Source organism: Canis lupus, chromosome 18 (assembly GCF_003254725.2).
Source record: "Canis lupus dingo isolate Sandy chromosome 18, ASM325472v2, whole genome shotgun sequence".
Lineage (NCBI taxonomy): Eukaryota > Metazoa > Chordata > Mammalia > Carnivora > Canidae > Canis > Canis lupus.
Window position 1 is genome coordinate 3,158,391 of NC_064260.1, and position 72,089 is coordinate 3,230,479.

The following is a 72,089-nucleotide window of genomic DNA, read 5'->3' on the forward strand; positions in this document are numbered from 1 at the left end:
GCCTGAACCTGGAGACCTGGGATCAAGTCCCATGTCAGGCTCCCTGCATGGAGTCTGCTTCTCCCTCTGCCTGTGTCTCTCTGTCTCTCTGTCTCTCCCTCTCTCTCTGTCTCTCATGAATAAATAAAAACCTAAAAAAAAAAAAAAAGAGGAAATCATGGATGACTGGGTGGTTCAGTGGTTGAGCATCTGCCTTTGGCCCAGGGTGTGACCCCAGGATCCGGGATCAAGTTCCACATGGGGCTTCTTGCGGGAAGCCTGCTTCTGCTTCTCCCTCTGCCTGTGTCTCTGCCTCTCTATCTCTGTGTCTCTCATGGATAAATACATAAATAAATATATTTTAAAAAGTGGAAATCATACATTACAATGCTCTAGCATGGCTTATTTTCTGATTATTATCAGTGAACATTCATTTTTTTCTTAATATTTGCTATTGTAAAAGGATTATATTGAGCAATATTGAACATTTTGAGTATGGATCTTTGTTTCTTTTTATGAAGCTATGTATTACCTTACTTACTCTTAACTTTTCTACACAAAGGGTAGGTATACTCTGATATGTGGAAAATAAACTTTTTATAGTCAATATCTCTATACTTTTCTTGTTTTACCTTTATTATAAATTTATAAATTTATCTTTTATCTCCATAATTAAGTAGTTATTTGTCAATTTTATATTAATTTGTAGCTTTGCTTTTTATCATTTTTTTATTGTGGTAAAATATACATCATAGAATTCATCATCTTATCCATTTTTACTTGTACAGTTCAATGACATTAAGTATACTTACATTGCTGTGCCACAATCACCATCCCCCACTCCAGAACATTTTCCATCTTGCAAAACTAAAACTCTATACCCCTTAAGTAATAGCTCTCCTTCCTTCCTTTCCCCAAACTCTGGAAAACATCGTTCTACTTTCTATCTCTGATTGTGAATTCCCTAGGTCTTTCATATAAGTGGAATCACACAACATTTGTCTTTTTGTGACTGGTGTATTTACCTTAGAATATAATTTTCACGGGTCATTCATGTTGTACCGTGTCAGGATTCCTTACCTCTTATGGCTGAATTAAACCTCCATTGTGTGTACATATCTCATTTTGTTTATCCATTCGTGTGTCATTTATATTTGGGTTGTCTCCATGTTTTAACCGTTGTAAATAATGTTACTGTAACATGAGTATGCAGATATCTCTTGGAAATAATGCATTCAATTCCTTAAGGCATATATCCGGAACTCAATATGCTGGACTAAATGGTGATTCTACTTTAAAGTTTTTGAGAAACCACCATTTTGTTTTCCACAGTGGCTGCACCATTTGATATTCCCAACAATAGTATATAAGTGTTTCAATTTCTCTACACCTTCAACAGCAGTTGTTATTTTTTGGTTTGATTGATTGATCATGGATTGATAGTAGCTGTCTTAATGACTGTGAAGTGGTGTCTGTCTTGATTTTTCAATTTCCTGATGTTAGTGATGCTGAGCTTGTTTTCTTCTGCTCACTGACCATTCACGCATCTTCTTTGGAGAAATTTCTCTTCAAGTCCTTTGTCCATCTTTAAATCAGGTTGTTTGTATTTTGTTGCTGAATATTAGGAGTTGTCTTTGTATTGTGGATATCAATCCCATATCAGATATATAATTTGCAAATATTTTCTCCCATTTGTATTATGGATATTAAACCCATATCAGATATATAATTTGCAAATATTTTCTCCCATTCTATAAGTTTAATTCTGGTGAAACTGTCCTTTGATGTGGTTTTTAAAGAAAATTTTCATAAAGTCTAATTTGTCTATTTTTTTCTTTGTTGCCTGTGTTTGGGGGGCTATATCCAATGAATCACTGTCAAAGTCAATGTCATGAAGCTTTTACCCTATGTTTTCTTCTATGGGTTTTAGTTTTAGTTCCTATTTTGGGTCTTTGAAACATTTTGAGTTGATTTTTGTATGAAGTGTTAGGTAAAGCTTTCATTCTTTTGCATGTGGATATGCAGTTTTCTGCCACCACATGTTGAAAAGACTGACCTATCCCTACTGAATGTCTTGACATCTTTGTCAAAAATTATTTGACCATATTTGTAATGATTTCTTTCTATTCTCTTCTATTGGTCTGTATTTTGTTTTTGTGCCAAAACCATTCGTGTTCAATGTTTTGATTACCACGGCTCTGTAGTAAGTTTTATAATCAAGAAGTGTGAGCTCTCAAACTTCGTTCTCTCTTTATTTTTATTTTTTTACAAGATTTTTTTGGCTAATTAGGATCCCATAACATTCCATATTAATTTAAGGATTTTTTTTCTAAAAAGATATAGTTAGAATTTTGATAGGAACTATATTGAATCTCTAGAACAATTTGGGTGGTATGGATATTTTAACAGTATTGAGGCTTCCAATCCATGAACATGGATCTCTTTCCATGCTTTGTGTCTTCAGTTTCTATCAGAAATATTTTATAATTTTCATTGTACAAGACTTTAGCCTCCTTGGTAAAATTAATTCCTATGTTTTTTTTTTCTTTTTTTAATGCTCTTCTAAATGGAGTTGTTTTCTTAATTTTTTTCAGATTATTGTTAATGTATAGAAATGCAACTGATTTTTGTGGGATGACTGTTTTTTGCTACTTTAAAGTATTTGCTTATTAGTTCTAAAAAAGTTTTTGTGTGCATGTGGGATCTTTAGATTTTTTGCATTTATTATTGTGCCATCTGTGAACAGAGATAATTTTACTTTTTCCTATCCAATTTGGATTCATTTATTTTTTTTCTTGACTAATTGCTATAGTTAAGACATCCCTTGCTATATTTAATAGAAATGATGAAAGCAAGTACCCTAGATTTGTTCCTGATCTTAGATGAAAAGCTTTCAGTTTTTTACTGATTGTCATGTTTACTGTGTTTTGGATTTGTTGTTGTTGTTGTTTTATAATTGCTTCCTTTTATGTTGAGGCAGTTTCCTTTTATTCCTTGATGATTATTTTCATTATAAAATAGTCTTGAATTTTGACAAATGTTTATTGTGCATAAGTTGAGTTGATCATATTTTTGTCTTTACTCTATTAATATATTACATTGATTGGTTTTTCCTTTGTTGAATAATTCTTGAATTCCAGAAACAAATCCCATTTGGCCATAGTGTGTAATTCTTTTAATTTACCACTGAATTATGTTTGTTATTATTTTGCTGAAGATTTTTACATCCATATTCATAAGGGATATTGATTTGTAGTGTGTTTCTTTTTTTTTCTTGTACTATTTTTGTCTAGTTTTGCTATTTGGGGTAATGCTGGTCTCATGGAATGAATTTGAAGTATTTTCTCCTTTTCAGAGATTTGAGGGGAAAAATAGAAAGAAGTGTTTTTTAAAAAGATTTATTTATTTATTCATGACAGACACAGAGAGAGAGAGAGAGGCAGAGACAGGCAGAGGGAGAAGCAGGCTCTTCGCAGGGAGCCCAATGTGGGACTCGATCCTGGATCCTGAGGTCACGACCTGAACTGAAGGCAGATGCTTGACCTCTGAGCCACCCAGGCATCCTAAGAAAGAAGTATTAGTGTTAGTTTTTTTTACATGCTTGGTGGAATTCACTCATAAAGTTGTCAGGTCCAGGGCTTTTCTTCGTTAGGAGATTTCTGATTATTGATACAATCCCTTTACTAGTTATGGATATACTGAAGTTTTCTAACTCTTTATGAATCAATCTTTTTTTTTAAGATTTTATTTATTTATTTGAGAGAGATGCAGACAGACAGAGAAAGTGCATGAGCATGAGAGAGAGGCAGAAGGAGAAGCAGACTCCTTGTTGAGCAGGGAGCCTGATGTGAGGCTCAATCCCAGGACCCTGAGATCATGACCTGATTTGAAGGCAGACACTTAAGTGACTGAACCACTCAGGTGTCCCTTCATGATTCAATCTTGGTAGGTTTTGTATTTATAAAAAATTTTCATTTTCATGCACATCGTCCAGTTTGTTGGTGTTGAAGTCTTCATATCCTAGTCCTATTTTTTTTATTTCTATAGAATGTGCTGTAATATTGCACTTTCATTTCTGATTTGAGTAATCTGAATATCTCTCTTTTATTCTTAACCAATATAGTTAAAGTTTCCTCAATTTTGTTGATCTTTTGGAGAACTAACTTTTGGTTTTGTTGATTCTTGTGTTATTTTTCTATTCTTTGTTTATATCTGCTCTAACCTTTTTAATTTTATTCCTTCTCCTAATTTGTGTTTAGTTTGTTCTTCTTTTTCTATTTCTTTAAAATGTAAATTTAAGTTGCTGGTTTTAGATCTCTCTTGCTTTTCCAATGTAAACATTTATAGCTATAAATTTCCTTTTAGCATGGCTTTTGCTGTATCTCATAAGTTTGATGTACTTTTGTTTTCATTTATTTCTCTTTTTTGACTTTTATGTAATTTTATTTTTTTCTTTTCTTCTTTTTCTACTTTTAGAATTTAGTGATTCATTAGTTGCATATAACACCCAGTGCTCATTATGTGCAGTGCCCCTCCTTAATGCTCATCACCCAGTTACCCCATCCCCTCATACACCTCCCCTCCAGCAATCTTCAGTTTGTTTCCTAAGTTACAAGTGTCTTATGGTTTATCTCCCTCTCTGTTTTTATCTTATTTTATTTTTCCTTCCCTTCTGTTATGTTCATCTGTGTGATTTCTTAAATTCCACATATGAGTGAGATCATATGGTATTTGTCTTTCTCTGATTGGCTTATTTCACTTAGCATAATACCCTCTAGTTCCATCTACATCATTGTAAATGGTAATATTTCATTCTTTTTGATATCACATCATTATCCATTCATCTTTCATTGGACATCTGGGGTCTTTCCACAGTTTGGCTATTGTGAACATTGCTGCTATGAACATTGAGATGGAGGTGCCCCCTTAGAATCATTATTTTTGTATCCTTTGGATAAGTACATGGAAGTGTGATTGCTGGGCCATAGGGTAGTTCTATTTTTAACTTTTTGAGGAAACACCATACTGTTTTCCAGAGTGGCTGTAGCAGTTTGCATTCCCACCAGCAGTGCAAAAGAGGTCCCTTTTCTCTGCATTCTCACCGATATCAGTTGTTTCCTGTGTTGTTAATTTTAACCATTCTGACTGGTATGAGGTGGTATCTCATTGTGGTTTTGATTTGTATTTCCATGATGCCAAGTAATGTTGAGTATATTTTCGTGTGTCTGTTAGCCATTGTATGTCTTCTTTGGAGAAATGTCTGTTCATGTTTTCTGCCCATTTCTTGACTGAATTATTTATTTATTTTTTGGGGGTGTTGCATTTGGTAAATTCTTTATAGATTTTTGAAACTAGCCCATTATCGGACGTATCACTTTTAAATATCTTCTCCTATTCCTTAGATTGCCTTTTAGTTTTGTAGATTGTTTCCTTTGCTATGCAAAAACTTTGTATCCTAATGAAGTCCCAATAGTTCATTTTTGTTTTTGCATCACATCATACATCTTAAACTTACACAATGTCATGTCAGTTATATCTCAATAAACTTGGAAGAAAGTCTTTGTAAATTTTGGGATGCTGTCTGTCTTATGGTGGCCAATTCAAATTTATAAAAAAAAATTCTGGTATTTTGCTTTGAAATCTAGAATTTTATTATTGGCAACAAATACCACTAGTTATTTCCCTAGAAGTTACAGACTCATGCTATTGATTTTCAGGAAAATTCATTTCTAAATTTCCAAGTCTCAATAATCTTAATTTCTATGCCGTTTGTTATTTCAATGAAAAATGCCATTATATGAGAGAATCAGCTATTTTAGTGGACAATTCACTCTACATGTGCTTTTCACTTAAACTGTGTCAACAGAAGTACTTTATCTGTAGTCCCGTTTTGCTACAATAATTACATAAAAAACACATACACCTGGTGATATTTAAAAAAAAATAGAATTTTTATTGATTTATCAGGATCAATGTAATTCTTTTTTAAAAATTTTATTTAAATTCTAGTTAGTTAACATATGGTGCAATATTAGTTTCAGGTGTAGAATTTAGTGATTTATCACTTCCATATAGTACCTGGTGCTCATCACAAGTGCCCTCTTTAATTCCAATCACCTATTTCACCATCCCCTCACCCACCTCCTTGTGGTAACCATCAGTTTGTTTTCTATAGCTAAGAGTCTGTTTCTTGATTTGCCTCTCTCTGTTTCTTTCCCCTTTGCTCATTTCTTTTATTCCTTAAATTCCACATATGAGTGAAATCATAAAATTCATACAGTATTTGTCTTTCTCCTGCTGGCTTATTTTGCTTAGCTAAATACTCTCTAACTCCATTCATGTTGTTGCAAATGTAAATATTTCTTTTCTTTCTTTCTTTCTTTTTTTTTTTTTTTTTTGCAAATGGCAATATTTCATTCTTTTCTATGGCTGAGTAATATTCCATTATATATAATGGTCTCCATTCATCTATTGATGAACATTTGGCTGCCTTCATAATTTTCTTTACATAAACTCCAAGTAGATGGCAATTAAAAAACTAATGACAACTTGTAGTTTGTTGCTACCATCATGATTTGTGCTCAGGAGCTCCAACCATTGCTTTGGTAACATCTGTGCTGTGCATCAGCACAGAAAAAAAGGCAAACAATGTCTCATTATTGATATAAAAGCAATTTTTCACCTCTGAACTCTCTGAAAGTGTTCTGAGTTATCTGAGGGTAACATTTTGGGCACTACTGAAATTAATCTCAAATTTCCTAACAGGGTAATTCATGATGCAGACGTACAATTCATTTTATAACTATCATTTTTTTCTCTAAGATATATGTTTCATGAATTAAAGCCTGAACAAAGCTTTATTAACTTATTTCTATCTACCTTATGAGTAACATTGCTTTTGTTCCAGACATCTTCAGTCTAAAATTTTGAAATTGTGCGCTTTTATATTTTTTGTTTTTTGGATATTTTTGTGAAAGTTGGAAGACATGGGATTGGAATTACCCAAATGTCAGTTTGATCCAGAGGTGATTAAGTTTCAGAGGACATCATTGATTCTGCATTCCCACAAATAGAAGCATAGCCTATGATATGTAAGCAAAACTCAGTGAGTTGGAGCAGAGCCTCAACTATATTCAGTATTTTTGATTTACAAATCCCTTTATGGACTTTTACTTCATGTTTCAGGTATTGAAAAATAAATGTCCGTGTGTTCAAAGAATTATAGACTTTATAGTATACTCTGTATATGCTCTAGTGCAATAGAAGAGTGGCCAGGGACAAGCAGAATGCTACAAAATTGGAGAGGCGGGCCACTGGAAGTTTGCATCAGTTGAGATACTTGTAGCTTAATATATTTTTAATCTATTGCCTGGCCTTTTTCTCTCACACTTGAAATAATCCAAAACCTCAGTAAATACATTTTAATATGTAAACTATAATAAGCAGAAATGGGTTTTAAAAGGCTTAATGATACTTAAACTAATTATTTAGAAGTGTGAATTTCCACATTTATCCAAGATCATCAAGCCTCCAGGAATGACTGATTGGGCTCCTCTATGTGCAATGCCATTTAAATGCAATAACTTGGAAATATTCAATGAAATATGGCCTTCTTCCTTTGCAATCTATAATTAAAATGCCAATTTTATCTGAGCAATCTATGTAAATTTACATTTAGAATGAGCAAATTAAGTTTTTATTATAGCCTAGAGTATTTATTGTTCCTTTTTATGTTTGGGCATTTTTAAGGGAAGGAGAAAGAATGTTACACCACAAAAGCATTTGAAAAATTACCTTTGCAATTGGTAATAAGGTAACAAGTGTAGCTTTGTCGGGTGACCTGTGGGTGGTTATTCAAAACTACCCCGATATAAGATGCAGAATGGCTTGTTTAAAAATGAGAAAACCAATAACATTATGAATGAATGCACTTTTTCAATGGTTTAATTTATATGCTATAAAAGCATCATCTGAGAAATGTGTTAGTGTGCACTCCAGACAACTAGTCAGAAGATAAAAATCAGCATAGGTTTTCAAAGTAACTCTATCTTCCTATTTAAAGATACTTTGCTCATCATAGCAGCTCAGAAAACTCATTAAGTTACTGGAAATGAGCCTAGCTCTGCTTTTATTATCAGTTCTGTGATACAGCTTCCTGGACAGCATGAGACAACTGTTAAGGAAAGGGTTTTGTAGCACACTTCTTTTTTTTTTTATATATATAGAGAGTTACATGTTTTTGTAATACCAAATGTAGTTGTAAAATACAAGATGTTTTTAATTCCCAAACTGGTTGTGGGAAGGGTCTTGGACAGGAATTCATGTATGGTGCAATTTCATATTTTAGGAAGGTGTTTTACATATTTGCATTCTCCTCTCTCCTGTGGTGCTGGTTTCCAAACAGAGTTGATGCCAGTAATCCTTGCCCATAATAAGACTGAGTGGAGGTGGAAGGTATAGATGGAGTGAGAGCAAGACATTAAACCAAAGCTGAGTCATTTTCCCCCATAATGCAATATAAAATTCTTAGTGTATGGATTTGGAAAAGAAACCATTACTGTATGCAAACGGTTTGAAATTACTATTTTATTGTACAAAAGAAGAGATTGAATTGAAGGGTATAATAAAATTTACATATGGAATTAATTAAGCAGAAGTGAAGATAGATCCAAGTTTAGATTCATCTGATCCTGAAGTTCATGTTTATGGCATTATTCCACATGAACCACCTTCCTTTGTTGCCCCAAATATCCGCAATGCTCCTGCTCCCCTGTTCTCTATATTTTTCCTTCTAAGAATGGACATTTTAATCCTAGTGATTAATGTTACTAACTATGAAGTCTTCATGTTTCCACTGAATTATCTTGTGATATTTGTAGGAATATAATTATAAATAAAGATCTAAAAAAAATAAAAAATAAAAAAAAAAAATAAATATATAAATAAATAAAGATCTAGTTTTACAACTATTGTGTAAATGTGGTTTTTAAATACCATATTAAAATTGATGGGGTTTTTTGTATATTTTTATTGGAGTTCGATTTGCCAACATATAGCATAATACCCAGTGCTCATCCCGTCAAAAATTGATGTGTGTAAATTATCTAAAATTCAGATATCACTGAAGGATGTGTGTAAATTATCTAAAATTCAGATATCACTAAAATAGCTTATCATAAATTCATTAAGAATTATTTACTAAATTGTCCTTCTTATAACTAAAAATTCCTGAACATAACACAACAAACCGACATAAGGAAAGTCTTTTAAGGTAGAAAGGAGAAAACAGCCACTTAGGGGGTCTCAGGACTTAAGGACCAATGCAAAGGAGTGGTCATTGGGTTTTCTTTTTGCCTTCTGTGTACACCAAATATGGCACCTAAGAAGCTTCCAAATTGGATCCTACTACAGGAATAGGAAAAAAATAAAATGTCAAGAAAAGTCTATACTTTCTGGCCAAATAACTTGGAAACAGTAATCCAACAGAACAGATAACATTTTGGTAATATCTATTCTATCCTATCCAAGCACTAATGGAAAACTGTTCTTTACTATTACCATGGTTTCATCTGAGAGGTGTTTTTTTCATCCCAGGACCCTGACCCACAGGAACAGATGGTGATCCTCTTAGTTCTTCCTACAGGCTGTCAGCAAGAGTGAGCAAGTTACTATTCTTTAATTTTCCAATTAATTTATATTAATTAATAGAAACCAACACTGCTCCAACTAACTCCCCCAGCAGAGTAGCCTCTGCATTGCAGAACAGAGAGCTGATCCTCCATGTCCTCCAGTGAAAGCTTTGATTCACATGCTGAAGTAGAGTCAGTAGGGATGAAAAGTTGCTAATAATCTACCCATGCATGGCAGTGGTAAGCAATCTGATTCCCCACTTGGGATGGTCAGCAGAGCTCAATGGCAACCTGGACTTTCACCCACTCCTGGCAACAGCAAGACTTCACAGAGCAAGTCAAGGCTAGTCACCGGTAGGATCACTCCTACCCCCTAAGAGTCAATAGGGCTTGGTGGGAGTTGAATCTCCCTACTGTCCAGCAACCATAAGAATAAAAGGAGGCAATACGAGGCAGAGCTAATCAGTAGTATTTCCCTTCCACCCCTGGAATAGGCAGAGCTTAGTGAAAAGTTGAGCCTCTGGCCCCATCCAGCAATCAATGAAATTAAAAATGTTATGAGACATGGGGCTAGTTGGCAACCCAGTTCTATCTTCATCTCCTATGGTATCATTGGGGCCAAGGAGGCTAAGCTTTTGCCCCAATACTGTAGCAACAAGAAGTATGAATCAGTCCACCATATTCTCTCTCCTTGGTATTACTGGAGCCAAGCGTGTGTGTATGTGGGGGGGTGCATTCACATCCATCCCATTCATCTGCAATGAAGCAATGTGAATCAGTTGCTGTGACAGTTTTGGGAAGACTGGCAGAAAGCTAAACATATATACCCACGAGTTTCTCACACTACACCTTAACAGGGAGACTGGTTGTTAAATATAAAGCTTAAATAGTACCTGGATTTTTGTGATATAATACCCAAAATATCCAAGGTATAATTAAAGACAAAATCTGTCTGTAGGGGGATTTAGACAGAAGGTAAAAGTCACCATTTTGAAGTACTCCAGAACAGTTTGTTCTTAACAAGGTCTGCCCTCAGGAGAAATTATTTTATAAGACACTGACTTGCTTAGATTTTATCAGAGTCTACCTTACCTGGGGTAAGGGAAAGACCCAACTCCAGCTCCTTCTAGCCATCCTGCCCCCACTAAGGTAGGGGTAGGAGGTGTGGAACTAAGATAATTCACAGTCATACAGTCTGGGGTCACAGATTCACCAAAAGGCTGACCTACTCTTTGGACTGTAGAATACTTCCTCCCTCCCTCCCCATCTTACTCCTATATTACTTAAGTTCTGTTTATTGTAGTCTGTTTACCTAGTACATCACATCCAGTTATCAAAAACAAATTACAAAGCACACTGAAATTAAAAGATTAAATTAACTTCCCTCCTCAAACTGAGCTATGATTAAAGACTTGTGAGTATCAGATGTGACATCTGTCCCTTCTGAGTTAAATCTTTAATGGCGAGCACCTACTACCATATATTCATTTTCACAACGAGACAGAGAACTTTCAAGATGGTAGTCATTGCGTAGTGTGCATTAGAAGGTGGAGAAGGGACAGTAAAGTATCCTCCAGACTGAGAAGGCACTTTGAGATGGAAAAATGAAGCACCGTCTTTCATACCATTTACAGTGTTTTATTGAGAGTAACCTATGAACATGGAGGCATCGGGTAAACAAACAATCCAGGATCCATGTGGCCATTCTCTGCCCAGTCCAAACCTGAACCCACAGCTTTTACAGAGCAAGTGGCATTGGGTGAGATCAAAGGGTAGTTATCTAGACTTGGGCTCCGTGTCCCAGTCGTCTCTACTGGTTATCTAATGTGGAACCTTCCATGGACCACTTAAGCCTTCTCAAATTCTTGTCAGAGCACACATTGACTTCTGTGGGCCTCGAACACAGAGTCCTGAGGGAGGCCATTGTGCAGGCATTGATAAGACGGAAGGCCAAGGTTGGAGACAGTATTGTCAGCCCCACAACAACAAAATGCAGAGTGACTGGCTGGCTGTGCCATAATGTGCAACAATGGAACAATAGAAATAGTTCTCATTGCTTTCAGCCGTGGAGTTTTGAGACTGTTCGCTACCTGATTAATTTAGAAGTTGGCTCTTCCAGATGTATGTTTCTGTAGTAAAAACCTAAAATATGACACTCTGGCTTAGTCCTCAGCTGACAGGTAATGACGAAATTTACATCGGAGGCTGGTATAATGGTGATCCTTTCATGCAGTGGGAAAAATTTGCTAACACGCTTGCCTGAGGTATCTTGAAAGCAGATAATGTCTCAATTGTGTCTTTAAAGGGAGAGATTGAATAAACAGAACACACACAGTGTGAGCTGATTACTATAAATTGCAATTGAAAAGAAACTATGAGAAATGAGCTCAGAGGAGAGATGGCTAATTTGTAGGAAGGACTGAAAGAGAACAGGATTACAAGGCTACTTAGGCCAATTACATTTTAACCCATCAATCTGTTTGAAAAACAAAACTAAGGAGAGCTTTGAGTGGCAAACTATAATAAAATAATCAGTTCTTTTAGGCCCAGAGGCAGTAGCTTCATTACTCCTAGGTCTTCTCTCTTACAAATGGTAAACCCTGGACATGATGCAATCAATCACTATGGGGAGACTCTGAAGAGTGGAATGGAGAAGGTGGGGTTTTGGGATTTAAGATTCAGAAGCATCCTATTGCCCACCCCCCCATGTATCCCATAAGGGGTACTTGCAAAAGTGTCAAGGTTGGAACTGCCAGGCGTACACACACACACACACACACACACACACACACACACATACTTCCAAGAAAGCCTATCCTCCTCGACAAAGTATTGGGAACATGATAGACTAAAAAAAACAGCAATGGGAGTGCTTGCGTGGCTCATTTGGATGGGTACGCGACTCTTCACTCCGGTTCAGGTCATCATATCAGGGTTATGAGATTGAACCTTGTGTTGAGCCCCACCTGGTTGTGGAACCTGCTTAAGATCCTCTCTTTCCCTCTTTCTCTGCCCTTCCCCCTACTTGCTCATTGTCTCCAAAAATAAAGAAATAAATCTTTAAAAGAACAGAGATATTTCTGTCAATATCTAACTAAAACTAAAATAACAAGGAGAAAAACCACCCCTTCTTCAGTTTTCATGGGGCCAAACGAAGAGCTGACGTTTCACTCTAGTTTCAACCCTATCAAAAATATTGTTCTTTCACATCGTGGCATCTGAAGGACACAGGGAAAGATGAATATCAAATAAGAGATGAAAAGAGAAATAAACAAACCCATAAATATATTTAGAGGCTTCAGCATCCTACTCTAAGCAATTGAAGAACCTACTATACAGAAAATCATCAAGGACATAGAAGATTCAACAATACCACAGCCAACAAGTTCTAAACACACATATAGAACATCCCACCCAAACACAAGAGGTACACATTTTTTGTTTTGTTTTGTTTTTTTTAAACCCATGGGACATTTACTAAAACAGACTGTGTCTTGGTCCATAAACAGAATTCAAAAGGCTTAAAATCACATAAAATACGTTCTGTGGCCATAATGGAATTGAGCTAGATATCAACAACAGTAAAAATAAGTAGCAATATCAAAATACTTGAAATTAATCAAAAACTTCAGAATAATAGATGATTCAAAGTGGAAATCTCAAAGGAATTAAATATATAGAACTTAAATAAGCATAAAAATGCATAATATAAAAATACATAAAAAGCAGCCAAAGCAATGCTGAGAGGGATTTGAATAGCACTTAATGCTTATATTAGAAACAGGGAAGGTCTTAAATCAATAATCAGAGTTATACCTTAATTAAATAGAAAATAAGCAAAATAATTACAGCACAAAAGAAAAAAATACTAAATGTTAGCAGAATAAATGAAATTATAAAAGAGGCAAATAAATCTGTCTTCCTGCTTTTCCTTCTCCATCTTCCTGCTACTCTCCTTGCTTGTCATCTCTCTCTGTGTGTCAAATTAAAAAAAAAAAAAAAAGAAATATATCTAAAAAAAATTAAAAAAAGAAAACAGAAAACAGAAAAAAATCTTTCAATTAGGATAAAAAGGAAGGGAAAGCTGAGAAAAAAAAAATAAAAGAATGTCTGTTCTCACCACTCTCAACATTGTTCTTCAAATTCTTGCCAGCATAATCAGGTTTTAAAAAGAATAGCTTCATAGATTGGAAAGGAATAAATGCAACTGCTCCCATTTATAGATGATATGATTATATCTACATTAAAAATTCAAAGAGGCTTATCAAAAATATTTTAGAATAAGATAATTTAGTAAGTTCACAGGTCATGAATGCAACACATGCAAAACAATCGGTTTTATATATAAATAGAAAACATATGGCAACTGAAATAAAAAGGTAATATTTATAATTGTTCGAAAGAAAATAAAATATATAGGTATAAAATTATTATGTCATTTATATGATGTATATACTAAGAATTATAAAATATCCAATAGAACACATTAGAGGAGATGCAAATGGCAAGACATACCATTTTCATGGAATGGAAGAGGCAGCATGATAAAGATACCAATTCCCTCCTAATTATTTTAAATATTTAATGGAACTACTATAAAAATCCCAGCAAGTTTTTATAGACATACTTATTCTAAAATTCATATAAGAATGATAAACTTTGTAAAATAGATAAACCAACTTGATTAACAAGAATAAAATGAAAAGAATCACTCTTGTGATTAAAGGTTAAAATGAGCTGTAGTATTCAAGGCAATATGTTATCAGTGTAGAAATAAACAGATATGTTGGTGGAACAAAATAAAGAATGTGGACACACTCACACTAATATACCAAATTGAAATCAACAAAGGTGAGAAAGTTATTTTATGAACAAAGGATGGGCCTTCCAGAGAATGCTGAAGTTACTGTATATTCACAGTCAAAACATTGCACCTTAATGAAAATTTAACACCATCTATACAAATTAATTAAATAATACATTGAACTCAAAATGGATCATAGACTTAAATGTAAAAAGTAAAGGTATACAGCTTTTAGAAAAATAATTCAGAGAAAATTTTGAAATCTTGACCTACGTGAAGATTTTAGACTTGATATCAAAGTATCATCTTAGGTTTTAGACTTGATATCAAAGTATAATCTTAGGAGGAAGAAATAATCAATTGGACCTCACTGAAGTAAGGAATATTTGTTCTGTGAAAGTGTATATGACGAGGATAGAAAGGAAAGCTACAAATTTGGAGAAAGTATTTGCAAACCACGTATCTGACAAAAACCTTAGTATCTAGAATACATTAAAAAAACTCAAAATTCAGTGACAAAAACAATTAGAAAGTGGGCAAAAGATATAGCGACATTTCACCAAAGAGAACATACAGAAGGCAAATAAGCATATGCAAATATGTTTATAATCATTAGTCATTAGAGAAATGCAAATTCAAACCACGTTGAGATATGATTACATACCTCCCAGAATAACTAATAATAACAACAACACACACTGGTGGGGATGTGTTGAAACTGGATCACTCATAATTTGCTGGTGGGGATGTAACATAGCACAGTCATTCTAAAGAGAGGATAGCGGTTTCTTAAAAAACTAAATATAAGCTTATCAGATCATCTAGCAATTGTACACTTGGACATTTATTCCAGGGAAATTAAAACTTGTTTTCACACAGTGAAACATATATAGAACATTTCTGGCATCCTTATTTTTAATAGCCATAAAGTGGAAATAATCCAATGTCCTTCAAGCGGCAAGCAATTAAACAAAAACTGTAGTACTCCAGCACATAGAATACTGCTCGGCCATAGTATGAAATGGAGATATTGATATATGCAACAACTTGGACGGACCTCAAGAGAATTATTCTGGGAGGAAAGAGCCGATATCAAGAGTGTATGTACGGTATGGTTTCATTTACCTGCATTTCTAAAATGACAAAATTATAAAATTGGAGAATGGTTTAGTGATGTCCAGTTTAGGGAGGTGAGAAGGAAGGAAGGGAGGGAGGTCACCACATCTATAGAATGGTAGCATGAAATATCTTTGAAGAGGAGCTATTCTTGATTGTGTCTGTGGTTCACATATTTGCATGTGTGACAAAGTTGCATAAAAATAAATGTACATGCACACCCATACAAGTGGGAACATGTAAAACTGGTGAAGTGTGAAGAAGGGTAGATGGAATTTATCAATGATAATATTGGGGTTGTGACATTTTACTGTATAGACATTTTGTGTGTAATTATACGGAATTTCTGTTTGTTATACCACAATGGTATGTGGATCCACAATTATAGATATTAAAAAATAGACATTAAATCCACAAAAATAGATATTAAAAAAAACATTGTATTTGGAATTAAATTGTAGGTTTGACTGACATCCATTGTGAAATCTGACTGAGTAAAACTATATCGGAATCAAGACTTAATTAGTTTGCAACATGTCCTAGACTTCAATATTATTTCACTAGTCAGCAATGATATCCAGAGGGATCCTTAACTACTGGAGAATCTGGGGAAGATAATTTCTTATGTGGGCATATTGTTAGAACCCAAAGACACTGAGGTTTTAATTAAGGAATAAGGTAGAAATCTATAACACAATTCTCATTAGAAACGGTTAAGTTTGGCTAATCAACCCTACAGGTTATCTCATGAATAATACTATCAAAGCACAATTAATAAAAACAAGACCCACTGGAGAAAGCAATAGTATTCTAACTCCATTTAGTTTTTGGTGATTGTGTGATACCTAATAGGTATGGGTTTCAGTACTTCTTCACTCATTTGATATAGTTATAATCCATATGCATAATATATCTAGATATTTAATTGCAATAAACTGAATGAAAGTATGGAGGAAAGGCTAGGTAATGGTAAAGTTTAATAAATGAAATGTGTCTTTCACTTGACAAGTTAGATGCTTAAAGCTGCTTTGTAAATATCTCTCTTTGATAAACCTTAGAAGTTTGTACTTAAGCGAAACACTGTCAGACAGGAAAAAGATGATGCAGTTATGATCATCTGTTCATTTACTTTTTCTGAATGGTCAAGCATAAAATCTGCCTTCCTTTTATTTGGGAGTAAATGTGGAATATAGGTTGTAAATGACTTTCTAATGAGGGTGGTTATAAAAGAGCCATTTTCTGAGCACAAGAGTGTGTTCAAAGCACATGGAGACCATTTTGTATTTGCTTAAAGAGCTGAGACTGATATACAGAAGCTCGAAATAAGTATTCAACTTATTAGTTCATACATTTACTTGTCTATGTATTATTTCATCCCCTTGTGTAACAGCATCTCTTGAGTATGTTCCAGACATCACACAGGCCTGAAAATCATGAATATCATATTTCTTATTCTTGTGGAATTCAGAAACTAGTAATGAGCCTGATAAGTAAGTGTAAAACTGTGCTGTGTTAGTTAAGGATGAGCATGGAAGTATGATTAGTCAGAATGAACCTGTTCTCTTCCTTTTATTGGATCATCCTTTTGACATTATGAGCTGGGAGCATAGGGTCAGCTTAGGGGGCTTCTAGACTACTGAGGAATAATGTGATTACTTATCAGCTTTCTGACCCTTTCCCCCAAATAATATAAATGTACAATTCGGATGTGTGTAAGTATTTGCTATTCATTTATTTAGCAACTATTTTTGGTGCACTTGTAGGAGAGGCATTCCACTGTTATTAACAAAATCAGGCTTGAAAATCTCTTTCATTTATTCCAAGTCATTATTTTTGTCCTCAAAGAATTCATATTGTGAATGCTGCTATAAAGAGAAATATTTATAATTATATACAGGATTTTTTAAACAGTATACACTGCTATGATTAAATTGAAATTTGAATTTTCCTGAAAGGTCTAGAGAAGGCACTGTTAGCATATTAACTTTAAAAGAGTTAACAATCTTGATTTAATGGAGATAAAATTAATCTTTGATGAACATCTAGTATGTGCAAACCCTTGTACCTGTTGCTTTAGATTTAATGCTCTGATGGTGGTATTGGCAGCTGCATTTTATTTTTGTTTAAATATTTTATATATATATATATTTTTTTTTTTTCGTGAGAAACAAAGAGATAGGCAGAGACATAGGCAGAGGGAGAAGCAGGCTCCCTGCAGGGAGCTCGATGTGGGACTCGATCCCAGGACCCCAGGATCACAACCTGAGCCAAAGGTAGACGCTCAACCACTGAGCCACGCAGGCATAGCTGCATTTTAAAGATTAATGAATTTTATCTATTTCATATGTAACTTTAGTGACACACAGGGAGTAAATGGCAGAGTGAGAAAACAAATCAATGGCTTGCTGCCTCTAAACTGTACTGTTTATATTAAACTACTGGTGCTCGAACTTGTTCTGGAGGTCCAGGAGGTGTCTTGTTTTTGTTATTCTTCCCCCATGTGCATGACAACTCTGTGTGGGAGATAGCATTTTAACAACTTTACAGAAATCAGAGTTCGAAAGTATTCACAAACGTTTGTGGTATCACAGAGAAAGCATCTGGTGAAACACAGCTTTGAACTTAGGTTTGATAAAATCCATAGTGAACTGATTCTCAAGTCTGGAGTGGACAAATCTACATGCAGCCCTCACATCTGCTTTACACGTCAAGTATAGAGGCAAAATTTGATAATAAGCAAAAATGTTTTAAAACCAAACTCTCCACAAAAGCATCAGGGTTTTGCAAGAGAAAAAAAAAATCAATTGACCATTTTTTTAGCTGTCAAGAATATTCAGTAATAAAAAGATTGCGAGGGGAGGAAAAATATAAAGAAACAAATGAAAAATGTAAGATGTTCACCAAAAAACATAAAAAAATCATTATCATCTAATTCTGATAAATCAGTTACAACTGTGAAATGATCCATAATTCTTCCTTCTTGCAGTGTGATTAGGTACTCAACATTCCTTGAATTTTATCCCTTATTATTTTGAGTTCATTTTCTTATCTCTTCAGCAAGCAAATCTCTGTTGAATGAATATTCTGAATGTCCTGACATGTACCACTCAGAACTTATTTTGCATTTCCATCAGATGGAGATTTAAATCTCATTGCTTAATAACCCAATAGATATTGATATGAGCTTTCACTGAAATTGCATTTTTGCTAGTTATGAACAATTAAACATCTGTGTACTACCTATCCAGGAAGACATTGAATCCTCCCAGCTCCCCAATCCATTCCCTTCAGGAATAGAAACAAATAAAAACCACTGTTGAGTTGGGAGTTGATTGTGTCCAGCACCAATGACTGACATGTGGTAGAGATCTTGAGCCACTTTGCACTAGAGTGAGTTCATGTGTCCTTATTCCTTTTGGTTTCATTTTTTTTTCTGAAAATTGTAATTGAACTGCATTTATACACCAAACCACATAATTAAGAAATAATTTCCACTGACTGGGCTCATACAACACAGTGGGAAGAGCAGTTATTATACAGTCTGAGAGGCCCGGTTTGGAATGTCGGCAGTTCACACATCAGGTATGTGACCCTGTGACTTAACCTACCTGTACCTGTCAGTTCACTCACCTCAACAAACACCTAAAGAATGCCGAAGGTGGTCTCCACTGTGACACTTATTAGGGAATCAAATAAGAACATGGAACAGACTGCCCCTAGGGGCTTCAAATATGAGTAGGAGGGGTTAGATTTTTAAACAAAAATGTGTCATGCCTTGTAGAAGCTAACACTCTATAACTGTATATAGGTTCATCAGAATATGATGAATAAAAGGAACACTTCCACCCAAAATGATGAAATGTATTTTCATAGAGTCTGAACTAAATTATGAAAGTAGATATGGGTTGGACACTCAAGTAGAGAGTTGAGTGTGAACAAAGAAATTGCTTGTTGAGGCATCTTTAAGGCAATTGGTTTGGCTGGAGGATTCAGTCATGTGGGTATGGGAAAGTGTGGGGAGGAACACGGGGTGGCAAAGAAAGATGGGAATGAAACGATGGAGGACTTCCCATGCCAGACTATGAAGGATATGGGAGGCTTTGCTCTCCAAGCATTCAGGAGCTAGAAAGACATGGTGGGGTGATGCATGAAGGCAGAGTGTCCTTCAACAAGAAAATGGATTCCTTTCCTTGAATATACAGGATGAACAACTAGCTATGAGAACATCTATATGTTTAGGGATAGGAAATTGAGGTAACTTAAATCTTAGTGGTCCCAATTTCCTCTCTGAGCGAGGTGGCATGGTCATCAGCTCCTGGGAGAGAGGGAGGGAAGAGAAGCAGTGGGTAAGTAAGGCTGATTGAGGACAAGAAAATCTGGGATGGCTACAATAGGGTAGAGCAGACAGGTGTAATATGGTCAGATACCTGTGAAGTGACTGTCTTCAGGTGTCCAGGATCAGCTGAAGTTGCCAGTAAAGGATTGGTAATGGTAATAATCACGACACTGTGATTCTCCACGGCAGCGCTCAGACAACAAACTTTAGGAAAGGAGGAAGCCTTTTGATGCATCCAAAGTGTCTTGAAAAGTTTAGCTTAGCCTAAGTATTTTCTTCTTGTAACAGGTGTTATCTCTGTTGCAGGTCTGAAGAATTCTGAGCTTATTCCTGAAGTCAGTCACCAACTCATAATATTGAACGGGTTGATCAGGAAATAGATAGATGCCCTGTAACTTTGAGATTTAATTATTCTTTGAGTTTAGGTACAAAATTCCTTATCACGCTTTAAAAACATGTTATTTTTCAATCATTCATTTCTTTACTTCAAACCTTAAATTCATGCCGGATTGACTTTATCTTCCATTTAAAATATTTGCTTCCCATTTTACATCTTTTTATTTGATTTCTCCTATTCAATGGAATTAACTCAAGCTATGAGAGGAATTTGGCTTTCAGCTTTGTTTAGTGTGTCTCAAAGTTTCTAAGGTATTTCTAACTCATGATTTTCCTTGGCCCTCAAATTATTTCTTACCATTTTCGACTTTAATTTTCTTTGGATGATGCTTCACCTGCTCATCTTTGTTTTTATTTAATTCATGACTTTTTAAGTACTTTTAAATTAAAAAGGACTTATTCAGAATCTTCTTCTATTACTTGGAATATATATATATATTTTTAAAGAATGGATTGTTTAATTTTTGTGTGTCTGCTAAGCTGCTTTCCTTTCCTTTGGGGTTTAATATATGTACATAATTAAAAAGCTGTTTCTTTTCATCTTGCTCTTATTTAACACTGGCAGCTCCTTCTAGATATTTTGCATACTTTAATATGCTTTCATTTGGCTGAGGCCTGTTCTTTGGCTAGCAATCTGACAGCGAGGTACCAATTTGGGGGCCTGATATTTGTCAAGAATTGATGGAAAGGTGAGTACTCTCATGCAGCTATCTTCCTCATTTGTTAGAAAAACAGTGCTTGATATATTCTGAATATTTAGACAAATGCCCTGACCCAAGATGACTCCATCTGCTCCAAAAAGTTTGCCTTATGCTTTGGGTCATTTCATTCACATAATAGGAGTAATGTTGGCCATCTTTCTCTTGCTGAAATCCTGAGTATTTCCCAGATTTTTCTGTGATTTGATTTTGAAGAATTTTATGTTAATTTTTCTCCTAATCTGCACACTTTCCCCACAGCTTGCTTCTCTTTCCATTTGGGGATATAAATGAGAATTCTCACATATTGACAACTGAGTATTATCCCAAGAAAAGCAACTGGAGGAATGGGAACAAGCTTTGCCAAATCTTTTATTTCATCCATTAGCTTAAAGAGTTTATAATTTGTACCAGGGCTGCCTGTGGACTGGAGGTTGAGAAAACTATCAATAAATAGCAGTGGTGGACTTGCTTATGAATCACGAATTCTGCTTGGAGTCCAGTCAAGCAGGGATATCTCAAACAGGTTGAGGAAACTCCCTTTGAGTAGAATTTTCCACATTAAACCGTTGATAGCATTCCTGAATTTATCCCTTTCCTGAAGAGTCTATTGTCTGTTGGATTATGTCCCTAAAAAGGGACATTCTAAATCCTAATCTCTGGTATACCTGTGAATTTGATCTTGTTTGGAAATAGGGTGTTTGCAGATAATCAAGGACTCAAGTTAAGATAAGGTTATACTGGATTCGGTTGGGCCTAAATCCAATAACTGACATATTTACAATGACTGAGGATTTTGAAGAATACGGGGACAAGAGGGCACAGAAGATGGAGGCAGAGGTCAAAACGACGTGGCCACATACCAAGAAACTCATGGAGCCACCAGAAGGTGGAAGCGACTATGAAGGATTCTTCTCTAGAACCCTTAGATGGAGCATCACCTTGCTAATATCTTTATTTTGGACTTCTAGATTCTAAACTATTGTATAAAGCCACCTCATTTATGCTAACTTGTCATAGCAGCACTAGGAAACATATGCAGGGTCCCAGTGGTTTCCCATGAATGGGAGACAATATAGATCATCTGTATAAGCTTGAGTGTAGTAGCATCAACACTAGTGTTGTAAGTATGATTCTGAAATTTCCTCATTATATATGCACTTGAAGATTTCACGACTTCTTTAAGACTATTTCTATAAAATAGAAAAAGCCAAATGCAGGTCATAAAAATTGAAAGAACCTGTGAAAAGTGATGAGAACAGAGCCTACTCTCCTCAAGTAAGAACTGAATAAAAGGTCCACAGCTTCAGATAGGATTAATCATGCCTCTCCCCCAAATATGAAAATTAAACTCTATAAGTGCAGGCAATCTTGCTGGTACATAGTATTTCTCTTCCCTGGGTTTGGTTTCCCTAGATTTCAGCCGTCATATCACTAAAATTGCAGAGTACTTTTCTGCAGTTTTTGAACAGTTACTTAGGGCACATCTGCCACAAACCAAACATGGTGACTTCATAGTGAATGCAATGGTAGATTTAACAAACACAATGTCTGAACTTACAAAGTTTACACTCTGTAAGGGTGACAGGTAATACAAAGAATACAGACCAAAATATCACAGCTATTTTAGTTATCACTTGCATAATATGATCCTCCTACAAAAAGAAAGTCTATAAAAGATAATGGAGGGGTCTGTATTGCAAAAACTCTTCCTAATAGAGTGGCACTTAAACTGATATCTGAAGGATGAGAAGAAAGTGACCTTGAGACCATCCATGCAACTAATATTCCAAACACGGACACCTGCACAGATGAAGGCTTTGAAGGGAGAAAGGACATGCATCCAAAGGCATGGCACATCACAAGAGATGGGCCAGTGAGAAGTGGTCTGAAATGGATTTCATCAAGAGTCAAATAACATGCAAACATCTAAGCCTCAATGAAGACTTCAGATTTTATTAGTAGAATGATATTCCTTGCAGGATTTAAGTAGAAACATCATGCTGAATTCATTGACTAAAAACAATTGCTGTTGCTACTTTTTGAGGAAGACAAGAGAGGAAATTAATATGCTAGAAAGAAGGCTATTGTAGTAATTCACTAAGGGAGGTGGCATATTTGGAAAATATAGAGATAGATTAATTTAAATAGTAACAAATAAGATATTTTTAAGATATGGGAATTATGGACTTTTTGAAGAATTGACTGAAGGAAAGAGGCATGAGAGATAGCTTCTCTGCGGTTTACACAGCTGAGTGGTGGGACTTGCATTTTCAGGAATTCATTTAGAGAAGACTGGGATAGGGATAGGTTTGGAATTATGAATGGGGTGGGGAAAGTTATCTTGGGGCATGGTGTGTGTGGATTCCTAAGGACATACAATAGGACGTGTTGCACATATTTAGGAGAGGAGAATCAGCCCATTGACATCAAATCCTAAATAAGCCAAGATGTCCAATATAATCTAGGGTGAGAGCAGAAAGGGAAAGAGGATGAAGGCACTGGATGGAGATGGCAGTGTGACCACATTTAGCTGTGAGATAGAGAAGGAGGTTAAATAGGATCCAGAAGGTCTGGAGGGAAACCAGGAGAATGTGTCCTCAGAGACCAGCAGGGTTGACTCTTCTATTGTGGAGAAAGCATATATGTCAGGACTGTCAAAGCAGCAGAGTTTTAGGAGATGAGAAGAGAGGAGGGTACTTTAGGCCCAGAAACATGGATGAGCAGTGCAGGTAAAGTGGTGAGAGAGAAGTCACAGGTGTACTTACTTGATGCAAGACCTCCAAGCTGGACATGCATGAATCATGGACTTTCTGTATATATATAATATTTGAATAAAAAATGAAAAGAATTAGGATGAACCTGGGGAGGAAGAATGTGCAGGCTTCTCAGAGCATCTCACCTTCAGAATGTTGGGCAGATGTGGATCCTGCTACTCAGAGAGCTGAATCCCAGAGAAAATTTCTGACACCTCGCTATAAGCTGACTCTCTTTCAGTGACAGGCCTCTGAGAATGAGAATGGTTCCTCTGTGCCTCCAGGAAAGCAGGAGAGAAAGAGTAGACGCCACCAGGAAAAAAAAAAAAAAAAAAAAAAGGTTTAAAAGTTAGAACAGCTCCAGGGAGCTAATATCCAACACATTTCCACCTTGCAGGGGTTGGCCTGAGCAGGCCTCATCCAGTGAGGGTAAAAGGAAGAAGCAGGAAGGGGTGTCTGCTGTCCAGGTGGGTCTACTTGGGGAATATTCATCCCTGATCCAGTCTTGGGCTATAGGAGAGACACACCCCAAAGACAGGAACAAACATAATGTGATGAGGCATAGAAGACATGAGGAAGGCCTTCACCCAGCCTCAGGGGGGTCAGGGGGTTGAACTGGTACATAGAGGCATGATTCTCAGTTCAACACTGACTTGGGACTGAGGAGAACACAAATCCCCATATATATGAAGCCTATAAGCAGGAATGACGTAAAATGAAATATATATTTACATAAAATATATAAAGAGAAATACATAGGAGAGTATAGTCAAGTTTATGTAAAGTCAAGGAAGTAGCATATATACATATATAATGAGAAAAAAGTATCTGGCAAATTTTGAATTGCCATACCAGTTTCTGGAATTTAGGGTGGGTCAGAAACAAACTCAACACAGATATCAGAAGACAACAAAAGGCTTTTAACCGATAATTAATGTAATAACCTTTGGATGAAGTTTCCCCTGCAAAATTAATTCAGAGTGGGTTAAATATGAGTTTTGACATACATAAAAAAGAGCTGAAGTTCGACGACCATTAATAATGAGTTAAATAAATGACAGCGTCTTCAGGAAGGAAGTATTTAATGAAGTGTCACAGAGGCCAACAATATGCCCGATATTAATTAACTTCTTAATTAATTATATGATGAAAAGAATAGGCTTCAAGTAAATGCAATTTTCTGTTGATAGGTAATGAAGGATGGTGACAACATTAGCAAAGTTGGAAAATGCAAAGTGACCTAAAGAAATCAGGAGTTTCACCAAGCACATTCTATGGAGAAATAGTTACTTCGACGATAAGCAAAATTTAGAAAAGAATATAATTTAATATGTTGGGATTTGAAAAATCGGCAGTGCAATGATTCATGAGGTGCGTTTATGTATCAAGCTAAAAGGAGAGGCGTGCCATTAAATTTGTTAGCAAATGGCGAAACGGAGCTAACTTGGACTAAATAGAGGGTCTCAGCATAATTTGTGTGTCAGTAATGCTTATTTCTATATTTACATGCCAACTACTTATTTAAAGCTGCAATAATTTAGGTTAGGAAGGTGCTAACTTGTACCCATTTCTATGAAATATATTGAGCACAGGTAAGTTGGGGACAGTGCTGGGGTCCTGCTCCACAGTGATGCACTGGATAGAATAGTCCTAACCCAGCATTCTTCAACCGAGAGCCTGAATAAGGATAGTCCATCCCTCGGGACGTCTGGGGGGCTAGTGGTTGAGCATCTGCCTTTGGCTCAGGGGGTGACCCTGGGGTCCCAGGATCGTGTCCCACGTCGGGTTCCTTGCATGGAGTCTGCCTCTCCCTCTGCTTGTGTTTCTGCCTCCCTCTGTGTGTCTCTCATGAATAAATAAAATCTTTTTTTTTTTTTTAATTTTAAGGATATTCCATCACTCTGCCCATCGGATGTCTCTGTATAAATGACTGCAGTGAATAGAGGCAACCCCATCCTCCGTGTACTTCGGAGTGCAGATTTCATCCAAAGACATTATCATTTTCACTGCCACAGCCTGGTCTAGGTCACTGTGCTTCCTAGTCGGAATGATTCCAAGAGCCATGTAATTGGTGTCCCAAATTTCACCCTTACCCTGAAGTGTATTCTCCACCCAAGGAGCAGAACTATCTTTGGAGAAGGTGCCAGAGCATGCCTGCCCCTGGTACAATGCTGTCCTGGGGCTCCCTGTTACTCAGAGCAAAGCAACAGAGACCTGATGGGGTCCTGCCCCTTCGATCCCCCTCCCCACCTCACTCTCTTCTCCAGACCAAGCTCTTCCTCACTCTTCCTCTTGCAGGCAGAGGACATTTCCCACCACGGGGCTCTCAGCACTGCCTGTTGTCACCTCCTGGTGTGTCCTTCTCCCAAGGAGCTCCACAGACTTCCACAAATGCTTCATTGGATCTTTGACGAAATGTCACACTCTGAGTGAAGCCCTTCTGAAGCTCTATTTATAATTATAATATTCCCCAGGACTCCTTACTCTAATTTTTATGCGCAACTCTCTAAAGTGTCTTCTTTTACTATCCTATGTAATTAATTATTCTTTTTGGTCTCTACCACTCCGCAAAAATACACTCTCCGTGAAGGCAGTATTTTCGGCCAATTTTGCTTACTCTGTACCTCTAGCACTTAAACCAAAAATCTGTCATAAACAGATCCTTAATAAACACTCTGCAGTGAATGAATAAATGCCAGAGAGGATCAAGTTGTTGGAATGATGTCACTGAGTCCCAAGAGGAATCAGGATGTTTCACGGTGGAATGTCTAATTAGATAAGGACTAGGGAAAGAGTGGGGAGGCAAAGACTAGAAATGGAGTTTTGTTTCCTGCACCTCCTGGTCCATACTTTTAACATCCACTGTTCAGAATGTTAAAGAAGTGTATTATTGATTTGGCCCCTCAAATCCCCCAATATTTGGTATATGCAACAGAAACATCAAGGCATAAAATAGAAGGCAAAGGAGTAAAAATAACGCATGGAACTTTGGCTTTTCTCAGGCTGCCATGTCTTTGACTTAGTGCATGATGGCTCATTTTGACACAGGTGGTTTGGGGAAGCTAACATGGGCTAGGGTTTCACTGTTGTAGCTTAGATAGGAAACCACAAGCCTGAAGACACACAGTTGAACAACCTTGATTGATGACTACAGCTCTGCCCTGAAGACAAGTGATGGTTCCTTAGTGTCCTGGTTGGAAGTACCATATTTAAGCACATGTGTGTGAGGGGGTGAGATGAAGGCTTCAGAAAAGGAGCCACAGCTCTAGGGGACCTCTGCGGAGACAGAGTCTTAACATAGGCCTGTGGGTAGCTCCCATAAGAGCTGACTTTGCAGGCATCCTGGCAAGTAGCTCTGTGGCAAGGCCTGGATTTCTGTGTGCTGGGGCTCTTGGCAACTGAGCAGGTTCAGAGCCCCGACTCACAGATGCAGAGAACTGAGAATTCAGGCCACTAAAGCTTCGTATGCAGATTTAGCCTTACCTAAGCAGGCATGTCAGGGGAAGACTCAGCTCTAGACAAGGGATATTTTCTTATATCAGTCATCCATATCAAGGAAGCAGAAAAATATTTCTGTTTTTAAGCTCACAGGCATCAAGTAGAGTTTTCTGTGCACTTATTATTGTGGCTAGAGCTTAGCCAGCACAAAATCCATCCTGTGGTTACACCCAAAAGCGAAATATGACAGGGCTACCAAGGGATCCCTACACGTTCCACATACACAACAGGGCCCCCAGTTATTTCCGGATTGCTTGATCATATAGGAGAAACATTCCTTTGTAGACAGATACCCTAGCCCTAGGCTACACCATGACAATCCCGTAGACAAGTCTCCAGCAAGAGTCCCATGACACAGCACTCTTACACCCAAACAAATACTTGTGCTTTGTTAATAATTCAGAACTTGGATGCCAGAAAAATAAGCCTTGAAGAAGAGATGGAAATTAACTGGGCTAGAATATATTAGGAAAAAGAGACAATTAAAGCAAAAACCTGCTGCCACTTTGCATATTCATCAATATTAAAAGAAAGCTGGTTCAGTGCTTCTGCAGTAGAAGAGAGACTGCTTGTAAGTGAATCCTCCTCCCAGGTAGGCAAAGCTCCCAGGGCAAAGCTAAGCACTTGCTGAGTCCTTGGGGGCACTTACCCTTAGCCAGCCACGGCTTCCTCTCACCAGTACTAGTAGACAGGAGAGTACTGGAAGGCGTTCCATCGGCTCTACTGGATTTAAAATATAATTCGACAGCAATTCACTGTTCCTCTGGTGATTGATATAATTTGGCATATACTTCCACCAAAACTAGACGACTGAATTTGCCACCATAAGCCCTGCCCACTGAGAAGACTTACCCCTACGTGGAATTGAAGATCAGTGGCTGGGGCTGGCCCCCCAGTGTCTGCAGCTAGAGGGAGGCAGCTGCGGGCCTTTTCATCTGCCGACTGCTGCAGGGCATACTCCATGAGGCCACAGGCACAAGAAATGCAAAGCACTAGTTGCAGACAGCTGGTGTCTAGGTACCTTCTTACGCAGCTTATTTCCCTTAGGACTTGCTAGGGGCTGTTCTTTCTTATAGGCTCAGGGCTTACTGGGTAAAAAAAGGATCAGGACTGTACATCCCAAAGTGTCTTGCATCTTTATATTTCGTGGAGGGCATATGGTGAAGTGACCTGCCTCTTGTTTGATTAGAATCAATATCCCAACACTTCCCTGACCACTATGGCTCTGCAAATTTTACCAATATGTCAGGATCTCAAATTTCATGGGGTTTATCTCCCTCCCCTGGCAGGTTTCCTCAAATCTCTGAGTGCTTATTGCCTCCTATTCACTGGGTCAAGGTAGCACAATGTTATCAATGTAATGAACCGGCAGGAAATCGTATAGCATGTCAAGCTCACAGTCCCTCCAGACTGTATTTTGGCAAAGAGCAGGAGAGTGAACATAATCTTGAAACAAATCAACGAAACCGTTTTGTTGTCTATGTAATTGCAAAGTGCTTCTAAATTCACTTCCTGCTAAGAATTTCCAGATCAATAGCTGAGCCAAGTGTCAGAGGCTCCCCTCATCCCCAGATGTGATGCGTGATAACCAACAGTCATCACTTGTCACACATCTTTTATGTGTGAATTTGGCTAACTAGGCAAATGAGGACTTTGCAGGAATTAGTCTTTAAGTTAGCAGTGATTTCTTGAAATTCCTTAGGGTTGGGCTCATATCTTGATGTGCAGAGTGTTAGTTCCAGGGACTTCCATTAGTCTCTTCCCACAATATACTTCATTCCATGGGCCAGGGAGCTAAGTGGGAATCTTATCATCTGGTACTGAGAAATAACCTCAGCACGGATCCATCGTCCAACTGGGACCCATCTGACGTAGATGAAAGCCAAGGCTTTATTCTCACTAGTGAACCACTGTTTCATTGCAGGTCTCTGAAAGACAGCATACGTTTATGTGAAGCAGGACTTTAAAAGGTTGTCAACTTTATTTTTCATTTCATGAGATGTTATTATTATTTTGCCATTGCCACAGATGTAGGGTTGCCAGATAAATTATAGGATGCCCAGTGAGACTACATTTTCAAACAAACATAAGTGCTTTTCAATAAATATTGCATAGAACATACACACATTAAAAAGTTTGTAGTTGGGACGCCTGAGAGGCTCAGTCAGTTAAGCATATGCCTTCAGCTCCAGTCATGATCTCGGGGTCCTGGGATCGAGGCCCAAGTCGGCTACAATAGAGAGGAGCTTGCTTCTCCCTCTTCTGCTGTCTTGTGATTTCTCTTGTTCTCTCTCTCAAATAAATAAATAAAATCTTTAAAATATTTGTAGTTTTTTTACTGAGCATCCTGTACTCTTCTCCCCTAAATCCGACAACTCTGCATGTATATCTCTTGTTTAAAACTATGATCAATATTGTGGGTTATTTTGGTAATTTTGCCTACCTTGCCTCTGATGAGGCAGTGTGGAATGAAGATTCACTTGGCCCTCATCATGTAGGGCTCCCATTTTCCATTGTGATCATGGAATCAAATCCCAAAGCAGCAACCAGAAATGTTCTTTCTTCTTGAAGCTTCCATGACACACATTGTAGGAAGCTAGGGGGATATGTAAGCCTGGTACTCATGAATGTGCCAACGTGGAATTTCAGGCGACTTCACATGGCATGAAGCTGGGCTTACCAATGGAGCCGATGCAGTTGTGTCTAAATGTCCCATCTTTGTATTTCCTGAGTGCACGATTTCTGAGATGCTTCCTGCAAGGAAACAGTGTGACTAAGCCTCAGTTCTCAATGGTGACAACCACGCAGTATACCTCTGGGTTGGCTTTCCCTTCTTCCATGCTTCCTTCTTCCCCTCCCCTTCTTTTGACTTCTGAGGTTATTGACAAGATAAACTACCTGCAGAAGAGCCCTGGTCTTGGGCTCTGCTTTCTGAGCCAGTAAAATCTGTAAGTAAAAGATATTATTACCAGGTCTTTATAACCGACCTTGGAGATAAGGGGTCTCAATGTTGTCATGGAAGGCCCTGGGCTTTCCTCAAGCTTCCTTAAGTTCATGTCGAGTTTTCCACTTCTCTTTCCTCTGTGTGTACTCTCTATTTTTTTTCCTCTGCAATTAAACATCACAGCTATTGAGTTACTATTACCTTGACCTCACTGGCACTTCATCCTATACCACCACAGTGCTAATTTGAATTAAATGTGGCCATCACTAGCATAGATCAACCATTTTCCATCCTCCCACACAGAGATTATGCCTCATATTATATACATCTTTGTCATGCATTCCTTTTATTATACATGATTGGGTGTATGACCAACCCAACCCTAGAATTTCATTTCAAGTGTCTGTATCCTAAGGCTTTAAAAAAAAAAAAAAAAAAAAACAACAACAACAACAACTAATTATTATATTGGTGATAAGTTCAAAGAAAAAAAACAGATGATATGTGAAAAATATAATACTTTGAGAAAGGTTTGCATGTAAAGTGCCTGGTTGTAGAGGTTGGAGTATAGGGGAGCCACAGTGAGAGCACAACACCTGGACCTGGTAGTGGGCACAGAGCTATCTTTATTCCCAAAGAACATGGGAGGGAATGATCACTGGGACCCAGTAGGACAGCAGTTGTCAGTTAATTTTGTATCAACTTGGGTAGGCCAAGGTTCCCAGCTTTTGTTAAAAAATCAATTATAATGACTTTATGTTGGCATTCTTCAGTTGAATTACCATTCAAATCAGCAACTTTGAGTAAAGCAGAGTAAACTTCTTCCAATCAGTTGAAGGCCTTAAGAGAAAAAGACCGTCATCCATCAAGGAGGAAGGGAATCTGCCTCTGAATGGCCCCTGGACTTGAGAATGAAACCTCAATGTTTTCCTGGGTCTCTAGCCTGCTGGCTTGCCCTGTGGATTTTAGACTTGCCAGCCTTCACGATATGTGAGCTAATTCCTTAAAATATTTCTCTGTCCTTATTTTTGTTTCTTTCTCTTTGACTGTATCTCTAGATATACATATATATATACACACACAAATCCTACTGGTTCTGTTTCTCTAGAGAATCCTGACTAATGCAGGCATGTATAATTAATTGACTCATTAAGAAGACAACCTTCAGTGGGGCGGGGGGGGAGGGGGGACTCAACTAGCTGAGTTGACTACCAAGGAGGAAGTCAGGGTGATAAATACCCTGGCCTATCTCTATTCCCTCTTTGACTTCTTCATTGGTTTCCCCATTAGGTAAACCCAACAAAGAAAGTTGACTCTCAATCCATTCAGATCAGCCTTGAAGGATGGGCAGGATGGAAAAGGGGGGGGACAATCTCTAGGGGTACATATATGGCAGGCCCTTCACTTGCCCAGCACTGTGCTCTCTGAAAGAAAGCAGCATCTTGGGATGCCTGGGTGGCTCAGCAGTTGAGCATCTGTCTTTGGCTCAGGGCATGATCATCAGGAGTCCTGGGATCAAGTCCCACATCAGGCTCCCTGCATGAAGCCGCTTTTCCCTCTGCCTGTGTCTCTGTCTCTCTTCCTGTGTCTCTCATGAATAAATAAATAAAAATCTAAAAAAAAAAAAAAAAGCAGTATCAGAGATCAGAAGTCTTCTGCTCCTTTGTGCCTGAATCTACTTACACCACAAAGTGAAACATCAACACAATACCAGTGGTGTTATTTTGGTCTTCTCTGTCACTTAACCTGGTTTATTTCTCCATGTATTCACAACTTGGGGAGGAAAAAGGAGTCCTAATAATAATAGTAATAATAGCAATAATAATATTAATTACACAGGCTATTGCATTATACTAAGAATTATATAAAGTTATCTATTTAATTACTTCACAATTATATGTGTTGGCATTATTCCCATTTTACTGATGGTAACTTGAAACTTGTGGTACAGTGATGGTTGCTGTTGAATATTGATTAGAATCCATTGCTTTCTGATTTTAAAGCTAAGCTTTTTCTGTGATACAGCACTCTTAATTTATAATACAAAACTAAATGTTACAGCAAGGAAATAAAATAAATTGCATTTAGAAATTACATCATTGACTGAGAATCTTAAATGGCCAAATGCATTGTACTATGTTTTTTTATATAAAAGTCATACAGGAAATATGATCTATATTTTCCATGGAGGCTACTGTGATAATATTCTGATGAGTTGTGAGTCTAAGACAGAATTAGGTCTATGTTGATGCTGTGTCCACAGTAAATCTAAATTGCAATAGAAAAAATCTTGATTCATGTATTATCTTCACATACAATTTTCAGAAGAAAAATATTGACTGACATCCCAGGAAAGTATGAAAACTGAAGTAACATGCTGAACTCAGTGCAAACTGACAAAACGGGAAAATGATTTTACCTGGGGGCGTGATATATTTTGCATAGATTGCTCTCTATCTCATGCTTCTTTCATTTGGGGTAGATAAAGCCTGCAGATTTTTCTGAAGTGAAGTGATTTTATAGGACCGGGGCACACCTTTAATGAATTCTTGGTCATTTCTTTGAACTGATTTCTCCGGAGATCTGAATATTTCTATCAAGTCTCCAAGAGATGGTTGGAAGTGTTAAGACAGTTATGCCATGAGATAGTCGGGGACAAAGGGAGAAATTCTTTGGAAAGAGCCCAAGGGAGAGATATCAGTAGTAGGGCAAGTTCCAATCTATGGGGCACTGCGATGCCTTTATCCTTAATTATTCTCTGAGCCCTTCTTCAGAGAAGATCTCTCTGAATGTTGAGGACTTTCAGGAGGATACTTGAATCCGTTAATTTCTCTTGATGGCTTCCATGAGAGAACGCAGGACCGGGCAAATATGTCAGCATTCTCCGCAAATTGATGTGAGACCACTATGGGGGAGAAGATAGTGTCTGAGCTCCTACATCTCTCCCCGTGGTGCATGCTTGCAGTCTCGATATAGTTTCTATTTCCAAAACCTAGAATATGGCACACCTTGAATGAAAGGAATTCTGAGGGAGGTGAATGCACTCGTTCTTTCCATTGCATGCTCGCCCTCCTGCCCCTTTCCGTAACAAAATAAAGGTGAGCATGAGTCATAAGATGGTGAACAGGGAAAGCTGTTTTATTCTTAATATGTAATTTAATGCTTTGTTAGGATCCAAAATATAATTTAGCTGATGTGACCTAGAATTCAAAATGCATTACAAAAACAAATCGTAAATCACAGAATAGCAATAGAGGAAAATTGATTAATCAATCTGTGGTTGAAAATAGCAAACAAGTTCCCTCAAAAAGTCTCTAAAGTTCCAATGTGGGGGGGAAACATGATTAATGCATTAAGCTCACCCATTCAATTTTAAGAAAGGAATGAATGCCTTCTTGATAAATGAAGAAATTTGAAAAGACAGAGGGAGCAAAATGCAAAGACCCTTCAAAAGGACGGGTTTCTTAATTTTCTGGTCAACGTAACTGTTAGATGTAGCCAGAGAAACAAACCTCTGTTAGTGGAATGGAGAGGAAGGTTATGCTCACTAATGCTAATGCTTATGAATTTGGCTGCAAGAGCATGAGTGTGACTGAGGAAACAGTACCAGGCATGACCCCACCCTTTTCCCAGGTGAAGGACTCATTGTGTATCTTGAGGTCCATTGTTTGATGTTCTTGTCATTATTACTTTATCTCATGGGAAACGCCACATGAGTCATTTAAAATCTCTTGGTTATAAATCTTTTATTTTAGTTACAACATTGAGAAAGGAACAGTGGCCACACTTAAAGAATGTGCAGCAAGTTCTAAAGAAGATTCTGTGGGGAGTTACCATTGACATTTGGCTGGTTACTGCCAGGACTTCGGAATTTGGAGTTTTACAACCTAAGATGGTTGTCTATTTCTGTGGACCGACTTGCTTGCAGTTAATTTCTAGAATACTGGCATTCAAAAATGAATAAAGCAAGTCAGGGCATTAGCAATAATGATGTAAGTAACTCAATAACCTAATCTACCTTTAAAAAAAATCCCACTGCATTAACAACATCATCAATTAAGTGGCCACATTGCAAATGTTGCTGCTGCTGGTAATCTACAGTGGGCAATGACTGACAGCCTCACACCAGACCCCGTGTTTAATGACACAGGATGGATTCCCAGGATACGTTCTAAACTCCTCTCTATGTTAACTGTCATGTTGTTAAAATCATGCCACATTTAATCAACAGAAAGTGACACCAGCAAATGAGAGAGATGCAACTTTCACTCATAAGGCAGAGCTACCCAGGAAGAGCAATTTCTTAGTTACGTGCCAGATTCATGGCATCAAGTAACAACTGTAAATGAAGAACATAGGATGCTGGCGTCATGGAGGCAGCTGGGAGCACACAACAGGGGGGAGTGCTTCCATTATAAATGGTGTCCATTGCGGCCTCCCTAATAGCCTCTCCTTTTGTCTGGGGAAGCAAAATCACAAACGAGGCTGTTTAGCAACAGTGGTTTGCATTACTTTGCCATGTGTCCCTCCTGGAGGAAGGTCTCTGCACAATTCATTATGTAGCGTGGGTTTGTTGATTCTCATTATATACTTTCTGTCAGATTTACTGCCATTTAGCTTGCCAGCTCTGGATCATGTTATTAAAGCATTGAAGAAACGAGAATGATTTTCTTCCGTGCCGCTAACCCAAGGTCTTGCAGCATTTGTTTAGGCTACAGTATGTAATCAGCTAAATATTCTCTCCTAAAATGTAGAAAAGACTTAAATTTTAACCCATTTGTCAAGTGTCATGGATTTTGAAAGGATTATATTTAGTGTGAAAGCCCTCTGGCTCTTCTCCACCAGCACATGGGAGTGGAAAGAAGCAAATGTAATATTAGAAAACCCTGCGGGACTGCCAGAAAATGTCTAGGAGAAGCTTCCTAAATGTGGAGAGAAACAGATCGGGGTTTGCAGTCATTTTAATGTCATTAGAGGGTATTGCAACCCCTGCTATCCATTTAGGAGGGACATCCGGGGAGAGGGAGATGTCACCCTGCAGCTTCGGTCCCCACCCCCAAAAGGCCAGTGAACATTGGCCTAAAGAGAAAAGTCACCCTTTTCTGAGGGTGGGGATGAAGGTTGGAACCTGCCAGAGTCAAGGGCAGCTATCACTGCAGACATCCCTGTCCATGGTGCCCAGCTCGGCTCAGGCTTACAGCTCACCACCTCTCGCCCACACTAGCACAATCAACTCCATTTTTTGTTGTTGTTGTTGTTTTTTTGTTTTTGCCTTCAGACAAGTTTCTAATTGTCCCTCCTTCCATTCTAACCATGTGTGGTTCCTTATTACCATGAGGATAAAAGTCCAATACATTTTCTGGCTCAATATATTAGCGGGTACAATTAATTTCACTCTTAATAACTCACCTGACTCCTGAGATGACCTTGAAGGATAATGGGTGAGTAATTACCGTCTCCCTCATGAAAAACTGCCATGACTCAGGTATATATATACCTGAGCAATTATTGAGAATAAGAGATAATAGAAATCATTGATAAGATTTTGTTTCTTGTCTTTGCCCTGGTTCAGGCACAAGAAATACTCTTTCAGTTATTTGAGGGCATATCCATCATTCAGAGAATTTAGTTATACTTTAGAAAGAGGGTGCATATTTAGCCCATCTTGAAAAAATTAAAAAAATCTTATCAATGATTTCTATTATCTCTTATTCTTCAATAATCCTTTTATTAGTGTCCATGTTCAGACTTCATTAGAAATATCTCATCTGGGCATCTCTCAAAGGTAGGAAAGATCATGATTCACCTGAAGTTGTCACTCAGAAGGAAAATGAGGGCCTTCAGAACTCCTTTTTGCTCATTAACTCATAACCCACCTGGAAAAGGCTATATCCACCTCTCATTCAGTTTCTGCAGGGCTGGAGAGAGGCTGTGCTCCTACAACAGTCAATACAGAAGAGAAGGATGCCAGACTACCTCTCCTTAGATTTCTGCCAGGAAACTATCTCTTTGAAAAAATAGTCCAAACTCCTCACAAAAGTAAGTCATTCTGTATCTTCATTCATTTCAGCCTCATGGATTTTACTAGGCATGTGATGGCTCTGGCTTTGGGATCCAGTGATGTTGTTTGCATACCCCATTTCTTCATCTTAAACTATGCCCTTTCTCTGACCATTTCTTCTGGGATACACCAGTGAGCAAAATCTTAGCATGCAGCTCCCCCAGGGCTTTGTTCTGACTCCCAGAATCTAGGCCAGTAGTCACTAGTAGCAATTGTTAAAGTACTCCCATACTAGCTACTTAACAGTTAATTACAGCACTCAATGACATCGGTGAAGCCCAGGCCCCTGCACGCCCATACCGTCCTGGTGGCTTCAGTCCTAGTGAACCCCAAATGGGTTCTGTCTTGCCACCTTGGTAGCCACCAGCCTGCCAGCCTAGCCCTTTCCTGTAAGCTCTGTCCCCTCATCTTTCGAAACTGAGAGCAAGCTGGGACACTGAAATGGGGGTAAGACTCTATTTCCTAGAGGAAGCATCCATGTGGCAAATGTCCTGAGTCTTTCAGGGGCCCTTTGCTTCTAGATGGTCCTTTTCAAATTCTTTCTGACACACCTGAGATTTCTTCTTTGTCTACTAAACTGTAAAAAATTATCTAAATTAACCACACTTCATATCAAAGCTTTTAGGTAAACATAGGTAATACTAGCAGAGATGGGCAAAAAAAAAAAAAAATGTCTTTCACCTTTCTCCTGAAATATATAGAGAAGGCCTCCCAGGCTGAGTATTCTGGGTACAAGAGTGATGTAAAGGAATAAGATATTCTCTGCATGTCTTCACTGCCTGCTTGTGAGAGCCTCATGGCTATTTGTGCAACATGATATTCATCAGTAGTACAGATTTGTGAACATTTTGTAGTTTATAGTGATTAGATAGATAGATAAATAGATGGTAGATAGGTAGGTGATAGATGCTAGATGGATAGAAGGATGGATAGATGATTGATAGCTAGATCATGATCATGGCAAAGTTGATGCTCACATTCAACAAATACCTCAATATATCAGTTCCATTCTATTCCAATAGAATGTATCAATCAAACAAAACAGACAAACATGTGCTTTTATGTAGTATACCCTGAAGTGGGAGACAGAGAAAACAAGCAGATAAATAAGTAACAAATGCAATAAATCGTGTAGCATAAAGGGTTGCATCAAAAACTAAACTTGGTTGAAGGAAATTAAGGGAATGGTGGGAAGGAAAATTTTCTCAAATACAGACTCATTTATATAAAGGTCTGAAGGCTACAAGGGAAATGTTTCTTCCAGGTGGAATACAGGAACAAGTTCAAGGCATTGAGGGGAGAGTGTGGTGCCTGAAGGGAAATGAAGAAGGTAAATTTGGCAGCAGTTGAGTTCAAGAGGTGTTGGGAGGCTGGAGCATGTGGTCATATAGCCGTTGAAAGGCTTTGTCAGTTACCTGAGCCTGATAGGAAGGCTGCTGGGGACTTGTCTGTAAACTGGTATGATACAAAATGTGTTAGAAGGATTGCACTGACCACTATTTTGCAAATAATCTGTGATAGCCCAGGAGTAAAATCAGAAAGATTATTTTAGTGGCCGATCCTAACAATCCAGGGAAAAGATGATGGTGACTTACACAAAGGCAGTGGTAGTAATGGAGGTGAGAAGTAGTCAGCTTCTGAATATATTTTGAAGGAATAACTGAAGCTGTTTTATTAATGGAATGAGTAGAGTATATGAGAGACATACGGAATCCATAGGACATGGGCAAAACTCAGCGACTTGAATTACAGGATTGTTATTAAGTGAGATGGAAGGGAAAGAATGGATTTGGTGGTAGAAGAATGAACTGGGGGTTCAGAGGAAGATCAGGAGTTTAGTTTGGGGCATGTTGAATGCAAGATCCTTGTTGTCATCAAAATGGAAATATTGTGGAAGCAGATGTGTAAATAAGACAAGAGTTCAGGGACAAGGTCTGTGCTTTAGCTATGCACGTAGAATTGTCAGCATATAGGTGGAAGCCAAAGGCACTTACCCAAGGATCGAGCTCCTGGATATCCCAAGTGTTAGAGATTGGGAAATGTGTAGATGCAGACCGAAGATTGAAAAGGGACACCTAGGGAGCCACGAAGAAAACCAGCAGAGTGCGATATCTTGGTAGAAAAGAAGGAAACATGTTTCCAGAAAGACAGTTGATCAGCTATGATAATGCTCCTAACAGTCCGTTAAGGATGATGAGTACCAGTAATTGGGATTAGCAATGTGTATGTCACTGGGATCTTTCTGAGAACACTCTTTTGAGTTTAAAAAGATTTTTGTATCTACTTGATCATACTAAAGCAAACCAAAACCAAACTACAAACAATAAATCTAGTGAAAGTATGCATAAAAATCGAACAGTAATTGAAGCTTCACATTTTCTGACAAAGGAGCTGGTTAACAGAAACCACATCCAGAAAAGCTTGCCATTACTCCAAGCTGGATGCTTTCCTTCACTGTACATGATCCTCTTGCTTCTTCCTTTATTGTATTTTCACTTAGCTTTCCTAATGTCGCCAAATGGCAGTTCTGAGTGCCATTTAAAATTGTAGTTTATGGAAAAAGAAGGAAAAGGAGAAAGGAAAGAGGAGAAAGAAGATAGGAGAAGATGATAGATAGTCGATAAATAAATGATAAATGGATAGAGAGATACACGGCTGCATGGATGCACAGATGATAGATGTAAAGAGAATATGTGTAAACAGGACAAAATTGGAGCATTTTATAACTGATTCTCAGAAATGACAGTCCATCACTCTTGCCAAATCTATTTGCTAAAGCAATTGACTAGGTGCAACCTTCACACAGGAGATGACATTGCACTAGGGGGTAAATACCAGCAGGTCGGGAATCATTGGGAGCCACTTTGGAAGGTGATGACCACAGGTTAGGTCATAAAAGATACTGAAGTTTCCGACTTGCTCTTCAGGACCCCTCAAGCAGTGATTAGAGATATTCGTGTGGCAAGGAGCAGAGGCTTCCTACTAAGCACTAACATGAACTTGTCGAGCATGGGAATGAACTACCTTAGAAGCAGATCCTCAACCCAGTCAGGTCATCAGATGACCACTGGCTTAGCCAACAGCTTCACTGCAACCTCATGAGATGTGCTGCATCAGAGCCAGGCAGGTGAACTGCTCTCGAATTCCTGACCCCCAGAAACTGAATGAGTCATTGGGAGGTGATTTGTTAGGCAGTGGTTAATAGTAACACATGCGAACATTGATAATTTTCCTTCAAGAAGCCTCTCCATGGCCCTTTCCAGGAGTGTCATGATCAGAAATGCTTCCATGGATACAGCCATCAACCACATCTATAAATCCCACCTATCATTTTTTTTTGGGGGGGGGGGGTCCTTCGTGTTCCTTGTGAAAAATTGTGCAAAGAGCTATTTAAGCTGCCAGCATTCTAGGCGCCTAAGATCTGAGGATTGATTGATTTTTTTCCTATTTTAATAGAACTTTTTAACAACAAAGCTGTGTAGTTTAGAATCTTGCTTGTGAAAAATAATTTTTTAAAGAGAATATCTAGTACTTTCTGCAAACTTTGCACCATTTATGTTTGTAAACTGGCCAAAATTCTTTGGCATGTCAGAAATTATGCTGAGTTTCACAATGAAGTATTATGGAAAAAGAAGAAATTTAGGTTCTCTGCAGAAGTCTGATGGTTTTTAGGGACTAGAAAAACCCCAAATTGTTTCATTGCTAAGGAGCTTACTTACTCAGTAGGTCACCTGGAACAGGGTAGGAATGAATTCTAAAATTACAACTCAAAGGCATCTCCAACTACTCACTCTTTAAGCAATGGTTTTCATTTTTATGCACACTGGTGTCCTGCTGGAGGTACCGGTGTTAACGCCCACTGGAGCTAGTGATGCAGGTGAGGTTCAAATGTGCCAGGCCTCGAGACCTCCCTTTGCTTGCACTCTTGCCCCTAAGCACAGACATCAATTCCCATCCAGCCCAAGCTCACCAATACTTGGACTACACACACACACACACACACACACACACACACACGCACAGATAATCAAATATTCACACAAAGAGAAGAAAAGAAAGCCCTAGCTGGTCTCTCCATCCTGCTTTGCTGACTGATTTTCAGACCATCTTATAGCTTTGCCCATTTCATTTACAGAACATAAATATTTCTTAACTCACAATATCAACAGATAGCATTTCTTTCTTGACTGTCCCATTTATTTTATCATCTAACATCAAAGGTTACCCTGAGGCATCTGCACACATTTTAGTGATTTCATCGGGAGAAAACAAAAGTTAGTACTATTGACCCTCAGATTTAAATTCTCATCCTTCCTTCAACAGGGGGAATAACTTTGTCACCTTTGTTGACCTTAGTGAGAGTTCAGCCCTGCATTCCTAGTTAGGTGATCCAAAGCCATAAATTCTCTGAATATCTTTAGGGAAGTCAAGTGGTATAAAAATACTTCAGTAGCTGGCTCTCCAGTCTCTGATTTAACTTGTACTTAAATTTAGCTCCTTAAGTATCTTCTTAAGGAAAAGTAGTTCAGCAGGAGCCAAATAAAATTGAAGTGCCTATTCTCATTGAATTGTAAGATCATCTAGGTTCCATTTCTTTTCCTAAATCCTTCTTTTCTTCTCTCAGTAGCCTTAATTCTTTTTTCATCTGGATCCCAAAGGAAATCAGAGCAGACTTGGACAGATGCCATATTTTCCTCTAAGATGGATTTTGCTTTGATATTCATCACCATATTATACATGAGAAAAGAAACAAATTTTGAACATGCGTTCCATGCCTAGCTCATGCAATGTATTAGTTTGAATATTAGGCTCAACCCGAGGGCCACTGCAATCTGTGGGGGAGGTGAAAATATCACCATCATCATCACCATCATCATCATCATCATCATCATCATTCGTATTACCTGGACACTGACTGTTATAAGTTCTTGACAACTTAGAAATCAGACATTATTGTCCTCTTATACAGGTGTGGAAACCGAGGCTCAAGAAGTTAGGTATTTTGTGCAAGATAACCAGGCTAGTAGGAGGCAGGACTGGGTAAGAATCCACACACTCTGACTCTAGAAGCCTGGCTCTTAGCCACTGCAGTAAAATGCCTCTCCAAAAGCAATTAAAAGTTGTGCAAAAGTTTCTGCTGGTCTTGACAACAAGCTTCTGAGGAAGGAACATGCCAGTATTCATTTGCCAGAGCAAAGTTGCCAGTGTTCAGATGGGATGCATCAGGATTGTTACTCTCCATCAAACCCACCCATCCTGAAACCAGTAGCCAACGTGAACAGGTCCCTGCTGTTCTCAGAGTCCTTCCCCCTCTCCACGTCTTGACTATGGTAGTGCACAGGTAGTTCGTTCACTTCCATCTGCAACCCACCTTTGGCTGCAGCTGAGATGTCTTTTCTCCTTTTGTCATTTTCTCTAATTCACTCACAGGTGAGCACTTTCTCTTTTCCCCTTGTAGCAAATCTTCCTAACATCACTCAAATCAATTTGCCTTGAACCGATAGGTATTTTGACATAAGACGGGGTTGTGTAGAAGGCATTAAAATCAGGGTGGCAACATTTAAGTTTAATCATCTATTTAATAGAACACTTTCCTAGGGTCATCGGAACTGTCAGTGACATTAAAAAGTGTTTAACTGTTTAAGGACCATTAATCTGGAAGGCGATGCATGCTGGATTTCAGGGACAGAGTAAATTAAGTTACAGCTGCATTGTGAAAGAATACTTAACACATTTTTCTTAAGAGAATATAATTAGTTAAAAACAAAGAAGTATATACTAATAACTACAGAAATAGGGGAGAATAGTTGGCCTGCGGGGGTTGACAAAATGCTTACAGGCAGAAAAAACAGATCATTTTCAGACCCTTATTTCAAACAAACATTTGCAAATCATCTATTTTCACTGTCCCAGGACCTCTGAAGCATAACTCTGAGGGAAGGCTGATATCTCTGAGGACATCTTTAGTTCTTCAGAGTCTCATTCTTAGTGTCTCTCTTCCTGTCTTCATACACAGCTTTGTGCCAGACTGTCTTGCAAATATAACTGCTTTTATGGGTAGATTATTGTTCCATAGAAACAGGTTCCTATTTCCTCCCTTGCTCTAAGGAAGTGAGGTATATGGGAGGGAGGATGCACATAATCTTTAGACCTCTTCCTGAATCTTATTTTCCATCCTTGTGATTGTCTCCATCCTTGTGGATTGAAAAGCACAGATTGAGTATTTGAGAATATGCTTCTAGCACTAATGGGGAAATAAGTGAGTAAATTAAAACTTCGCACCACGAAAAGGGAGAAGAGATAATGAAGCAAACAGAAAGGGTCTGTTGAATGCCATAGCTGAAGGGCTTCTGCTTCATTCCCCAGGTGAAATCACAGCAATGGCAGGAGACTCTGTTTAAAGATGAATAGCTATTAGCTAGTTTCTGCAGAGACGCATACCCTACAAACCTCTCCATATAATTTCATCCTGGCACTTCAAGTAGCACAGGTGCAGATGAGGACAAGCTCTTATCTTTAAGAGTCAGTCAGACCAGAATGAAGAGTCAAAGATTAGATAGAACAGTGGGCATGTTATCAGGCGTTGACAGATGCTTGTGTTGACTGTTGAGAAGAGTTTGGGCCCCCCCCTCTACAATTTCCAAGGAATGCTGATATGCCAAGGATAGATTTCCACATTCCTTATTGAATTTTCTGGAAGTTAGGCAAAATCCTGCATCATAAGGAGAGGTTGAATGGCATTTTCCCTAGGAATAGGTTTACAGGCACTTTGAAGAAATGCAAAATACAGTCATAGAAAAATAAAATTATATTTTCTACATCCAAGTTGTAAGGATCTTACATCTCGTCCAGGCAAAGGTTGATCAAATTTCAGAGGGAAAAGAAATTCTTCATTCTCAGTTGAAAGTGACAGGGAGTCAACTTTCCTCCTTCTAGAAGCGGTCCACAGTGGTCAACAGTGCCATATTGAAAATGAGCAAAAACACTCAAAGAAAAAAAATGGAAATAGATAATTATGATTGTTCATCCCACCACCCAAAGCTAACATGTTAATATCCTCCTTTCCAAGTCAATTTTCTTAGCCAAACACTTTCTATGCCGACAATCAAAGAAATAAGCAAGCAGAACCTTAGTCATTCTGCAAAGTGTCTTATGGGAGAATAGTGATGTCTATCCTCAGAGTATATGTTTGACAACATACCTTACACACATATATGGCTACAGTGCATATTTCAAAAAGGAAGAACAAAAAGGAGCTGAATTAATAGGGTTTTATCACAGATTTGAGAATAATAGCATGGAATATCAAAACAACAGAGAAGAGGGTTTCATTAAGGATCTTAACAGAGAAGAAATTCCCACATCAGGGAATTTTCAAGAACATTCCAGCAAGTTTCGAATTTTGCCTCAACTTCATCCCCACTCCACAATATAAAATTAGCTAAAAATGTACTTTTCGCGTGGTAACTTATGTTAGGGGTGCTTCAGGAAACTCTCGTCCAGGTAAGGGTTGATCAAAGTTCAGAGGGACAACAGCTGGTACCTGGATACAGGCAAGAGTAAAAATACAAGCCCAGTGAGCACTGTTGGTTGCTTGCCCACCAAGCATCAACTTTTCTCTTTTCTTCTGTTCAAGAAACTTCAGTTTGTTCTTTGATTCATGTCACAACACAATCATCTCATCCAGGTGTGACTCCAGTTGGATTGAGGAGATTTCCACCAATTCTATTAGTTATTATGTCAGAAGTGGACATTTGACCCAATTCTGGTTAAGTGTAAGTGAGGAGGAGTTTGCCAGAGGCTTCTAAAAAAAAGTTCTTCATTCTCAGTTGAAAGTGACAGGGAGTCAACCTTCCTCCTTCTAGAAATCAAGGAAAAGTATAGCCTGGTGTTCATTTCCCATCAACAAAGACCAGGCGATGCTAAAGCCGACTGCCAACAAAGACGAGGAAATGACAAACATCTGCTTCCCTACTGACATCCTTTTGTTGTTGTCGTCATTTTTTTTTAAAGAAAAAATATTATTTGTTTTTAATTGAAGCATGCTTGACATACAATAGCGGTCTAATTTATTAGTTTCAGGTGTACAACATTGTGATTTGACATTTACATACATTACAGCATGCTCACAAGAATAAGCATCGTCACCATCTGTCACTGCACAAAGTTATGACGATATTATGGACTATATTCCCTATGCTGTACTTCACATCTCTGTGACTTAGTTTATAACTGAAAGTTTGTATCTCATAATCCCCTCATACTGACATCCTTGAGCCACACACCTACCAGCCCTCTTGCATTAATCTTTAATGCATACTGGGAATTACAAGCCAAAACTACTTTTAGTCTTTTTGCCTCTATATTCCTGGAGGAAGATGGTCAGCATTTTTTCCAGGTGTGTCTCTGCACAAGAGATGTGACTTGTGAAATGTTTTGTGTGTGGCATTTTGAGAGTTAAGTTGTTGACATATTTTATATATTTCCATGGTTATTGATCTAATCAGATTTATTCTTTTTGTTCCTAATTTAACAAAATTAATTGTCTAGAACATCGTCTATTTTTAAATTTATTGGCACATGTTTTTGCATAAAAATCTCTTAAATTTTAATGCTGTCTACATCTTTGGCTGTATTCTCTTTCTTATTTGATGTTTTGTATATTTGCTTATATTTCTGATTAGATTTGCTTGTTTACTTACTTCCTCTTAAAGCATCTGGTTTTCATTTAAAAATTTCATGTTTATCATTTTCTAAAAGACATTTGTCTTTTCGTTTCCTTCATTCCTTCTTCTCTTCATTAGTGTTTTATTTTAGTTTGTGTAACTTTTTTAACTTTTTTTTTGTGTAACTTTTTTGCCTTACTTATTTCCTTTATCACTTAATAATAAAAGTGCATAGAATTGTGGATTTTTTTCCTCATTTGCCTCTAGCGCTCATTCATTGTCACTACTTTATTATTTTTTTTTTTTTCTTTTCAGCCAGAAGGACTATGCACCCAGAAGGGTGGAGCCCGCTAGCATCCAGGTTTCAAGGGCTCAGCCAACCTCTATTGTGTATGCACATCCTGGGCCAATGGCATCCTCTGATCCCTTCCTTCCTAAGTTGCAATGTGGTGGAGTTTGATTTTGGAATAAATGAAGGAAAATCATTCTATTGGAAAAGACAAGTTGGTCAAATAACATTGGTTTCATTCTTTGAATTGTTTCTCAGTCCTTCTGGTCATTGTGGACATTGTTTTTCTGACATGCAAAGAGGTAAAACTTGGGGCAGTAGTTGATTTCTTTTTTCTTTCTCTACTTGGTCTATTATATTTTCAGTACTTAGCCTTAATTAGTGGAAACTTTTCTGGTATTTTTTATAGAATTTGTGTGAAATAGCTTCTCTTATAACATTCTAGAAGTCTCTCCATAGATTTCCATTGTGACCCACTAATATGGCCAACCACTCTCTTCATCCCTCCAATCCCATTTCACAGTGAAATACTATGTAGGAAGCTCAAAGCATTGCAGTGAGCAATGTGCATATTTTTGGAAAAAGAGAAAAATTTATCTAGGAAAGGTTTATGTAAGACACACTGAAGGAGCAAAAATGGGAAAAAGCCATCATAATGACTATAACTACTTGAGTCAGACCATCTTAGTAACTGCATTAGACCCTGTAATTAAAAAACTTGCTGCTTAAAAGTGGTAATATTATTATCCAAAAAAGAAAGGAAAGGATAAGAAAAAAATACCAAAACAAAAAAGAAAGTAACAAATGTTGGTCATCATATGGAGAAACAGGAACCCCATGTCTTACAGGTGGATAACAGAGTGGCAGCCCCTGCAGAAAGCAGTTGGTCAGTGTCTCAAAAAATAAACACAGAATTGTTATAAGATGCAGCAATCCTGCCCAAAAGTGTATGCTCAGAAGAAGTGAAAGTTGGGAGTCGAACTGATACTTATACACCAATGTTCATAGCATCATTTTTCACAATAACATAAAGGTGAAAACAAAGCAATGGTCCAGCAGTAGATTAATGAATGAACATGTGACATCTACATACAATTGTTTATTATTCAGTGTTAAAAAGGAAAGGCATTCTAACACTCTCTGCAGCAAGGGCAAACCTTGAAGACGTTCCACTCAGTGAAATAGGCTAGACACGAAAGGACAAATATCACATGATTGTACCTATGTGAGATTATTTGATTAGTCAAATTTATATCAACTGAAAGCACACCAGAGGCACCAGGGGCTGGGGAAAGGGTGTGATGAGGAGTTATGTTTTGGTAGGTATAGAGTTCCTAATTGAGGTGATGAAAGAGCTCTGGAAATGAGCACTATTGATGCTTGCGCATAATTGTAAATATATTTGATGCTATTGAATTATACCCTTGAGTGAGGTTAACATGGTAAATTTCATGATGTCTATTTTACCACAATAAAGACTCTTTTAAAAGATAAATGTTGGTATTTGTTCCATTTATTTCTCAACCCCCTAAAATACTGATAATGAAGTCATAGCATACACATGCCTGAGAAACAGGGCTTTTGTGTAAATCTCTCACTTTCAAGCACTCATCCTTACACTATCTTGAGAACATGCCCCCCTTTTAAACTTTCCCTGGAGAAAATTCTATTCATTTCACTTATAAAAATTCAAATTACATGGAGCTCTTATTTTATTCTTACATGTTTTTGACTTAATGAGCTGCTTTTAAAACATACTATTCCTTTAAGTCAATCTTTTTTTTTTCTAAGATTTTTTTGTATTTATTCATGAAAGACACAGAGAGAATCAGAGACATAGGCAGAGGGAAAAGCAGACTCCATGCAGGGAGCCTGCTATGGGACTCGATCCTAGGACCCCAGGATCATGACCTGAGCCAAAGGTACACGCTCAACTACTGAGCCACTCAGGTGCCTCTAAGTCAATCTTTTAACAAATATTTATTGAGCATCCATCTTATGCTAGGTCATTAAGGGTTTAGGGGTGCAGCAGTAAATATATCAAAGTATCTACTTCCAGAGCTTTTTCTGAAGTAAACAATACAGACAAAAATCACATAAAAGTGAGATAGATGATATTGCAAAGGTTGGCAGACTCATAAAGAAAACCAAATCAGGGAAGGAGGAGAGGAGCTGCAAAGGGGAGGGGCAATGAATTGTCACCTCTGTAGCAATGAAGGGCTCCATCGGGAAGTGACATTTGAGTACACATTGTAGCAGTGAGAGTGTTAACCTGAAGGCATCAGGAGGAAGAGTGTGGCAGGCTGAGAGAAGAGCTAAAGCAAGGGCCCTCAGGGAAGAGCAGGCCTGGCAGGTTTGCACACAGAAGATGAAGGAAGCCTCATAGGAAATGGTGCCAAGGAGATTGGGGGAAGGGTCAGGGCAGCCCAGTGGGTCCTGCGGGAGCTAGTAAACAATGACAATACCTTTGGCTGTTTGACTCAAGGGAAATGGAAAGATTTGGAGGGTGTGAAGTGGTGTTGAGCATGTTTCATGTTAGTCTCTAACTACTAAAAGTGATGCTATTGACTAGGAATGCCTGTGGCATTTGCCTGGGCCCACACTACTGTGGTGAAGCATGAGAGAACTTTGAAAGAACAAGGTTTATCATTCACAAGTTCTGGAAAATACATGGTGCACCTGAGGCCACACAGTGAGGCCTATGGCAAGAGGAGAGAGACATAGTAGAGCGAGAGCCTGGGGCTTTGGCTTTATTAGGGTGCAAGGGTAGCATGGTGGGGGTTTCACAGGTTCACTCTTTAAAGGAGAATTTATAAATTTAGAGCAGTAAGAGAAAAGCAGGGTCCCCCATGTGGCCAGTGATCCAGGTCACCCAGAGCTTTATTTTTTTTTAAGATTTTATTTATTTATTCATGAGAACAGAGAGAGAGAGAGAGAGGCAGAGACACAGGCAGAGGGAGAAGCAGGCTCCATGCAGGGAGCCTCATGTGGGACTTGATCCTGGGTCTCCAGGATCACGCCCTGGGCTGAAGGCGGCGCTAAACTGCTGGGCCACCCAGGCTGCCCAACACCTGGGCTTTCTAAATGGTGAACTTCATGTGTAGGGTCAGCCTGGCTCCTTATCCACCTGTTTAGCTAGTAACCGTGTCATATAGCTGGTGATTTGTTTATTGGAGATGGATGCCTTGGCAATCAGAAGCTCAATGTCAGGCACTTATGCTGCAAAGCTAGAGCCTACTCTGCCCTAGAATTACCTAAGTCTTTGGACATCTTGTTTCCAAAACTGGCTGCAACCACTCCCCCATGTTTCTCTGCAAGGTGATTTGCAGCTCCTGCCATCAACAGGTGGCAGCCATTGAAAGGTGGGTTAGACCATGATGCAGCATTAGTCAGCAGCGGCTGTGTAACAAAGTGATACCAACAGGGTGACACACAGAGCAGAAATGTGTGTCTTCCAGTTCTGGAGGCTAGACATCCAAGATTATATTTACAAACACACACACACTATTTTTGTCTCATATGAACCTCACAACAAACTAAGAGAAGTATAAGCAAGATCAGAGAGGCTATCCAGCTAGCAAGCAGAGGACATCATTTTATCTTTTCCAACAAAGCATGCTCCTCATAGGTCCTATCGTGCTGTAATTCCTTGAATGTGTATTATTCACTTCACTGACTGTGAACTCCTTGTGAACAGAAATCATGTATTATTGATGTATGTTGTTTTCTTTCTGAAGTGTCTTGAACATAGTTGTCATGAAATGAAATGCCTGCTTCATTCTCTTCAGCTAGACAGATGTTTTTGAACTTATAGGTGAGTTTAAATTTTGAAATTCTGCCTAATTTTCTTCAATTAAGAGAAGATTTTGTTATGTTGACAATAAGAGGTAAGTTTTGGGACTTTCTATTTGGATGAGCACATTCCACATGCATAAATGCTAAGATTGTGGTATTTAATTTTATTTATTTTTCTTGAAAGAGAGGCCCTGGATTCTTCATGTTTTATCTGTAATGTTCTTTATCTAGATGGCTTTCAACTATACAGAATCTATGAATGCTTGTGTCTTTTTTTTAGAGTACATCCAATTGTCTCTAATCAAAGTGTATATTTAAATGTTAAGTAGATGTTATTTCTGATTATTGTATCTGAAGGTTGTTATTTTTTTTTCTGTCTATAGCCAAATATAACGGAATCAAACTTCACTGATTTCTTTGAGGTTCAAAGAAATTCTCATCTTTAGCATTTTAAGACGTTCATTAGCCCTGACAGGCTCCTCCTGTAGAATCTTCCCACGTCAACCACTTGCAATACTGGCTGTTAATTGACATAACAGCTACACAGCACAACGCAAGGCCGAGGTGAAGGGAATGGTGTCAGAGTCACACTGGTGATGTTGTCCATGTGCTGTGACTTGAGCGATACAAGACCGTCCCATGTGCCACGTGAAATCTCCACCGTTGCTTTACATTTCCCAGAATTCAATCCTCTAATCTTGATATAAAATGTTTCGCTTTCTAATCATGATCTCATTGGAGCTCCAAAGTGATGAAATGAAGACAGAGGCCAGTCTGGTGCACAGGGTTGGAGCAGGGTCTTTTCTGTATATCTCCCATGTCAGCAAAGTGGTTGTCAATTTTGCAGCTACCATCCCGATTCAGGAGGGTGAATGTTCATGGGACCAAATCCTTGTCCAGTGAGTTTATTCTCTTTATCTACCCCAAGTCCATCTTCATAACAACCCATATTGTACTATAAACAGAAGTCTTGTTATCAAGAAAGTCTGCAGATATATGTGTATATGAATATCACTCTTATCTCAGAGATGCTTATTCTCAAGGATCTTGTGTGATTCTCTTGCAAACCCTTGATTTTCTGTGCTACTTAGTTCCACTCAATCCTCACCACTTGAACCAAGGTCCTCCTGAGGTCCTGGAAGCAGGGGTATCACTCAGAGTCACGTGTTTTCTACTATCTTCATTGGTAAGTTAGTGAATATGAAGACACCAAAGACCATAAAATGTAAATATGAAAATGGAAGAAAATTCTTTAAAATTTCTATCTCCCTTAGATCTTGGCCCACTACTTCCTCTTTCACAGAAAATTATTTCTGAGAGATATTAGTTGATAGCAAACACAGACACACACACACACACATACATGTATACATGCACGGGGACCACATAAGCTTTTGGAGACTGGTTCATAACATATTCCCTTTGCAACGTGCGTTACTTTTACAAATCCTCTAACAAATTCCTGCAGCAAAGGAACTGGTTTAATTCTGTTTAATCTGATTTAGTTTCCAAAACTTATTTGAGCCTTATCGAGGTATGAAGACAAAAGAAAGCAGGAGTTGTCACCAGGAATGTCATATTGAATAAGGACATGATCTAAGAGTAGAACAAGACAAGATGTAGCTTCCCCTGCAAGGAGACAACCGTGTGCAGCCACTTTACCCTCTTGGTGTTGAGTTGAAGTCAATTTGTTTTATAACAATTCCTTTGAGTATTTCCTTCCTTCCTTTTTTTTTTTTTTTTTGTTTTTTTTTGTTTTAAAGATTTTATCTATTTATCCATGAGAGACAGAGAGAGAGAGAGAGAGGGAGAGAGAGAGAGGCAGAAACATGGGCAGAGGGAGCAGCAGGCTCCTTGTAGGGAGCCCAATGCAGGACTTGATCCCGGGACCCTGATCACCACCTGAGCCAAAGGCAGACGCTCAACTGCTGAGCCACCTAGGCGCCCCAGTATTTCCTTTCTTAATCTTTCTGAAAATCACTATTTAATATTCATTTCTTAGGGTTTTATGGAGCTTTAGGAATTTCCTGCCAAGTGCAACCCTCGCACCACCCCCCGGAAGATATTGCTTGAACTGTCATGAGTTCTCAGTAGACAGAAATTTGGCCAGAAGTTCCCCAAGGTATTGTCACATAGGCAGGAGGTTGGGCAGAGGCTCAGAGCACAGACTACATAAAAGGACGCTTGGATTGTGAAGTGCTCTTTTGAGGAACCTCCCTTCCGAGAGCCTGGTCTGCATCGGGGGTGACATCAGGGCAAGCTGTGCTCAAGAAAGGCAAAAGCCTGCCTTGACTGGAAGTTCATGGGAACCAAACACAGGACATAGCTGCTTCATAGTTTTGTCAAAGATGAGCCCTGCCCGAGGTCCCTACAGGAGAGCGGGGTTGAGTCACAGTGGCACTTCTTATTTATTGTGTCTCTCTGTTGCTGCTCTCTGGATAAATATAGAATTTTTGTTTCAAGGGCTATTGATCCTTTCAAACATCATAAATTCTCCCCAAGAAAAGTAACAAATCCAAGCCAATAAACTAAGATTTACCTTCTCTTTATAATCTAAAAAATAAAAATCTATATATTTTAGAAAAAAGGCAGCACAGCATCCTTACCGTAAAAGACTTGGAAACTTATATTTGTTTTTGTTTGAAAAGATATCCTAACAATTCCATGAAATACTTACTAGAGTTTTAGGTTTTGGAAAACTTTCCTATATATACTCTCTGTTATATTAAAATGTATATTATGTGATAAGTATTTTTCTTAAGAGATGAGATTGCAAATCTAAATGTCATCTCAAAATGCAATCATTATCAAAGATGTAAGATAAGTTTATTAACAGTAAAAAATGGTATTTGGTATTTTCCCGGATATTGGACAGCACATAGATTATTTGAAAACCCATACTTATTACTAGAGTGACTTTGTCAAAGTCTGGAATTTTAGTAATATTCTCACTATTACTATTTAGAAAATGTGTTGAAATAAGACTTGTAAAATAAATAAATAAGGAAATTACTACAGTGAGCTGCTATGGCTTCCTAAGATCCATTTGGGAATGTTAACTATTAATAATGTTCTGTGAAAGACCACGTTTTAACATGTATTCATGTAAATATGATATTCATGATGCTTTCTGTCCCATGCCTATAAAATATCCCATAAAATAATAAAACCCGTAGCACTAGGCTCCATGCTGCATTTCAGTGAGCCAGCTAAGACCATCCCTCAAGTGGTTGCAATTAAGCTGCATAATTTGACCACGCGCTGGAAATGTGAGGGAGGGTAGGAGGACAGAATTAAATTAAAGATCATGTGTGGATGTTTATAAAACCCCAGTTAGATATCTTATTTATATAGGTTCATGTAATGACCATGTCCCTGGGAGACGAGGCTGTTTAAGCATGTGGAGAGATAAATTTTAAACCTTGCGGGTTGCCTTTCATTTATTATGATTTGATCATATTAAGCTTAATGAATGAAGATCATTGTCTTTATGAATTCTATTAATTAACCAGGAAAAAGTACAACATGGCTACCAGTGCGTTCATGATTAAGTAAGTCGTAGTAAATTTTTTTTAGCTCTCCTGTCTCTATTTATTTATTGTTTGTTTGTTTGCCTAAATTTAAATTGTTGATTATTTTGGGGGTAATAGGCTTTTCATGTTTACCAGCTGACATCTGAGTGGTGACAAGTCTCTCTGCATGTTTTCCCTTATATGACCATGTGTTTCCCCCATTAGTCTTGGCTGCCATAATCGAACAGACAAGAAAGCCCAAGGACACTTCCTCTGTCTCAGGTGTATCAGATCAATGCATTAGTCCTCCCACTTTCTACAACCTGTTTTTTATGCTACACACTTTTGCCACTAAAGACTCTGCTACTCAAAAGAGAATAATTTTCCTGGGTGTGTCCTAAGCTCATGGTAAGCAATTCTTTTTTGTGTCCCTTCTAGGCCCAGCAATATGATGAGTATAGAAGTGATGCCCAGAAATTTGCTCAATAAGTAAATAAATAATAAGAAAAATATTTTTTCCCTAATCTAAAAATTACCCTAATAGAAGCTTGATCTTTTTTTTTTTACATTTTCCAAAATATCTCAGATCATTCAGCATGCTTCTTTTTGCTTCCTCTACTATGTCTTTATACATTCAGACTCTACATAAATTTTGAAATGCCGCAAAACCTGGAAATCAGAGAATAATTCACAAGACTACTGTTTTTCACTTATTTACTACTCCTGTAAAATGCAACTGAATCTAAGTATCCTATGGTTGAACATACTAAAAACTGCCATGTGGAGATTATCTGGTCCAATTACTACTTTACTAAAATGCATGTTTACAATGTTTACTAGTTTAACCAAAAATAGCTAATATTACTTTGGTCAAAAACAGAATAATTTTATCTTTGCAGAATGATTTTTAAAACCACCTTTTACATAATTGAAAAAAAGAGAGAGAAGAAAGTCTTATAAGACATACAGAACTATAAATACTAAAACCATTTTTAAAGCACGGTTTTAAAAAGTCAACTTTTTCTAACTTAGGTCTAGGGCAATTTATTTTGCTTTGTAGGAAGAGACTACAGAGTGGTCAAATTCATGATGCTAAACATATGTTTTCCTGATATGAGTCTAGCCTAACAGCATATGGTCTTTTTTTTTTTTTTTCCTTTTTAAAGAGGAGCAGGGTTACTTATCCAAAGAAAGTGGCTCACCATGAAAGGTAATTGACAAACTGGCAAGCAGGATTGTGGAGTCGGGCCCATGTTTCCATTAGGCGATCAATCCTGCTTTTCTTTTTCTTCACACAGCCCATGCCACAGGCCCCAATTTATTGGCATGTTGCCATCGGTTGGCCCAAATAATAGGATAAGGATAGATTTTTAATACAGAGATAACATGACTCTGAAAATGTCCCAGTGCTGTCTCAGTAACAAAAGCTTTCAAATTGGTGTCATTATGCCTTGGCGTTCCCCACCTGCAGCTAGGTGCACACTCTACCTCTCTCCCAGAACACTGGGGGAAACAGCCTCTGCAGAGCTGCTCTGCTGTTGCTGCCCTGATTAGTATTCCAAACACTTCACTGACGTGCAGCAGACAGCTCTGCAGCAGACAGCCTTCCAGTGTGGATCAGGAATGATGCTGTTTATATTTAGCTTGGGAAATTGATGTTGGGTTGGAGGGAGGGTATGATGGGACTGTGGGAATAAATAATGAAAAATACAATTTAACGTCATAGTCGTAGATCTGGGCATTTAGAAAGTTGTTTGGGTGTTTCTTGAGAGTATTTCTATCATTTCAACGGGAACAGGTCTTCTGGACTAGTGGAATCCAATACTCCCTCTTGCCTCTCCATGTCATACTCAAAGTAAGAGCTTGCCTTGGTTTTTATTCTCAGAAAGTCTGGTAAAATAGAAGGCATATGTAATTAAGAATTGTGCAGCGATATAATTTATATGTTTTATATCAAAATTTAGGTCCCTCTAATTATATATGAGGAGTTATTTCATTGTGTGATGTATGATTTCATTCAGCAGAGAAAATATGCAACACTATATTACACATTCATTCATTCATTCACAAATGTGTCTTTTATGTTTACATTGTCCTAAGCATCTCATAAATACATGCTTGGGAAAACAGTGACAAGAAACCCTATTATGGTATATGTTCTCATGGAATTTTAACACTTGTGGAGAAGGCCGGCTTCAAAAGCAAAAGGGCATTTTGACAAAACTGGCAATAATTCCACATTCTGAGAAGCAAGCAAGTTTTATCAGTTAGGATAGACAGGATATAGGTTTTACTACAGTAACAACTCCCACTTCTCAGCTGATTAATGTAACAAAAAGTCATTGTTCACACTCTCTACAGGTTTATGCAGCTGGTGGCTCTGTTCCTTATTACTCTGGGGCACAAGTTCACAGGGAAAAGAGAAATACCAGCTATTAAATTCGCTAGCTTGCAAAATGCATTTTGCGTGTGGTTACAATCCTCTGGAACTGGTCGCATGGACCTGCCCTGCCATCAGAGGCCAAGATTCAGTCTTCAGGATTTAGAGTGGAGACAGAAGTAAGACCAGGGGTCTGCAAGAATGACATATGGACACTGGCTCCGTGTTGTCACAGATTAATTTCCCTGTAACTCACAGTACTCTTTATCCTAGTTTATACATTACTCAAAACCTCCTACAAATGGAAAACGCGTCCCCTGAGCCAAGTCGGCACCTAGTTTTTAGCTTCTAAACTATTTTTTGTGTTGCTTTCATTTTTTATTTCTTTTATCTCTTTCACTGTATACCCAGTGCCTGGCCTTCAATAAATATTTAATGAATGGATTAATCCTTGGCACATGCTTGGAGCCCAGTGATGATGGAACTTAGTGTGTTCCATGGATATTCCTTAATACTTAAAAAAAAAAAGGTGCACCAAATAAGTGTGAAACAAGTTGTAATATATACCTTCCCTTAGACATCTAGAATGAATGTAAGTATATTATTAAATTTAATTAAAAACAAGAGTGTTAAAAAAAAAAAAAACAGGAGTGTTTAGTTAAGGTGTTAGGAGTCAGGGTAGCATTTACCTTTGGTGGCCTCGTGACTGAAAGGGGAAAGAAAGGTCCTGTTGAGATTCTGGTACTGTTCTACTTTTGATCTGGGTGCCCTTGAGATGGGTCTGTTCAATTTGGGAATATTTATCAAACTGCAACCTTTTGATTAGCACACTTCATGTATGGTATATTTCAGTATAATGTGAATATGCATAGATTTTTCCAGGGAGATGTTCCACAGCTTTCAGCAGTTTTGCAAAAGAGTTCCTGCTTCAAAAAAGTGGCAACCACTGAACTGGAAAAAAAAAAAAAAAAGGCAGATCTTGAATGGCATGAGAATTGCGGGCTGACCAGTAAACATTTTTTTCTGAATTTTTTCTAAATTGAAAAGAAAAAAAGTGTTTTGCTGTATAATGTAGGGGTTTGCTGTACTTTATTATTCTTGTTTTAAAATTCTAGTTCCCCCATTAATTTTAAAGTTTTTATCTATCTGGACCTCAGATTCCTATAACTCTATAATGGTGACAATATTATACACTTGCTGAGTTATTTCTTCAGTTAAAAAGTTCTAGTCTAATACCTACCTCACAATATTATTATTATTATTATTATTATTATTATTATTATTATTTCAGATACTATTACAGTTGTTGTTGCTGTTGTATCATAACACAAGATGAATATCAAATTCTTCCTACCAGTAGATAGGCACAATTTTTAAATAAAATTTTAGGGGAAAATTATTCAGATGGACTTTCATAAAATCTCCTTAGTGAAATCATGAGATATTTATCTTTCCAAATTTTATGTTAATAAAATTAAAAACCCTAACCAAAAAAATAAAGGCTGATAGGTTAGGGTAAGTGTAATGTATAAGAATATACACATATTCCTAAGATAAGTGCAAAAATGAAAAATTATTGACAAGTCATAGGACAACTAAAAGTTTAAGTTGCTAAATATGCTAAGAACTCTTATAAATCAATTGTAAATATAACTGTAACTCAATACCAAAACAAAACAAAAAGCAAATGATATGACCAGGCATTTCACAGATAGAGAAATACAAATATCTAGTGCAAATAGAAAGTACTTAGTCTCTTTCATAAAGAACCACACGTTAACCCTATAGTGAGGTACCCTGTTTCCCCTAGCTCATCTGTTTAAATCTGCATGTTTCCAGTCTCTAATGAGATCCTAGCATGGTTGGCCTGGAGATCCCACAATGAGTGGCTCTGAACTCAAAAAGTGTAAATTTCACTGGCCACCTGTACAGACAGATTTCCTCCAGCACAAAATGTTTTATATATTGCCTTCTCATCATTGTCTTTGGGAAAAATTAACTAGAATCACATATGCCCAAACTGCATGAATATATAATAAAGAAATGTTTTCTAAAGTGTGATCCAGAGAGCTATAGCTCTCTGGGATGAAAATAGTGGGATCTTTAAAGACATAAAGATAAATATGTTTTAAATATTAAAATATAGAGAAACAATAGCAAAAAATAATGAAAATTTTTCATAAATTCCACAACGGTGATAAGATTGAAAAATACTAGTATGAAATAAAGGCAAATGGATCAACATCTCAAATATAAAGCATTAAGGGTTTTTAAGAGATGTTATTAAAACCAGAAGAGAAATTCAAGATGAGTAGCACCCTGCATGGTACAGATGCCAATTAGCCAGAACAGAGGTTAATCAATACTAACAAATAGGGTCATTCTGATGTGTCAGTTCTGCCTGGAACACAACATAACAAAGAGGGTTCAAAATAGAATAAAAGACAAAATTACATCACACCATGTAAACACAAGGAAAACATTCTTTAGAAGGTAATGATTGACTTGGGTTTGCACAGAACAGATAATTCGCACTCTAAATATAGATGATTGGTAGGTAGATGATAGGTAATAGATAGGTGATAGATATATAGATGATAGATAAATGAATAGATGATAGAAGATTCATTTGGAAATTAGAGAAAATCCCTAACATCATAAGCAGTACAAATTAATGTAACACAGAGGTGCCATTCTTACAAATTATTTAGCCAAATATTTAAAAATGTAACATCTGGTGTTGAGAATGTTGTGAAATTGTTCACCAAATCTCTCACACCGGGGTTGGAATATCAGTTGGGAAAGATTATATCATATTAAGTTACCTAATGACTTTCATCTTGGAATTGCCATAATGAATCAGTTCCTTAGGGATAAAGTACTATATTATGAGGAGTTTTGCAAGGAAAGTTTTGGATGTGTGAGGAATAAGTCATTTTAATATTTTGTAACTGTTATATGACATAAGTTTGGAAATTACAGAACTGTCAGGTTGTATTTATTACAAAGCTAGTTGCAAAAAGAGTAAGCAAACATAATCACACAATGTGTCTGTAGGCCTATAAATTGCATATTAGTGGTGTGTTGAGATTATCAGAAAAGAAAAAAAAATAATCTGTATATCAAAATGAAGAAATTAGAGGAGATTTTATAAATAATTAACACTGCATTATTTTTTCACAATAAATAAAAACTTAAAATCTACAATTTGAGAGATGCCTAGGTGGCGCCATTGGTTAAGTGTCTGACTCCTCGTTTCAGCTCAGGTCATGATCTCAGTGTCCCTCGTTGAGCTCTGCTCACTGAGGAGTGTGCTAAAGTTTCTCTCTCACTCTGTCCCTCCCCTCCTCTCTTTTAAATACATACTTTAAAAAATAAATTAAAAAATAATAAATGAAATCTGTAATTTGAACTCAATAGTTATATTTTTATAAACCTTCTTTTACCGTCACTAATTTTTGATAGTTAAATGCCAGAACAAGTGTCATTTTGGATTTTTATAAGCAATGATTTCCTAGAAAATAATTTAATAGTACTAAATAACTATATGCCAGTAATTAAGATCTTTACTTCTAGACTGTTATGAGAACTCTTTACCAGTTCAGGAACACCAAAGTGCTGGAACATTACCCAGGCATTGTTGGAACTCCAAATTTGCTGCCCTTGTGACAGCTTTTAGCTTTCCTTTGCTTGAGATATTTGTTCTATTAGACTCTTCCTTGCTTTCAGGTCTGGTGGACTTTGCCAATCAATAGTGGGTGGATTGGGGCTTCAGGGGCCATAGCATCCTAGTCCAATCATGCCTCTATTTTATTTCTGATCTCAACTCTGCCTCATTCCTAAAGTTTCTGCCATCTGTCTACTCATCTTTCTTCAGCAGCCACAAAGCTGTCAAGCTTTATTATCTCATGACTCCTTTCTCCAGAGGATATCTTTCAACTTCTCAGGAGCTGGATTTGTCGTTGTTGTTGTTTTGGAAACTGCTCTTCAAATCTGTTTTTTTCTCAGAGGAAGTTTGTTTATGCAATGCTGAGCACAACCCAATACCTTCCTTGCTGCTCTAAAGCCAGTCTCCGTGCCACAGGAAGAACACTCCATATGTCCCTGACCTCCTACTGGCTCAGTCAGGCTCCATTGTCCCCCAAAGTTTGATTTAAGGTAAAGTTCTCATGGTATCATGACCTCCTTATGCAGATCACCTGATTCAAGTAATGGTGGCTTTTCAGTATCATCTTTCCACTTCAAGTCTTCCAATGAAGTTCAGGATGATTTCAACTGCAAGTATCAGAAAACCCCACTAAAATCAGTTTGAATAATGACAGGGGTTTTTATGTCACAGACAAAAAAGATACAGGGATGATGTTAACTCAGTTGTCCCAAACTGGAGCAGGAGGAGCAGAGGATAAAGGTGTTTACAGGAAAAGATTGAGAGCAAAGACAAGGAGGATGAAGAGCCAATGATCAATCATCTAAAATAAGAGAAGAAACAGAAACACAAGAAGGAATGATTGCAGAACAACATATTGGAAGAGGAAGGGGACCAGACAAAATCATGCTCAGTGCAAGAGAAGATGAAGGAGCAGCTGGAAGCTGCTGGGCTGGAGCCCTCTATCAAGGAAGTGAACTCAGCCAGTTTCGCTCCTTAAGAAGGCTGGACAAATCCTCCAAAGCTGGAAAAGTTGGAGACATGGACCCACAGGAACATTGCAGAATTGATCCACAAGAAAAAAAAAAAAAAGTCCGTGGGTCTACATTCCAAGAGGTTGATGGCTTCATTTCACTTTTGCCTTGATTCATTCAGCTTAGCTGTCATCCCCGTCCTATTGGTGGAAATGTGGGGGAAAAGTGGCATTACTCTAACTCAGTAATGCTGGCACATCCCCAAGCTGCCCCACTCATAAGAACCCTCTGGTAGACAATGTTTTATGCCTGTCAAAGTCAAGCATCTGTATGCCCTTTGACCCAGCATTGCCACAGATACATTTACTCTAGCACACAAAAAATAATGTACAAGAAATATTTACTGCACTGTCGTCTACAATGACAGAAGCTTCTAAATAAAACAAGTGTCTTTCAGTAAGAAACTGGTTTAATGAATAGTGTCACAGTCATTCTGTGATATATTATGTGGGCTATTAAAAGAACTCAATAGAACTAAATATTCTAATATGAAATAACTCCTCAAAATTAATATAACATGAATAAAGCAAAATTGTTATGAATCTTGCTTTAAAAATAAGGATGTGTTTATGTATCCATTCAGAATATCTTTGGGAAGAACCCAAGAAACAGAAAACAGTAGGACCTTTGGATAGCATGTCTAGGTGCCTCTCTTATAACATGAGAATAAATCAGTAAATTTTCTACAACACACACACATACACACACGCATAAATACACACACAGAGAATTATCCATCTTTTTGGTTTGCCAACTTCAGAGTCTAGGCTTTATGTTTTAATTTTTCTTTCATTTTTGCATGATGATTATAGCAGCTCTAGACATCTCATCCTCATCCAATAATATAAAAAAGTGCTTGAATGATTATTTATTTATTTATTTATTTATTTATTTATTGCTTGCTTGAATGTTTCTAATGCATATGATTTCAAAGTTCATACAAATTTTCATGGTAAAAAACAATAAAAAATGTTTCAAATTCTGCATGTAAAGAGTTTGGAAGTTATCACTTATCCTAACAACAGGTAATAAGCTAAACAGATTTAAAAATTGTAACTCTTCTTGGATCCATAAAAGAAGGAAGGACAGAGGACAAATTACTGCCCCTATTATTGGAGAGATGGGTGAATGCAGGTCATCATGGCTTCTCAGAGCAGCTACTCAGAAGCAGAAACAACTGTGGTAATCAGTGTTGGGGTAGGAATATCTGAACTGTAACTGATAAATTGCTGGAGGCTCAGGGCAGACAACTTTGAGAGTTAAAATCTCTAGGGAGACTAGTCATAGGGGAGCCCTACAATATTATAAGATTTATTTCCAGGAGCTTGACCAGGTTCTCACAGTAAATATCAGAGAGAAATCCTCTCAGGCTTTCAGCAGGAAGGGAAAAGGAATCAACTTGAAATAGACCACTCTGTTCTTCTTAAAAAAGGACTGCCTTCAAAAGAAACTGGTTAAGTAGAGCCTAACCTGCTGTGTTTTATGAGAGCTTGATCTGGGGAAGAAAAATACCAACTGCAGCCCTCTATAGCCATCCTCTCACATCCAGGGTAGTGAGGGGCTGAGAAGTACTTTTCGCAAGAGCAGAGGCACAGCTCACTGAAAGACTAAGCCCTAGTCATAGATACAAAACCTTTCCCTTCCCTCATTCCTTACAACCATCTTAGTAAAGGCCTCTTTACAGCAGTTACTTCTGCTCAGTGCATCATGTCTGGCTATCAAAAAAAAAAAAAATCAGAAAGCATACAAAAAGCAAAAAACACAGTTTGAAGAGACAAAGCAAGCATCAAATCAGACGTGACAGGAATGTTAAAATCACCCAAGTGAGAATTTAAAATGATTAATGTGCAAAGAGCTCCAGTGGATAAAGTAGTCATCATGAAAGAACAGATGGGCAATGTAAATAGAAATGGAAACCCTAAGAAAGAACCAAAAAGTAATGCAAGAGATTTAAAACAAAACAAAACAAAAACTATAAGAGTAATGAAGAACTCCTTTTATGAGCTCATTAGTAGATTGGTCATGGTTGAGCAAAGAATCTCTGAGTTAGAAAATATATCAACAGAATCCTTGAAAATCAAAAAGTTAAGAGAACACTGAGAAAAGAAAAATGAAAAAAAAAACACACAAAGTAGGGATTGTGAGACAATTATAAAAAGTATAACATACTTCAAACTGTTATATACTTTTACTTGGAGTACCAAAGGAAAAAAGAAGAAAGACAAGAACAGAAGAAATGTTTTAATCAATAAAGACTGAGAATATCTCCAGATTGGTACTAGACACCAAATCACAGATCCAGGAAGCTTAGGGAAAATAAAATAAAGCCTTCCTACCCCCCCCCCCCCTAAAAAAGCTACACCCAAACATACTAATCTCAAATTATAGAATCAAAGAGAAAGGAAAAAAAAAATCCTGAATGAAGCCAGAGGGCGGTGAATGCCCTACTTGTAGATAAGACAATAAGTGAATCTAACTTCTCAGAAATCATGAAACAAGAAGACAGTGGAATGAGATATTTAGAGTATTGAGACAAAGAAAGCACCAACCTGGAATCCTGTAACCTATGAAATTATCCTTCAGTTGTGAAGGAGAAAAAAAAGACTTTTTCAGACAAGTAGAAAGTCAAGGGATTCACTATCAGTAGACTTGCCTTATAAGAAATGTTAAAATAAAAAAAAAAAAAGAAATGTTAAAATAACTTATTTGGAAAGGAAGAAAATAATATGGGTCAGAAACTTGGATTTACTTAAAGAAAGGAAGAACATCAGAGAAAGAATATGTGAAGATAAAATAAAAACTTCCATTTTTTTATTTGTAATTGCTTTGATAACAGTTTCTTCAAAATAATAATAGGGACAATGTGTTTAATTATGCATGCTCACTCATGTGATACAAATGACAGCAATAGATGTAAGTGATCAAAAAGAGAAATTAGTATTATTTTTGTACTAAAAGGTACTCATACCACCCATAAATTGATAAAGAATTATTAAAGGGCAACCACCAAAAAAGTCAATAAACAAAAATAAAAATAAACTGAGATGCCAAGAAAGGAGACAAAAAGTAAATGCAAATTAAAATGGGAAAAGGCAGAAAAGGAATGGAAGACAAAACTAGGAAATAAAGTGAAAAAGAACAGGACAACAAATAAAACACAGTAATGAATATGACTAATATTTAATCCAAGTATATCAATAATTACTTTGTATGACAATGGTCTAAATGCACCAATTAAAGGACAGAGATTACCACAGTGAATAAAAAAAAAATGAACTAACTGTATGTTCTTTGCAGAAAACTCACTTTAAATACAAAGACACAAATAGTTTAAATTTAAATGGATGGAGAAAAATATACCATCCTAATACCAAACAATAGAAAGCAAGTGTAACTACATTGGTTTCGGACAAAGCAGACTTCAAAGTAAGGAAACTTATCAGGAATTACAATGGACTCTGTATAATGATACAAGGGTTAATTTTCCAAGAAGGAATAACTATTCTTAATGTGTGTATGCCTAACAACAGAAAGTCAGACTATGGGAGGCAAAAACTGATAAAGCAGTAAAGAGAAATAGATGAATCCACTGTCATTATTGGCGTCTTCAACACTCTTAGGAATGAAACAGATCTAGCAGGCAGAAAATCAGTAAAGATATAGCTGGACTCAACAACACCATGAATTAACTGGATATGATTGATGTTTCTAGACAGCTTCATCCAGTAACAGCAGAATACACATTTTTTTAAAGCTTAGTTGGAACATTCCCCAACATAGATACCATTCTTGCTCATAAAACCCCAAATAACAAATTTAAAAGAATAGAAATCATACAGTATCCACTTTTAGACCATAACAGAATTAAACTAGAAATCAATAACAGAGAGATAACTGGACAATTCCCTAATATATAGAGATTAAATAATACACATCTAAATGATGTGTGGGTGAAAGATGAAATTTTGAGAGAAATTTAAAATATTTTTATCTAATTGAGAAATGAAAACAAATCAAAAATTGTGCAATGTGCAGGACATAGTGCTTAGAGGGGAATTTATAGAAATGAAATTTTATATTAGAAAAGAAGAAAGGTCTGAAGTTAATCATTTAAACTGCAATCTTACAAAACTAGTAAATGAAGAGCAAACTAAATCCAAAGTAAACAGAACAAAATAAATAATAAAATTTAGAGTAGAAATCAAGAAAACCAAAAACTGAAAATCAGCAGAGAAAATCAATGAAACCAAAAGCTATTTTTTTAAAGGATCAATAAAATCAATCACCTTCTAGCTAAGCTTACAAAGAAAAAAGAGAGAGAGAGAGAAAAAAGAGACTGATAATATCTAAAATCAAACGAGGAACACCACTACTGATCCTATGGAAATTAGCAGGATAATAAAGAAATATCATTAACAACTCTATGCTCACATATTTGATAACCTAGATGTGATGGACCAGTTTCACGCAAGGCACAATGTGTCAAAACTCACACAAAAAGAAATAGATTATTTGAGTAGCTGATATCTATTAATGAAATTGAATCAACAATTAATAAGCTTCCACAAGAGAAAGGACCAGGCCCAGATGATGAATTCATTTACGAATCCTATCAAACATTTAAAAAAATAAATTATACCAATTCTCTACATTCTCCTTTAGAGAATGGAAGCAGAGAAAATACCTCTTAACTTATTCTAGGAAGCCAACATTACCCTACTATCAAAACCAGAAAAATTCGCTAAAGAAAACTACAGACCAATATTTCTCATAAGTATAGATATGAAAATATTCAGCAAAGTATTAGCAAATAAAATCCAAAAAATATAAAAGGAATTATATACCATGACACAGCACAATTTGAATTTTTTATTAATTTATTTATTTTGGGAGTGGGGGGGAGTTAGGAAGAGGATGAGAGAGAATCCCAAGCAGACTCCCTACTGAGCACAGACTCCAAAGTGGGGCTCAATTCCATGACCCTGAGATCATAACCTGAGCAGAAGTCAAGAGCCACATGCTTAACTGACTGAGCCACCCACCCATCTTGAAGCGGTGGGATATATCCAAGGGATACAAAGCTTATTCAACATTCAAAAATCAATTAATATAATCAACAAAGGAAAAAATGAAACAAAATATATGATCATATCACTTGATATAGAAAAGCACTTGACAAATCCAATACTCATTCATGATAAAAACTCAGTAAATTAGAAATAAAGAGAAACTTTCTCAACTTGATCAAGACTATCTACAAAAAAACCTACAGCTAACTTCATATTTAATAGTGAGAAGCTAGAAGAATGTGTACAAAGGAAGGATATTTCATCTTAGCACTCCACTTCAACATCATACTGGAACATCGTACCTGCTAATGCAATAAGACAAGGAAAATAAGTAAAAGATATACCCACTTGGAAGGAAGACATAAACTATCTTTGTTTGCAGCTGACATGATAGTCCATGAAGAAAGAAAAAAAAAAAACCTACTGAAATTAGTAAGCAATTATAGCAAGGTTTCAGAACACAAGGTTAATATGCAAAAGTTGATTACTTTGTATCAACAATGAACAAGCAGGATTTGAAATTAAAAACAATACCATTTATTTTAGCTCTCTCAAGACTGAAATACTTATATATAAATCTAACAAAATATGTACAAGACTAACAAAATATGTACAAGACCTATGTGTGAAAAACCACAACATTTTGATGAAAGAAATCAAAGAAGCACTAAATAAATGCAAGGTGCCCCAGGTTTATGGATAGGAAAATTCAAAATTGTCAAGATGTTAGTTCTTCCCAATTTAATTTATAGATTTAATGCAAACTCAATAAAAATCCTAGCAAGTTATTTTATTGACATTGAAAAGCTGATTGTGAAGTTTATATGGAAAGGCAAAAATCCAGAATAGACAATGTAATATTGAAAGGAAAGAACAAATTTGGATAATTGATACTATCTGACTTCAAGCCTCAATATAAAACTATACTAATCAAGACAATGTGATGTTAGTGATAGAATATACAAACAGAACAACAAGACAGGATGGAGAGCCCAGAAATAGACCCCTATAGATATAGTCAACTGTTCTTTGATTAAGGATCAAAGGCAATGCAATGGAGAAAAGATGGTCTTTTCAACAAATGGTACTGGAACAACTAAACACTTATGTGCAAATAAAGGAAATAAGACACAGTACTTACCTTTTCACAAAAATAAAAAATGGATCAAAGACACAAATGTAAAATGCTAAACTATAAAGCTCCTAGAAAATACATAGTAGAAAACCTACACAACCTTGAGTATTAGCCTTTTTAAATGCAAAACCAAAGACACAATCCATGAAAAAAATAATTGATCAGCTGGACCTTATTAAAGTTAAAAACTTCAGCTCCACTAAAGACAGTATGAAGAGAAGTTTACCGAAGAAGATATACACAGATGACAAATAAGTATATGAAAAGATGCTCCACATCATATGTCATCAGGGAAGTGCAAATTAAAACAATGTGATTCCACTAACTTAGAATGGCCAAAATCTGTGACACTGACAACATCAAACGTTAACAAGCATGAGGAGCAATGGAACTTTCATATGTTGCTGGAGGGGATGCAAAATAGCACCACTACTTTGAAAAAAAAGCCCAGCAGTTTCTCAGAAAAATATGCATACTCTTACCATATAATACAGAAATCCCTGTCCTTGGTATTTATCCAGAGGAGTTGAAAATATATATGTCCACATACATACCTGCATAAAAAAAAATCATAGTATCTTTATTCGTAGTTGCCAAAACTTGGAAGAAACCAAGATGTCCTTCAAAAGATGAAGAGATAAAAAAAAAGTGCTACATCCAGACAATGCAATATCATCAGTGATAAAAATAAATGCTATAAAGCCAAGAAAAGATATGGAGATGCCTTAAATGCATATTAGTAAGTGAAAGAAGCCAATCTGTAAAGGTTACACACTGTATGATTCCAAATATATGGCATTCTGGTAAAGACAAGCTTTGGAAACAATGGAAGGTCCAATAGTTGCCAGGACTAGGGGTGGAAGGAGATGAAGAGTCAGAATATGGGTTTTTTAAACATTAAAAACACTCTGATGTTATAATAATGGTTATAATTCATTATACACTTATTCTGACCCATAGAATGTTCAATTCCAAGAGTGAACCCTAAGGTCAGCTATGGACTTTGGGGGTTATGATGCATCAGTGGTTCATTAAAAATGTAGCATTCTGGTGAGTGATGTTGATGATCGGGGATGCTGCCTGTATGAGAGCAGAGGATATATGAGAAATCTTTGTACCTCCCATTCAATTGTGTTGAAACCTAAAACTGCTCTAAAAATTGAAATCTAAAAACAAAAAAAAAATGGGAATCTTTTGAAGAATTTGAAATAGGACATATGTCTAATGTAGGCATTAAAATTTATTTATCAGTGTAGATAATAATGGAGGTGTCAATATTGGCTCTTGCTGGTAACCAGGTATAAAATTCAGTGTTGTCAGTGGTGATAAAACAGCAGAAAGTTACTACCAGTATTGAGGAGATATAATCAACAGTCCAGGGGAGTTTGGGTATGTGAGGGGCAGTGTGTGGAGTATCAAGGATAACTGCCAAGTTCCCTGCTTGCCATGTGAGATGCATATGTTGCCAGTCACTTAGAATGGAAACATGGATGATGAAATACCATGATTTCAGTTTTAAACAATCAAGCATTATATACTCATTAGAATCTAGTAAATGATGGGGTGCTTGGGTGGCTCAGTTGGTTAAGCATCTGTCTTTGGCCTTGCATCAGGCTTCCCGCTCAGTGGGGAGCCTGCTACTCACTCCCCCTGCTTGTACTCTCTCTCTCTCTCTCTCTCTCTCTGTCAAATAAGTAAATAAAATCTTAAAAAAAAAAGATATCCAGTAAATGAGCTGAAATGGAGATTGAGCTTATTATACATACACAATATATAACATTATAGATTCTATATCTACTATGTATTTGTATATGATGTTACGTATACACACATAGCCTCTCCTCATTATTCATGGATTCCATATTTGTAAATCCATCTATTTACTAACATTTACTTGCAAACCCAAAGTCAACACTGGGCAATGCTTTTATGTGATTCACAAATGTGCAAAAAGTGGCAGAAAATTTGTGTTTCCTAAATCTCCCGCTCTTGGCTGAGGTCAAACATGGGCAAGTGCTTGTTTCAGCTTTTAGGCTATAAACAAGTGTTCTTTTGTTATGTATATTTAGTTGCACATTTTCACATATTTGTGGGGTTTTTTATTTTTTTATTTTTTTGGTGTTGTTTTGCTATTTAAAATGGCCTAGGGACGCCTGGGTGTCTCAGGGGTTGAGCATCTGCCTTCGGCTCAGGGCGTGATCTTGGGGTCCTGGGATCCAGTCCCACATGGGGATCCCCATATGGAGCCTGCTTCTCCCTCTGCCTGTATCTCTGCCTTTCTGTCTGTGTGTCGCTCATGAATAAATAAATAAAATATTAAAAAAATAAAAATAAAATGGCCTTGACATGCTGAAGTGCTGTCGAGCATTCCTGAGGGTAAGAAGGCTGTGGTGGGCCTTACAGGGAAGAAACGTGTTGCATAAGCTTCTTTCATGAATGAGTTATGGTGCCATTGACTGTGAGTTCAATGCTAATAAATCAACAGCATACATTCAAGAAAGCTTCTTTAAATGAAAACAATTATTTAATGATGCTTTTAAAGTTTTTCCTGTATTTTTGAGTTGCCAAAATATTGTAACCAGAGGCCAGAAGAAACCTAACCTTGTGTATCCCCCTAACCTTATGTATTCCCCAGAAGCAACGGTTCAGGGTTCACTAATTCATTGTTCGTGACAACTTTATAGAACATAACCACTGCAGATAATGAGAATTGAGTGTCCCGGTATATATGCCAACGAATCCTTGTGCAGGAGATTATACACATGTGATCAGAGAAGTGAGAGACCTTGAATGAGCTGAAGAGTTTCAAAATATGAAGATCTGGTAGAGAATGTACAAGCCAAACAGGAGTACCAGTGTTGCTTCCTTGGTGGGAACAGTCATCTTGTCAATATCTACCTTTTTCCTTTGTACATAAAGATTCAGAATAAATGTTTCCTTGAATTCAAATCTTTGGTTGGTTAAATTTTTTAAGGTGTCATAAAATCCATTGTTGGCCAAGCTCTAGGTGCATAAGTAAATTGTAAATATCATAAAATGCTCCAATTCCCTCACAGAAAAACATAAAAACAACATTTCTAAAGTAAAAACAAAACAAAACAAAAACAGAAACAAAAACAAAAACAAGTCATTCACTTTTTCCCAGGAGCCCTATATAAGGGATTTTATCTCAAGGCATTTTTTCAAATAGATCAAAAATATTTTTTTTAATTTTTATTTATTTATGATAGTCACAGAGAGAGAGAGAGAGAGAGAGAGAGAGAGAGAGAGGCAGAGACACAGGCAGAGGGAGAAGCAAGCTCCATGCACCGGGAGCCCAATGTGGGATTCGATCCCGGGTCTCCATGATCGCGCCCTGGGCCAAAGGCAGGCGCTAAACCACTGCGCCACCCAGGGATCCCAAATAGATCAAAAATAAAGAACTAAAATTATACAGTATCATAAAAATCTGCATAATTTTTTGGAAATCTCCTTATTTAATGTTTATATGTCCATTTCAAGAAAAAGGAACGAATATTATAAAAGCATGTACATTTGGTTTGGAAAAATACTGGCGGGAGTATATATATATATATATATATATAAATGTAATTATGTATTGAAACTGATATGTCAATATTATTGCTTTGGGGAATAATGTCAATATACATTTATAGAGAAACCTTTCTTCAGACTTTCTAGTATATGGATTTATTTTGATTTTGATGGTCCTGCACAATTCAGATTTTGCATACATTGAAAATATTGCTCCCTTACCCTTGTGGAATATTTTAAAACTTGCACCCCATAAAATTTCAAACATACACAACAGAATAAAAGTTTAGAAACCATTTTCAGCCATTTGACAATCCAATCCATTTGCATGTGATTGTATGTATGCATATACATATACGCATATGTGTGTGTGTGCGTGTGTGTGTATGAACGACTAAAATATATGCATTAATGACCAAAAATTAAGACCAAGCACACAAATAGCACAGCTGGGTCTGTCCCACAGTATGAAGCGCTTCTGTAGGATTTCTTTCAGTCTAGATGTTGCCGATTACCTTCTCGTGGCTTTAATTAACACGCCTGCCTATATTTTCTCCAAATAAGTGGCTGGCGGTTTGATGGGCAGGCCTTCCATATTCCCTTTTCTCATGCGCATTATTACCCAAATACTTTTCAGTGGCCAAGGTGCCAAAACAAATCCCCGTGCAATGGATTAAAAGAGTCTTTCCTCCTTAACCCTCCCTGAATGGTTTCATTCTTTCTTAAAAGCCATTTTTCTTACAAGTACTCAACTGGCACTGCGCTTGCAGTATGCCCTTGAGATCATTCTATTTATGACTCACACACAATTTATGTGAGCCTTGACATAAATTACGTTGAAATTACACAGAGATAGTAGAAGACAAATGCACAAACAGCAAGAACATGAAAGTTACATTCAGTAATGGCAGTTACTCAGTTTTCTGAAACATGGAAAGACCTATGTCTCCCTGGACAGACTCAGTTGCTGTTTGACTTAAAGCATAAAACAGAAGCTCTGTAGTTTCAGAAAGAGGGTCGAGTCTATAATCTTTACGTTCTGTATTGTATTTCTTTTATTTTTATTTTATTTTTTTTTTTGCATTGTATTTCTGTATCATATTGTATTGCTACGCAGTTAGGGATATTGTTTTCTTTTTGAACCGTGTGCTCAGTTTAAGATCCTTTCAATATTTCTTAAACATATCAACCTTGGTTTGTATTTTACACTATTTCAGTAATTTTTTTTTTCTCCTGGGTTTTATATTCCTTCAGTGTAAGTTTAATTATACTTGATATATATAAGGTTCTAATATCTGGTGAGATCTTTACTCCTTCATTGCTATTCTTTTTATTTCAGAATATATTAAATAGTCTCATTCATTTATTTTATTAATGAATTTTGGAATCTTTCTGTCAGGTTTCATAAAGTATCTCATTAGGCTTTTAATTGGAAATGCACTCAAATCTATAACTTAACTTGGAAAGAGTCATCACACCTTCATGTATTCTTTCAAATTACAATTAGACAAATATGGATTTTCATGCTTGCAAGCGATCATGAAGAACTTCTTGAGTCCTACTTAACGCTTGAATCTCCCGGGTCAGGTGGGTACCCGGATCACACTTCTTAACAATGTGGTATTTGTTGTTCACTTGTTTCCATGATATTTTTTAAATGAAAAGCATAATGGGAGTCTAGAGAAGAGGCAGGAAGGAAGTGGTGTATGGGATGGGTCTTAGGGTTCAATGAAAGTAAAGGAAAGGGTTACTTCACAAAATCTGGTAAAAAATGTGGGGTTTTCCAATTAATTAGTAAGCATGGAGAACTGACAATCTCAGGGCAGCTGAATTGAAAAGATGCAATGGATTGAAATTCATCACAAATTAGATTCCTGACTATCTCAGTTCTGTTTCAAGTCCCCCCACCCCCGCCCCCCGATTCTGTGAACTGTGCTGGGCACCGTATACCAAAACCACCCCACAAATGTTGGCATTCAGGGCAGGGATGTGGGTGGGAGCTGGCCTGGGTCCCAACCCAGCCTCCTGCTCCGTATGTTCAGTGCACAGGCTGGGAACTCACCTTCCTGTCGGTGAACTTGTCCGCCCTGCACTGAGGAATGTTCACATTGTTCACCCTGAACCCCACATTCCCGGCATCCTGCTGCACCATCCCACCCGGAGCAGCCCACCCACAACATAAAATTATTTGTAGATTTAAGTTTTTCAATATCTTGCTACATAAATAGTAGTTTTCATAGTGAATTTTTAATGTCCAATTTATTTCATAGTTTAGCTTCTTGAGTATTTTTATTTTCCTTCTATTTGTTTACTTACGGTTATTTTTATTGTCATTATTTAAAATGTATTATCTATTTGATTATATTTTTAGAGATCTATTTCTCACTTTTTCTTTATAAATTTCACTGTGTCCATTTCTCTACTTTATTTCTTGTGTCACATCTTTCACCTAAAACTTTTTCAGGGGATCCCTGGGTGGCGCAGCGGTTTGGCGCCTGCCTTTGGCCCAGGGCGCGATCCTGGAGCCCCGGGATGGAATCCCACGTCGGGCTCCCGGTGCATGGAGCCTGCTTCTCCCTCTGCCTGTGTCTTTGCCTCTCTCTCTCTCTCTCTGTGTGTGTGACTATCATAAATAAATAAAAATTAAAAAAAAATAAAAAAAAATAATTTAAAACTTTTTCAGGATAAGTTGTTCTGCTCTTTAGAAGAGTAGAGTATTTTTTTGCTTTCTTCTTAGGAAAATATTTAATTCTTTGATTTTTTTCTTAAAAATCATTTAAGTTTTATTCTATAGAGAGAGGCAGTGAAGCCA